The following is a 72089-nucleotide window of genomic DNA, read 5'->3' as shown; positions in this document are numbered from 1 at the left end:
TGCTGTTTTTGACCAATCAGCATACAGCATCCCTTTAGCCTATGCAGTTCCCTTTCTGGTCCACTATCCCATTTCCTGTCGTGGCCACATGTTTCACAATCCAACTCATAGACAGGAAATGCTGTTTCTGATCAATCAGATTGCCTCATATGTTTCTATTTTTAAAGGCATCTGTAAAGTTTCAAATATCCCTTTCCTGATTCGTTCTGACGTACAATGAACTCCTGTTTCTGATGGTGATATTAAAACCATCCCATTTACTCCATATAATTACTTCTTAAATCTCGTTCTTCAATTTAAAAATAAAAATTTAATTTTTTCAAGTACCCACTCCCATAATTGGCAAACACTCGGAAGAGAAAAACCCCATACACCATGCACGCTCTCTATTCTCTTGTTGTGGTAACCCATAATCTTTAAGGTATCAAGTTACACCCAGTATTAAAATCAGCCCTATATACAAATTATTCCTTTCCATTTCACTATGTGTCTTGTTCTAGAAGGTAGCAGACATTGAGAATAATGAAGCTAATCATTATCATATGCAAAGTTAAAGGATTCAATTTCCATCACCCCGGTATATGCGTACATGACCAGTTAACATCCCTATTATTTGCTTTTATCTTTATTCTCTCTTCTCTTCCTTCCAGCATCACCCCAGATATTGTCAGACACTAATTCCATGAACAGTTACCCTCACTATTCTTTCAATCATCAACCCAGGTGTTTTAAAACACTATGTCCGCAAGTTGGTACTCATAAGTTCAAAAGTCAAGAAAAAAGTACTCATCCTGATCCAACGTTAACAACTCATTTCTAGAACAACCATACTATTGAATAGTCATCTCTTCAAAACACACCTGACTGAATTTAGTTTAATTACAAAAAATAATGCAACTCATTATCACAGTTCAGCCCCGCATGTACCGTCCTACATTTGCTGATCCATTTGGCCTCCTTTTGTCTAATGTTTAATTCCCAATCTCCACCTCGTTTGTTTGGAATTATCTTCTGTATATCATGAAATCTGATTTTATTCTGCATCTCATGGTTGTCTCTAATGTGTCTGTAAAGTGGTAACTTATCATCTTTATTTCTAATGCTTCTACTGTGTTTCTGTATTCTGAGCTTCAATAAACATTTAGTACTTCCAATGTACACTTATTACAGTCGCAAATAATTGCATAAATGACCCCTGTGCTATTACAATTAATAAATTCCTTAATTGCATATGTCTGTTGAGTACTGTAACAAAACGTTTTTGTCTTGTTCAGTCCCAGGTTGCATACATTACATGAGCCGCATACATAAAAACCATTAGGTGGTTGTGGAAGCCAACTGTAGCTATTGGCGACCACAGGTTCCAAATAATTTTTCGAAATCATTTGCTTGATCGTAGGACTCCTCCTATAGATTGCCTCGGGTTTATCTCCAATCAAATGCATCAAGCCTGGTACTCCTTTCAACATATTCCAATTCTTGTGCAATGCCTTAAAGATTCTATCCTTCTGAATACAGTATGTTGTAACAAAGGCTAATCGATCTTTCGATATCATCTTTTGTTTCTTTACCAGGGTGGACTCTCTCTTTACATTCACAATGCGTCCCCTAGCATCACGCAAAGAGTATTTATTATAACCCCTCTGGTACAGTCTATTCTGTAACTGATCTAATTCTGCATTGAAATCTACTTCTTTGCTGCAATTCCTTCTAATTCTTATAATTTCCCCATACGGAATCCCCCGAATCACTGACTTGGGATGTGAACTATCAGCTCGACGTATTGAATTTGTTGCAATGCTCTTCCTGAACAGTTTACTCATGATTCTGTCTCCTTCCAAAAAAAAACGACATCTAGTAAATTTATGTTTTTGGTACTGTAATCCAAAGTCAGTTCCACATTAAAATCATTCTCATTAAGATGTCCCAGGTATTCAGTTAATTCTACCTGTGTACCTCTCCAAATGATCAAAATATTATCTATGAACCGGACCCAAAATAAAATGTGATCCGTCCATTTGTTGGCACCACGACCCCAGGCGTGGTCAAGATCACAAGCACATTTCTTCCAACATAGTGGAATGATCTCTTAAACTAGCACTGCGTGTTCCCAGAAAGTGATGTAGAGCCTGTATCCCTTTCTCATTCTTGATACAGGTGTATAGTCCCTCCACATCCAGGGTGGCAAGAATAAGACCATCCTCCCAATTTATTCAACTCCGCCTTTTTCAGCCTTTCCAGTTTTAAGAATTTGTCCCTTAAACTAGTCACCAGTGGATCCTTTCTAATGTTACTTCCACTACTTTTGCTTTGTTAGAACAATTCGGCTGCTAATTTTTCTCGAGAAAAATTAGCAGCCGAATTGTTCCAACAAAGCAAAAGTAGTGGAAGTAACATTAGAAAGGATCCACCGATGACTAGTTTAAGGGACAAATTCTTAAAACTGGAAAGGCTGAAAAAGGCGGAGTTGAATACATGGTGGGATGGTATAACTTTACAAAACTATATGAGTCAAAAGATAATCCCAAGAGGTCTTAGGATCTTAATATTTCCTACGTTCGATGACCTCGATGAGGATCTCCTAAAAGATTGGGAAGAAAATTTGTATGCTTCATCCTTTAACATCATGAACATTTTAATAAAGAACGCTGACAGAAAGGTGGAAAAACTAAAATTACAAATACTAGAGTTAGAAAAAGAAATCAAAGAAATGAACTTTACAGATCTCATGGAAAAAAATTATTTGATTTTAAAGGAGGTCATAAACAAACACTAGCTGCAGATTAAGGAAAAGAAACTTGGCAAGATAAGACGAGATGAGAGGGACTGTGATCAAGGAAGGGTTTTTACCTTTGCTAAAGGTTACGATGATCTAGTTAAAGTTCAATCCATAACTGGAACAGGAGTTCAAAGTGAACTTAGTTCAGTTAATTATAGTAATTCTAGCCTTTCGTCTGTAGAAGAAATCCCGACAGGGGGTGCAGAAGGAGGGGCACCGCCCACTAATTCTTCTTTTTTAGAAGAAATCAAAAGGATCAAAAAGGGAAAATGAAAAGTACTGGGCGCACCAGGAGAGGGCGGAGGCGCAGGAAATACAAGGATGGGCACCAGAAGTCAGGACAAATTGAGGAAGTAGAGAGAATGTATAGCAAAATCACTGGAAGTAACACGGGTACTTTAGAAGTGATGAATTTGTCTGACGGAATATTGAATAATGATGAATTACATGTACTGAAAAAAGGATTAGCTTTTTGTCCTTCCAATTTGTGGAATTTCACTGACTTAGAGATTAATTTGTTTCAATTTACAAGAAGGCTGAAAATTAAGAGCTTATTTGCTACTGTTGATAAACCAATGGATGTATGTCATTCGATTAAAAGTTGTGAGATGACTATTTCAGACTTACGGAATATTCATTTGTTGATCTTAATTGCTGAAGGTGATAATTTAACATTGGATGATGTTGCTAGCTCTTTAGATATTCCCACAGATTATAGTCACTCGAGCGGATTAAGATCCAAATCGAAATTTATACCTCAAGGGGCACAATTTGCTGCAATAGATCTTTACACTCAAAATACATTGGAAGAATTTCATAAATTAGAAGATATGGAATTCAGTAAACGTGTAATGAGATGTGACAATTTGACAAAAAATGAACGGGTGGCAATACATAGTCTGAGATCAGATCAGAGTATTGTGATACAAAATGCCGACAAGGGTGGAAACATTGTCGTGATGAATAGGATTGATTACTGCCATGAGATCAATAGGCAGTTACAGGATAATTCATGTTATGTGAAATTGAGTACGAATCCAATTACTCAAGAATCTAAGCAGAATATTGAAAGACTATTTGTTTGGAAGGAAGAGGGTTTATTAGATGAGGCAGAGTACAACTACTTATATGTGGATAACCCCACCTATCCATTCCTATATATTCTACCAAAGGTACATAAATCAAGAACCAATCCACTGGGAAGACCGATTGTTTCGGGGATTGGGGGAATGACAGAGCATTTGTCCGAATTTGTGGATTTACATCTGAAACCTTTAGTGTTGAATTTGCCATCCTATATAAAGGATACAATGGATGTCCTCAATAAGTTGCAGGATGTTAATTGGGAGGATGGCCTCATTCTTGCCACCCTGGATGTGGTGGGACTATACACCTGTATCAAGAATAAGAAAGGGATACAGGCTCTACATCACTTTCTGGGCACGCGCAGTGCTAGTTTAATAGATCATTCCACTATGTTGGAAGAAATGTGCATGTTGATCTTGACCAATAATTTTTTTCTTTTTGGTCACGATTGGTATCATCAAACAAGGGGTACAGCGATGGGCTCCAGGTTTGCTCCCTCTTACGCCAACCTTTTTATGGTTTGGTTCGAGAGGGAGCACGCCCTGGGTCGTGATGCCTTTAATGGACGGATCACATTTTATTTTGGGTCCGGTTCATAGATGATATTTTGATCATTTGGAGAGGGACACAGGTAGAATTACCTGAATACCTGGGAGATCTTAATGAGAATGATTTTAATGTGGAACTGACTTTGGATTACAGTACCAAAACATAAATTTCCTAGATGTAGAGTTATTTGTGGCAGGAGACAGAATCATGAGTAAACTGTTCAGGAAGAGCTCTGCAACAAATTCAATACTTTGAGCTGATAGTTCACATCCCAAGACAGTGATGCGGGGGATCCCGTATGGGGAAATGATAAGAATTAGAAGGAATTGCAGCAAAGAAGTAGATGTCAATGCAGAATTAGATCAGTTACAGAATAGACTGCACCAGAGGGGTTATAGTAAGTACCCTTTGCGTGAAGCTAGGGGACGCATTATGAATGTAAAGAGAGAGTCCACCCTGGTAAAGAAACAAAAGATGATATCGAAAGATCGATTAGCCTTTGTTACAACATACTTTATTCAGAAGGATAGAATCAATAAGGCATTGCACAAGAATTGGAATATGTTGAAAGGAGTACCAGGCTTGATGTATTTCATAGGAGATAAACCCGAGGTAATCTATAGGAGGAGTCCTACGATCAAGCAATTGATTTCTAAAAATTATTTGGAACCTGTGGTCGCCAATAACTACAGTTGACTTCCACAACCATATAATGGTTTTTATGTATGCGGCTCATGTAATATATGCAAACTGGGGCTGAACAAGACAAAAACGTTATGTCACAATACTCAACAAACAAATGCAAGTAAAGAATTTATTAATTGCAATAGCACAGGGGTCGTTTATGCAATTATTTGCGACTGTAATAAAGTGTACATTGGAAGTACTAAACGTTTATTGAAGCTCAGAATACAGGAACACAGTAGAAGCATAAGAAATAAAGATGATAAGTCACAACTTTACAGACACATTAGAGACATCCATGAGACGCAGATTAAAATCAGATTTCATGGTATACAGAAGATAATTCCAAACCAACGTGGTGGAGATTGGGAATTGAACATTAGACCAAAGGAGGCCAGATGGATCAGCAAATGTAGGACGGTACATGCGGGGCTGAACTGTGATAATGAGTTGCATTATTTTTTGTAATTATACTAAACTCAGTCAGGTGTGTTTTGAAAAGATGACTATTCAATAGTATGGTTGTTCCAGAAATGAGTTGTTAACGTTGGATCAGGATGAGTACTTTTTTCTTGACTTTTGAACTTATGAGTACCAACTTGCGGACATAGTGTTTTAAAAAACAAGGGGTGATGATCGAAAGAATAGTGAGGGTAACTGTTCATGGACTTAGTGTCTGACAATATCTGGGGTGACGCTGGAAGGATGAGAAGAGAGAATAAAGATAAAAGCAAATAATAGGGATGTTAACTGGTCATGTTAGCATATACCGGGGTGGTGGAAAATGATAATGATTAGCTTCATTATTCCCAATGTGCGTTACTTTCTAGAACAAGACACACAGTGAAATGGAAATGAATAATTTGTATATAGGGCTGATGTTAATACTGGGTGTAACTTGATACCTTAAAGATTATAGGTTACCACAACAAGAGAACGGAGAGCGTGCATGGTGTATGGGGTTTTACTCTTCCGAGTGTTTGCCAATTATGAGAGTGGGTACTTGAAAAAATTTTTAAAAAAAATTTAAATTGAAGAACAAGATTTGAGAAGTAAATATATGGAGTAAATGGGACGGTTTAAATATCACCATCAGAAACGGGAGTTCATTGTACGTCAGAACAAATCAGGAAAGGGATATTTGAAACTTTACAGCTGCCTTTAAATATAGAAATGTATGAGGCAATCTGATTGGTCAGAAACAGCATTTCCCGTCTATGAGATGGATTGTGAAACAAGTGGCCACAACAGGAAATGGGATAGTGGACCAGAAAGGGAACTGCATATGCTAAAGGGATGCCGTATGCTGATTGGTCAAAAACAGCATTTCCTGTTTATGAGATGGATTGTGAAACATGTGGCCACAACAGGAAATGGGATAGCGGACCAGAAAGGGAACTGCATAGGCTAAAGGTTTGTCTTATGCTGATTGGTCAGAAACAGCATTTCCTGTCTATGAGATGGATTCTGAAATATGTGGCCACAAATGGGAATGGGATAGCGGACCATGGAGGGAACTACATAGGCTAAAGGGATTTCTTTTACATATCTTGATGATTTGATAATGTAGAGAGATATGTATGCCTGTTTTTAACAATATGCAGACACTTATATTTGAGTTATGGAATAGTGTGCTGCTTTATATTTGACTAGGCCCAACTCTCATGCAGTTATAAAAATACCCAAATACTCGTCATGCAGTCTTACAATGATGCAGGTGTTACATATGCAGTGCTGTAATCACTCGGTCGTTACTGCTGAACTGATGCAATCATTTTTGCAGTATCTATGTAGTTATGCAACCACTAAGGTATTACTTATGTACTTATGTAATTATCCAGGCACTACTGCTGCACTGCTTGAATGAAGGAGGCACTACATTTGTACTCATGTAATCACTCAGCCAATAGTCATGGTGTTATGAAATCCCCATGTACTGCTTTCATACTCTTTTATTTACTCAGGCTCAACCTCAGTAGTCCTGCAATCACCCAAAAAGTACCCATGCACTTATAAAATCACGCAGTCACTTGGTATCTAGTCATGTCAATCCCTAGACATTCTCCCTGTAGTCATGCAATCAGTGAGATGTTATCTATGTAGTCCTTTAATCCCCTTGTACTCTTTCTATCAGATATGCACTTTTCTTGTACTAATGTAATCATTCAGCCAGTAGCCATGTACTTTTAAAATCACCCAGTCACTACCTTTCCACACCTTTAATCACTCAGGCAGTATCTTACTAGTTCAGTAATCACCCAGGTGGTACTCATGAACTTATAAAATCATCCGCTCACTTGCGATCTACTTTAGTAATCCCCCAGATATTACCTTTTCAGGCAAGGAATCACTCAGGGTCTAGTTATGTACTAACCCTACAGTTAAGCAATCATGCAGGCTGTTGCTATGCAGTCATGTAATTACGTATACACTACCCGTGCAGTCATTGCATCACCCATGCCTTTCCGTTGCATTCATGTATTCATGTAGGCAGTACTCAATGACTCATCTATGGCTTCAGGTGCTATTTATACACGTATCCATGCACTCATTGTGTATGTTTGCACTCATGAAATTATCCAGTAACTTTTCATCTTGTCCTGTACTTAACTAGTGAGTACCCTTGCACTCATACAATTACACAAGAACTACCCATTGAGTGTGGTGATTACTTAGTGAGATCTATTATGTGTCTCAGTTTGTAGGTTTGAACATGTTTTAGAAATATTGTATATATATTTATTTTACATATCATGATGATTTGATAACGCAGAGAGATATGTATGCATGCTTTTAACAATATGGAGACACTTATAGTTGAGTTATGTAATAGTGTACTGCTTTAGATTTGACTAGGCCCAACTCTCATGCAGTTATAAAAACACCCAAGTACTCATCATGCAGTCTTACAATGATGCAGGCATCACATATGCAGTGATTTAATCACTCAGGCGTTACTGCTGCGCTGATGCCATCATTAAGGCACTATCTATCTGTCTGTTGCCTCTTTCTGCCCTTGTTTTTTTCTGCAGCTTTTTTGCTTCTTTCTGCATCCCAAGTGCCTCTCTCTCCACCCCTCTTTTCTCTTTTTGTACTTCTGTTGCTTCTTTCTGCACTTATTTTAATTTGTCTGCCCCAAACTTGCCTCTTTTGCACCTATATTGCCTCTTTATGCAGCTCTCTTTTCTCCTTCTGCACTTCACTTGCCTCTTTCTGTAACTCTCTTGCCTCTTTCTGTACCTCTCTTGCCTCTTTCTACACCTCTCTCCCCTGTTTCTGCACCACGTTTGCTTCTTTTTGTACCTCAGTGTCTTCTTTCTTCACCTGTCTTGGCTGTTTCTGCACCGTTCATGCCTCTTTCACTACCTCTGTTGCTTCTTTCTGTAGTTCTGTTACTCTTTCTGTATCCCTCCTTCCTCTTTCTGTAATCTTCTTGCCTCATTCTGTACCTCTCCTACCCCTTTCTGCACTCCTCTTGCCTCTTTTTTCACCTCAGATGGTTCTTTCTGTACCTCTTTTGCTTCATTCTGCACGTCACTTGCCTTTTTCTGTAGCCCTGGTGCCTCTTTGTGCAACTATGTTGGTTCTTTATGCACTGCCCTGTCTTCTTCTGAGCATAAAGTACTTTGCAAGGGATTATCCTTCATCCCTACCAATCTACCGGACACATTTTCAGTGAAAACCGAACTTTTCAAATTCTTTGGGAAGATTCGTCTAAAATATTTCTTTCATAATGGACCACCCTACCAACATCGATCTCAGACTGGCTTGAGGATTCCATCCACCTTTGTCCCTCCAACTAATGCCATGTCACACAAGATTCTAAGATATGAATCCGTGGTTATAAATGACATTGACCGAATTTTGGAAGAAAAAACCTACACCAAGTTCAACACCAATAAAGAGGAGAGAAAGGCACTTTTGTCCCTGGCCAAAAACAAGGACGTTGTGTTAAAACCGGCCGATAAGGGCGGGGCAATAGTTCTACAGGACGTCTCCAAATATGAGTCAGAAATCTTAAGACAGTTAAATGATGGAGTTAGCTATAAACACCTCATCGCTGACCCATCATTGGCTTTGGTGCTTGAAATCCTGGAAACCACCAGAGAGGGTTTGGACTTGGGGTTCCTGACGGAACAAGACTGTGACTATTTGAATCAGAAGAATCCGAGGCTCCCTACGATTTATACACTACCGAAGATCCACAAGAACATGGTAGACCCCCGGGACATCCCATCGTCTCGGGCTGTGGCTCCATGTAGAACCTCTTGGGAGATACTTGGATTATTTTCTGAAACCTATTGCGGAGTCAACCAAGACGTATCTGCGGGACACGATGCACACCATTAATATCGTGGAAGGTCTCGAGTTCGACAATAGGAAACAAATTCTGGCTACGTGTGATGTGGTTTCTCTCTACACCTCTATCCCCCAAGAGGAGGCCTTAGCAGTGGTTACCAGATCTCTAGACAAACGCCCTGCACCGTTGGCTGTGCCCACTGAATTCATTATTGCCTTGCTTAGGATAGCAATGACCAAGAACTTTTTTATTTTCAAGGATCAATTTTTCCTCCAAATGAAAGGAGTAGCCATGGGGGCTACATTTGCTCCTGATGTAGCGATTATATACATGTCTACCTTCGAGGACAACGTCATCTTGAACAACTTCAATCCATTCAGAGACCGACTTGGTCTCTGGATGAGGTATATAGATGATATACTATTGATATGGAATGGCGATCAAACTGTATTGACATCCTTCTATTCATGGCTAAATCAGCAATCACCACATTTGAAATTTACTATACATTCGGACAAGAAGAAGGTTGATTTCTTGGACATTGCCATTTATGAGGAGTCTGGCATCCTCAAAACAACGATATACCGGAAGCCAGCAGAGAGAAACTCACTTCTCCAATATAATAGCCATCATCCGAGAGCCCTGTGGGATAACCTCCCCTTTGGGCAGTTTCTACGTATCCGTAGGAAGTGCTCAAACAAAGAAAGCTATATGGCTGAATCCCTCGATCTCTCCGACCGCCTACTTCAACGTGGCTATCCAAAAAGAATCATCAAACGAGCTAGGAAACGTGCGTGGTACAACCCCCGCGAACTTCTACTGACTCCCAGAGAAAAAACGGACCAGCCTGAACAAAGTCTTGTATGTGTTACAACTTTCTCAACAAAAAGTAACAAAATAAAACGTGTGCTAAAACATGGCAGATGGTGGAAACTTCATAAACAAGCACCTGATCAAATATTCCCTCTATTGTATTAAGACCCTTCCAATGTGTGAGATTGAAAGAGAGATTATGTGCACACCGTTGGAGCACCCACCATCACAATGACAGTCCTATACAGAACTAAAACATATAATGAAAAAAGCACAGGTGCACCATAAATTGAGGTATCCAAATACAACACAATAATTGTCAAGGCAAAAATAGTAACGGTCAAAGGTCTGATTTCTTTGATTGGTTTATTTGTCAATAGTAGAAAAACGAACAGCCGACGCGTTTCGTCCTGGAAAGGACTTCTTCAGGGCAAGCATAGGAGATAAATTTGTTGTGCAGTATGCATGGTCCTATGTTGGAGACCAAACAGTCGGAATGGATTTCACTATCTATGAGAAAAATTATAAGTGTCAAGACTACTGAAGATCTGAAGTGCTACGATCCTCCAGGATGGACATCTAACTGGGCTAAATGATAAGCTAAATAAAGCTATTATGCATACGATAAGGAAAATGTAGATTCAATCGTAAGCTGATCATTAGAAAAGATGCACCAATCTCAGGGGTGTGCACCTTAGTTCTGAAAGTCTCCAACTGGACCTTGAAATATAACTAACGGTCAACAGCAAGAAGATTCCTTATTTCTCCAACATATTTCGTGAGAATGGTTTTCAAGAGTCCGAGCCCAGATGTCTTGTCTCCTCAGTCCGTATAGCGCCATCAGGCGCTATACAGACTGAGGAGACAAGACATCTGGGCTCGGTGCACACCCCTGAGATTGGTGCATCTTTTCTAATGATCAGCTTACGATTGAATCTACATTTTCCTTATCGTATGCATAATAGCTTTATTTAGCTTATCATTTAGCCCAGTTAGATGTCCATCCTGGAGGATCGTAGCACTTCAGATCTTCAGTAGTCTTGACACTTATAATTTTTCTCATAGATAGTGAAATCCATTCCGACTGTTTGGTCTCCAACATAGGACCATGCATACTGCACAACAAATTTATCTCCTATGCTTGCCCTGAAGAAGTCCTTTCCAGGACGAAACGCGTCGGCTGTTCGTTTTTCTACTATTGACAAATAAACCAATCAAAGAAATCAGACCTTTGGACGTTACTATTTTTGCCTTGACAATTATTGTGTTGTATTTGGATACCTCAATTTATGGTGCACCTGTGCTTTTTTCAAAATAAAACGTGTGATTAACAAGCACTGGAAACTGGTTGATGATGAAGTAGGACAAGAGAACACACCCCTACATGCTTTCAAAAAGGCAAAAAGTGTAGGAGATCATGTGGTGAGATCGTTTATGCAACCCAAGGAGGAACAAACATTAACAACCTTGTGGAATCTCCCACGATCACAGGCCATCATAGATGTGGGCAATGCCAGGCTTGTGCCAATACTGTACAAACCAAGGAGTTTCACTATAACCAACACAGAGTGCCACTAAAAACATTCACCAATTGCAACACTACTAACATCATTTATGCCATAGTGTGCCCCTGTAATCAGATATATATTGGCCAAACGAAACAAAAAGCCAAAGCCAGAATCCTACAACATACTAGTCGCATACGTTGTGAAGTACAAGGCGCGCCATTGGTTGAACATTTCATATCTGCACAACATCCTGCTGACAGTTTCAACTGGGTAATTCTCGAAAAAGTCACATTGGGACCCCGAGGTGGCAACATCTCGAACATTCTCAACATACGAGAACTCTAATAGATATTTCATTTTGACTCCATACAGAATGGCCTTAACGAGAATGACAGCTCTTTTTCACAATTAGCCACTCTGAACTAATGAGGTCTTTACTCCCAATATCTCTTAACCAGCTCTGGCTGCTATATCAATCTCATATGAATTCCTCTCTATGAACTCCTTTTCGCTATGAAGATGGTTTTCAATACTCGTATGATCTCTATACTGCTGAATACCAATGAATTCATGTGGCCTTATATGTTTCTCTTTTTAGCTCAGGATTTTATTACTTGGTGTTGTACTTTTTGAAATGTATCTTCATTATTATTTGATATGCTGAATAAACTGTTAGACACTATTTTATCCATGCATAGGGTTGTGGTATATACCAATCATCCTCATGATTGAAATATACTTTTCCTTTTTCCCAGCACTACCAATGAAAACCGGCATGTAATTCTAGCCCGGTCTATTAACTTTCACAATTTCTGAGAGTCCTATCTCTCTCGCCATGATTTATCGTGACGTTCTAGGTCACGTGTGCCCGTTTCCATGACTACAGAAGTACGAGGAAGAAGCCGGTCTCCATTGCTGACCGCGCTTCACGCTCAGATGGAATAACTCCGTCTACATTGGGTAAGCACATCCCCCTGCCTACGGGCGTAGTTATCCCTTATGTGCCGGCAGTTGTCGCTTTTAATTAAACCCTGGTCCCTTTCCATAGATGTACAACTTTGACAAACGACCCGCGCAGCAACGTCTTCACTGCGAGGTGCCCCGACCTATGGGCGGACCTAGAACGCCACAATATTGGGTAAGCTCATCACCCCCGCCCACGGATATGGTTATTCCTTGTGCGCCCGTGTGTGTCACTTATACCGAAACCCTGGTGTTTTTCAGAGGCGTATCACTTTGACAACACGATCCACGCCATAGCGCCTTCACTGCGAGGTGCCCCAGCCTACGGGCGGACTCTGAACGCCACTATTAATAAGAACACCCTGTGATGGCCGACCCGTCTCCATTTACTTAGTAAGTGCCCTAACTCCAGTACCCATTCGGCTTGATGTGCTACTTTGGCCGATTTTGCATACAGTTAACTACTTCATCTGATATTGTAGGACTACGATCTCCTAGACAGTTAATTATCTCTTCTGGATTTGTAGGATCCCGAGTCCTCTTCGAGAGCGTCTCCCTTCTCTTCCATCCCCACATATGACAAGCAACCATTGGGTATGTCTTGTTTCTATCTCCTTTGTGTGCCTAATGTCTATTAAATTCATTATGATCTATGCAAATTATTTAATTATGCATTCATTACTGACCCATTAGGTTTTCTGCCCCGTCCCCCGTCCTGATGAAGACCCCACTGCAAGGGAATATTTAGTACCTGCGTTTTCAAGGAGTCGAAACGTCGACAGCTCTGTGTTTCTTTTCAGCTCCACTCCATAAACTTGACATTTATTGTATTACGTGGAGTATGATGTGTTCATAATTGATTATTTTTTAACTATAAGTCCGTTTGTCTGGTTTGGACAAAAATTACAGAATACAGTGAGGCCTTTTGGCCAAGTTTTATGTCACCATCCTTTACCCACACTTTCCCTCACGTTACCACTCCCCCTTTTCCCCCCTCCCAGGGGCACTTGTAAATATTGTATAAAGTATTCATATATACACATTGTGTTATTTAAGATATACTTACATTGTGATTAAACAACAATGTTTGTGAAATAATTGTTTCTTTATTGCTTTCTATTTTTTATACTATACTCTCACTTGCTGGGACCCCCTTTCTCAGTACTGTCTTCTTCCTGCAGCTCTGTTCCAGATTTCTGTATCCCTCTTTCTTTTTTTGTACCCATCTTCCCTCTTTCTGCACCTCTCTTGCTTCACTCTGCCCACCTGTTCCCTATTTCTGTACCTCTTTTGCCTGTTTCTGCAACTCTCTTGCCTGTTTCTGAAGTTCCCTTTCTTCCTTCTGCACCTCATTTGCCTGTTTTTGCACCTCTGTTGATTCTTTCTACACCTCTCTTGCAAATTTCTGCACCCATCTCATGCAGCTATAAAAACATCAAAGTAGTCGCCATGCAGTCTTACAATGATGGCGGCACTAGATATGTAGTGCTGTAATCATTCAGACACTACTGCTGCATTTATTTTTCTGCACCGCTCTTCACTTATTGTGCAGCTCTGGTATAATTGTTACCATATTCTGAAAACCATATATGCATTTGTTTGTAGCTTTTAAATAGAAAGCGTTTCTTCAGTAATGGATAATAATATTTGTATATAATTATTTTAATAATGTTAAATTATTTTAAAATTCTTTTTTCAGATATTCTGCATTATTATTAAGAAAGATTTACGGTGACAAAAAAGGCGCAAAAGAAAAAACAGTACTATTTAAAGAAGAAAGAAAAACTGGAATGTTTAGAATACAACATGTGGCAAAAAAGAAAAAGTCTTGTAAGAGAACAAAATAATTTATTAAAAGAATTTCAAGGACTGAAAAGGATTTTGGAAATGCTGAAAATAGAAAGAATACTTGTAGAATGAAGAAGAATGAAATGAAAAAAGGACAAATTAATGGGGATTCAGGAAATGAGAAAACCATCTATGTTGAAAGAAGGATGAAACAATATCATATTAGGAAACCTATGGATAAAAGTAGAGTACTTCAAAATTTTATGAAAGATGGCAAGGCATATAAAAGAAGATCTGCATTTAATACAAAGAAAAAAGAGATTGAAAGTATAGTCAAAAAGGCTTTTGAATTGAAAAGAAGATTGTTCATTTTAGTTTTAAAGAGAATGCGAACGTTAGATAAACCAATACAATCTATGTAGACCAAAAGGAAGAGACCAATCAACAGAACTAAGTTTTGTAAAAAAAAGTTGGGTTAAATGGAAGCATACTTTGAATTCAGAACCTTTTTTTAATAAAGAGAGCTATTTTCAAAACAATACATTAGCTCACGCAGTTGATAACAGTGGTCCTGCTTATGAAGTGAAGAACTGTTGTGCAATTGAAAAAGAAAAGATGGTTCCCAGAGATGTGGAAGAAGTGATAGCTGAAGAAGTTCGAGGGAGACTTACACAAGCTCCAGTGTATACATGGGATTGTAGTAGTATTTGTAGTATACAACAGGAGTCTACTGATATTTTACTAAATTTCTTACGAGAATATACAAAAAAAAGTATTAAACAAAAGATTAAGATGTTGCAAGGACTAGATCCTTGTAAAGTGAGAAAGAATTCTGGCTTTCAAGGTCATTCTCAGACTTGTCTATTTAGGAAAGTGTGTCAAAGTGTTTTTCATTATTTTAGAATGTTAGCAGTACATTACTCTGCAATGTGGAAGTTAGTAAGAAGATTGTACTATGCAAAAAGTCCTGCATTATTTTTAAGTGAAATAAACACTGCTCTTTCGCATGGGACAATATTGGATGTAAAAAAAGCTTGTCATGATATATATTTTTGTTTCTTTAGTACTGGAGAAGAGTGTACACAAAGTGAGAGTTTAATAAGTCTAGGTGTTGATGAGGAGGTTAAAGATAGTACTACTGAGAAGTTTGTAGAAGAAATTACAAAGTTTAAGGTAATTTGTTCTGAAATACAAAACTAAGGGGTCGATTAGGATGGCGGATGGATCGCCACCGCCATGCAGGCGGTGGTGATCCGTCCGCCATCCGTGCCCGTCCACAACCAATTTCCCCACTGCCATTTTACAATGGCGGGGGAGACGGCGGCGGACAGAAAGACCGTCTTCCGCTTTTCTGCTGCGGTCAGCTTGCAACCGTGGTGGAAAAGCTCTAATATGGTGGCAGTGTCTATCAGACACTGCCAGCCATATTAGGATGGGCTGTGGGGTATGCCTTTCCATGGCGGCAATGCCACCACGCAAAGGCATACGGTCTTTGCTTTGGGGGCCCGTTGCGGGCCCCCAGGATGAAGGGGTTGGGGGGTGCACATGGGGGGTACCTATGGTACCCCCCGCGTTCCCAAGTACAACTTGGCAGGCACCACACAGTGCCTGTCATGTTGTGCTTGGAAACGCACAACATGCCTTTTTAGCATTGCAGCGGGCGGTGCTTCAATCACCATCTGCCGCAATGTTAAAAATTTGGGATGCACCTGCCACTGTGGCGGATGCATCCTAATTTGGGGCACTGAACCGCTGCCCTTGTGGCAGACGGTCCCTGCCCCAGACAGGATGGCCATCCTAATCGACCCCTAAGTTTGTAATTGTTGTCAACATACTCACTATAGAAATCAAACTAGGAATGTTGATCTGTATTTAAAAAGTGAAAAGGAAAACAATGATAAGTGGGAGGAATTTGCTGCTTATTTGTTGATGGAAGGTCGTTTCGAGTTGGGTAGTGATCAACGTATTTGTAAATAGTGTTACAGCAAACTAGAAGAGAATAAAATGCCAGCTAGAGCTGTACATAATAACCTAGAGTTGGTAGTTTTTCCTGCAGAACTGGTAGATTTAAATAAATATGAGTCCATTCTGATTCAATCTGTGCACCTGTTTCAAGCTATTGTTCATATGGAGCCTAAAACAGGTAAGCTGCCTCGATCCGATTTACAAAGAGGATTAAAAGGAAGAGTTGTTTATGTACCTTTAGATTTAAAGAAAAATATTGAAACTATTGGTGTAGAGAGAGAGAAAAGTGAACCTGTAGATATTCTAGTTAATGGTGTTCCAACAAAGAGTCGGAAAATATGGCAAGAGTTAGTAGATGTCACCAAAGCTCAAAAGGCTACGTTTTATCCCATAAAAAACAATCTTTATTACAAAAATGTATATCTGTAAGAAGAAGAAATAGTCATAGGAGATGATAGCGAAATTTCAAGTGGCCAAATCGAAAAAGTGGACATCTCCAGGAGTGAAGAAATTTATGAACATTATTGTGTACATCCTTTACATTCACATGAATTGATTGGAAATGCTATTGAATTATTTCAAATGAAGAAAGCGAAGGGAACTGCTATGAGTGTTTAGGAAAGAAGTTTAGAAGCCCGTTGTTTTCCACAGCTCCTTCCCACTGGAAAAAGGTGGACGATATGATGAACGACCCGATTCCTGCTTCGGAATATCGTACAACAAGATTGTACTCAATGTATTCCATATATAGTTCATCTTTTGTTTGTAAGTGACTTGTCTGGACTTTCATTTGCAGTGAACCACATATTAAAAACAGGAGTTCATCTTTAAAATGTTTCTGCAAAGGAATTCAAGGACAAAGTACAATAGAAAGATGACCATTGAGAATCTCACATGATTAATTTGATGGCGTGTCAATGTGGTACTAATGAGTATTGGTATCGTCGTCACGGAGAACTTAAATGTATGTCAAGGAAAATAGGAACTCCTACATGGTTTGTTAAGCTAAGCTGTGCTGAATATGTATGGGACGATTTACTTAAATTTCTTCGAAAAGCAAATTCAAATATTAAAAACATTCAATTCAAGACAGCTGGAGAACTGTGTTCTTTGGATCCTGTAAATGTGTGCAGATATTTTAATCATATGTTTCAAGCATGATTTTTATCTGCAATAAAAACAACCCACCTCTTGGAGAAGGTATTGATTTCTTTTGGAGAAAAGAGTACCAAGCCAGAGGTGCTCCTCATATACATATGTTTTTATGGATCAAGAATGCACCTACATTTGGAACTGATGAGACTGTTTTGTCTTTCATTGAAGACTATGTTACATGTGGTATTCCTAAAACAGAAGAAGAAAATACCTTAAGACAACAAATTTTACAATTTCATGCTCATCAATGTGAGAAATATTGACGACGTAAATACACATCAAAGGGAAAGTTTAATACAAAATTTCGTTTTGGATTCCCGTGTCCAGTAGTTTCCAAAGGAAGAGTCAACAGTTTCATGTCAGCAGTGAGGCATACTATAACTCGAAAATCTCAAAAGAACACTTACAATTTAAAAAGAAGTAAAGTTTCAAAGTATATCAATAAGTAAAATCCAGTGGTTTCAATGATGTGGAATGCAAATATGGATATCCAATATGTTGTAGATAATTTGATTGCTATTGCTCTCTATGTTATGTATGTCATACATAACAAAATCTAAAAGGACAGAGTTGAAAGAAATGTGGGAAGAAATTTCACAAGAGAAGACTTTTAGTAACAAATTGTTCAGCTTTAGTTCGAAGATGCTTTCCCATCGAGAGATTGGATCCTATGAATGTTTGGATCGGTTGACATCTGCAAATTTATATTCAAAGTCAATAGGAATCATTTGGGTAAGTCTAGGTCTTGTTGTAACATGAAATCATGCATTGAAATCTGTACAAAAAAACGAATACTTATTAAATGAACCGGAAGGTACAGATATTGTAAAAATAAATATGTTGGATATGTACTATTCTAAAAGAAGTCCACATCTGGAAAACATATGTCTCTATGAAGAATTGCGATATAACAGCTTTAAGAGAAATGCTATAGAAAATATAAGTGAAGAAAAATATGCAGTGATTGGATGTGATGGATGTTTGGTAGAACATACCAAAGGAAATCTTATTAATCACAGGAAACTCAGTTGTGATACTGCAGATAAAAGGGATTTTTTCTATTTAGCACTTCTGCAACTCTTCAAGCCGTGGCGTACAGAAATGGAATTACTTGGAGATTTTGACTGCTATTAAGATTCTTTTAATGCACGGGGTGTGGCCAACAGCCGAGCATGGCTGCTGCATTTTAACAGAGCTCTGGACCTGGGCTCCTGCATCCTGAGTAGATTCGACCAACGCTGCACCAAAAATTCCAAAGAAGGGACTACCACTGCCCGCCAGATTGGGGGCATACATTGGATCGGTCCCAACACTTTCGTTGTCGGACATCGGAGTGTGCTGGTACCTGAGGCCCTCCTGCCGCCTGTGTGATTGAGGTGGGCCTGAAGTGAGGGGCCCGCCCACTGGCTTGGAGAGGCAAGGCTGGCCCTGGCAGTGCCCGCCCCGCAACGGGGGGCCGACGGAGGTGGCTTGGGCGACAGAGAGGTGCCTTTGCCCCTATCACCGGAGTGGAAGCGGACCGAACCGGGTGAGGTGGCGAGCGGCGGCCGCGCGCTACTCATAGTCCCTGGGGTTGCTTCACGCGAGACCCAGGGATGCGCTGCAGCTTTTCACAGACGTAATGAAAGACGGGCCACGGCAAGGTCATAAGCAACTGCGGGCACTACCCGGTGGACTGGTGTGCTACAGCGGCCCCCCACCTGATGCAAAGATTGTTGCACCAGAATTACGAGACCCCCCCTTCCCCCGAGAGGAGAGCCCATTACATAGCGGATCTGGAACAGGTCTGGAGGGTGCCATTGAGCTGTACTACCCTAGAAATCCCTGCTGGGACTGTGAAGGCGGTGAGTTGAGCCTAATTTTTGGGTTGAATACGGGCACATACCAGTGAAGACCCACTGCATGCTTAGCTGAGACTCACTAGGCCCCTTCTTGCCGCAACTCCTGGAACGCCTGGATATTATTCCAGGTGGGGTGCCTACGCGTGCTGTGCAGCGAGGGCAACCCGGAGGCTGGCGGAGCCCGGATGTCTGAACAATCGGGGCAACCCGGTCACTGTTATTGAGCAGGGCCTTACTGTTGGTGTGTGCCCCCTGGGATGGCATAGACCCTCCTGCTCAACTGTAGCGTGGTCGGACCTTGGCTTGCCCCTTCCCCTGGGAAGGTGGAACGCACTGGTGAGCTCCTGCAACCTACCCAGTGGTAATGGGCAGCAACAGAGGGAATCAACTGGATGCTGGAACCAGCGCGGCCTACACCATGGCGCGAGTGGACCTCAGCGGGGTGTCACATTTGCCCAGATGCATCCCGCCTACTGCTGAGCAGGAACCGGTGGACAAACTGGACCTTATCTTGCAGGAGGTCAGAGACTCGAGAAAGGCCATCGAACAACAGATTGGTGCTCTTACAACAGGCCTCACACTACTTTGAGCCGGATAAGGCAAAAATGGCGGACAAGGCGCTGGCAGACCTTTACCCGCAACACACTCAAACTGCGACAAAGATGCAACAACTACAACAACAAGTCAACAACATATTGGACCGGGTGGAAGATGCGGAAGGACGGACAAGACGGAACAACGTCCGTGTCATCGGCCTGCCGGAGCAATCTGAGGGGCGGGATCCGGCGGCGTACATGGAGCAGTGGTTCTGTGACCAAATCACACTAGAGGGGCTTTCCACCCAATGCTGCATGGATCGTGTGCACAGGATACCCACTGGTCAACCTAAACTGGGCACCCCCCCATGGCCACTCATTGTCCGGTTGTTAAATTACAGAGACTCACTGCTACAAAAAGCGAGAGAGCTGGGCCAGATCAAGTTTGAAAATGCACGAATATCGCTGTACCCAGACTACACACTTATGGTGCAACAAAAGCGATCTTCTTTCATGGCCAAAAAAGAAGAAACTGAGAGCTCAAATATGCTCTCCTCTTCCCTGCCCGTTTAAAAGTCATCTATGCACACAAGACATATTTATTTGAAATCCCAGAGGACGTCGAAGAATGGTTGGAGGTAACAGACCCCTCAGAGACTTGTGAAAATGCTTCCCAGAGTACTTAGGGCAGTTCCAGTCAAACGGACCGGACCGGCATGCGTTGAAGCAAACGGATACATGGAAACTCCTGACAGCCTAAACCAATATTGCAACAACAGCGACAGGGCAAGGAGCAGGCACTCATAGCGGCCACCACTTTCTAACAGCCTGCACCTGTGGAAGATTCGGCCTCTTCTGAAGAAGATCTGAGCAAGTCGGACTCTGAGGGTAGTGTGGCTCTCTTTCCCTCTGTAACTCCTCAAACGGCGGATGGACTGTTCGGCTGAAGTTGGTACAGTGTGGTTCTATATGTATTGACTTTGACAATTGGTATGATATCCTTGTTGTAAACTTGTATAACACCTGTTAGGTGCAGCGTTGTGTTGTGTTATGATCTGTTATATACTGTGATCACACTTTATTGAGCCCGGGTTCCGTGAGGTTCAGAACTCGTAAATATGATGGAGCGGGACCAACTCTCTGTAGACGGCATCAGCGATGTCCCGCAATCGGCGAATGATATAGTGGTACAGGGTGTAGTTCTGTTTACCGTGTTTAGTTTAGTGGTCCGGTATAGTTTCTCGACCGAACCGAGCATTGGGGGTTTTGGGAAGGGATGCGGTCCAATGTGTCTGATGGCCCTGAGAGCACTGCACATGGTCACAAACATGACATGGTCTGATCACAGGACTAATAAGATATCCCAATGCATACACTCAGTCAATATAACATTGTAACGTGGATCGTTAGGGGACTGGGCTCCATCCAGAAGCATCATAGAATACACGCCCAGCTATTGCAAAGGAAAGCTCAAATAGTATATTTACAAGAATCCCATATGTTACAGCAAGAGGCAGTGAAACTCCGCAAGAAATGGAGAGGACAGGTGTTCGCTACTAGCTACTATCTGGGTTCGTCATGGGGTAACCTTTACACCACTGGAACACCGAACTGACAAACACGGGCGCTATCTATTTATACGTGGGTCCCTGGATGGCCAGTTGGTGGTGCTGGGCAGCATATATGTGCCAAACACCGATCAGGAACAATTACTTACCACCCTGCACCTGGCACTGACTGGTTGGGAAACGAAACAATGGATTATAGGAGGGGACTGCAACACAATTATGGGCATTTCCTTAGATAGGTCACATCCCCCTCTAAATGGGGCGGGCGTCACTAAACTAGCAAAGACACTGTGTGGATGGGCGGCCGGATGGGCCCTGTGTGATGTGTGGAGGATGCGGCACACAACGCACAGAGAATACTTGTTTTATTCTCTGGTTCACATACTGCACACCAGGATAGATAGGATCTATTGTTCAAATAATATCGCAATGCAGGTCACACACACTACTTATCTCGCCAAAACTTTTTTCGACCACAACCCGTTGGAGATAACTATTACATGGGGCAGGGTAACTACTCCGATCCCCACCTGGAGATTATGGCCACAACTGTTAGAGGACACAGTGTTCCATGGCCGACACTATTACACATTGCTTTCTTGAAAACAGCAACACGGCTTCTAATAGCTTGATTGAACGGGACACCTTCAAGGCGTTAATAAGTGGAAGGGCCATTGGTGCGACTGTAGGTGCTCGAAAGGTGGTTAATAATTCCCTCATAGAAGCAGAACGCAAGATGGATCGCCTAGAACAGGAGGCGGTGCGAAATAAGTAGAAACAGGGGCCACTCTAGGAAATCCGTGTACAACACGCAGAGTTACTTGAATCACTTCGCAACATAGATTATCAGCAATACACACAGAGAACCCACACTGAAACAGACAAATCAGAGGCGCTATTGGCAAAACAAATAAAGGATGACCCCCCCGGCCATGGTGATTAGTGAGGTCACTACTATAAAGGGTGGTACAGCGCACACACAACATGACATTAACACTGCCTTCTATCACTACTATGCCATGCTTTACGGCAAGCACATGGATCAATTGACCACACAGATAGACGACTTCCTAAAAACACTGACGTGCCCACAACAGTCCACGGCTGTACTCAAAGGTCTTTCAGGCCTGGTTACTAAAGCTGAAATAAAGACGGCAATCAAATTGCTTCCCTGAAATAAAACCTCTGGATTAGACAGTCTGCCTGCAGAATTTTATGACATCTATGGGGATTCACTTATACCCCACTTGGAACTCCTGTAAAAAACTATATTAGAGAAAGGTGAATTGCCACGTACAACGGCACAGTCACTGACAGTCACGCTCCCAAAACTGGGCAGGGACCCCACTGACATAGCGGGCTACCGCCCACTGTCGCTCCTGGCAAAGGAATACAAAATTCTTTGCAAAATACTAGTGAATAGGCTCCCACCACTCCTGCATACATTAATACATATAGATCAGACGGGTTTCTTACTGGCCCGTAGCACATCTTTGAACACCAAAAGAAGATTGCATTCCCTACTGTTGGCCACCCCATCCCACTTCACTCACGCTGGATGCGTTTGACACACTGAACTGGGAATATTTACTTACGGCACTGGGCAAATTTGGGCTACCGGATGATTATCTAAAATGGCTCCGGCTGTTATACCAGACTCCTACGGCTCGAGTCCGCACAGGGGGCAATATCTCAGCTGCTCATCCGATTTTCCGAGGGACGAGACAGGGGTGCCCATTATCGCCACTCTTATTTATACTGGCGCTGGAGCCCCTGGCTATAAAACTGCGAGCAGAGGTTCAGGAACTGGGTATTCCGATCGGACCCACCGTACACCTTTTTTCAGCATGCGCAGACAACATAATTTTATATGTCAAAGATCTCCGATCGGACTTAATGCCTATGGCGGAGATATTCGCTGCATTTGAAACCATATCAGGTCTGGCCATTAACCCGCTGAAATCTCATGCCTTTTTCTTCCGTGAGCAGACGACCCCCATGATAATTCCGTTCGGACCAGTGGCGACACAAGTTGCACCACAGACATTTAAATACCTGGGAATACAGGTGTACCGTACTCCCACTGATCTACTGGACGGCAACTTACACAAGGCAATTAGAGGTCTCTGTGCTAGTATTGCCTTCTGGATTACGTTGACGCTTTCTGTGATAGGTAGGATAGCCATTACAAAATTGGTCGTCCTCCCGAGACTACTCTATTATTTTACTAATCTACCGATACTGCTCCCTTTTAAACACTTTACTAATTGATCTAATCTGGGAAGCGGCAGACGGAGGATTAGCCTCAAGAAGATCTAACTTGGCACAAATAATAATAATACTGCATTTTATAAAGCGCGAACAGCTACCTCGCTAGGAGGTGTCCCGGCGCTAGGAGAACACAGTTGACTTGGAGGCTAGAATAGGAGAGCTAGCGGGGTTGGGTGAAGAGCCACGTTTTCAGCAGCTTCTTAAAGCAAGGTTCAGAAGGGGCCTGCTGGATTTCTTGTGGTAAAGTGTTCCATACAGAGGTAACGTTTGCCGAAAAAGTCCGACCGCCTAGTCGAGCCTTTTTCGTACGCGGGACGGCCAGTTGAACGCGGCAATTGGACCGCAGTGCGCGGGTTTGGGAGTATCTCGGGAGGCGGTTTTTCAAGTACTCTGGGCAGGAGCCATGCAGAGATCTGAACGCCAGCGTAAGTGCTTTAAATTTTATTCTGCTGGCAACTGGCAGCCAGTGCAGTGATCGAAGATGTGGAGAGACTGACTGCTTGAGAGGGATTCGCAGTAGCAGTCTCGCAGCTGCATTTTGAACTACCTGAAGTTTTTGCGTCAGGTATTTTGGTTGGCCTAGGTAGAGTCCGTTGGCGTAATCCAGCCATGATGTAACAGTGGCATGAATAACCGTTTTCCGGCAGCTCTCCGGGAGGAGTCTCAGGATTTTACGGAGGTTTCTCAGTTTGCTCAGGCAGCAGCCGGCGACTTGTTGGATGTGGGAGGTGAAGGACATGCTATCGTCCCACCTCACTCCAAGATTTTTGCCGTGTGGCTGGGTGAGGGGGCTAGTCCCATCTCCGTCGGCCACCAAAGTTCTGAGGCGGGGGTGGGGCCTCTGCCAAAGAAGATTACTTCGGTCTTATTGGCGTTTAATTTTAATTTATTCGTGTTCATCCAATGGGCTATGTCTTGGAGACAGCCTTTGAAGTTCGAAAAGGACTCCTGCGTCATCTCTGAGTACGGAAATACCAACTGGGTGTCGTCGGCATAGGAAATTGCCTTGACACCCCAGTTGGCAATCAACGTAAAGAGAGGAGCGAGGTAGATGTTGAACAAAAGGGGGCTGAGAGCCGACCCTTGCGGAACTCTGCAGCTGAGGACCTTGGGTGCTGAAGAGACCGTCCCTCTTTCCACCTTTTGAGTTCTCTGGGACAGATAGGAGTGTATCCATCCCAGTGCCTTATCCTGGATACCTATCTCGGCCAGGCGGCTGAGTAGTCTGGCATGGTCCACCGTGTCGAAGGCGGCCGACAGATCCAGGAGTACCAGCATTGCTGAGTTACCTGCATCCATCGACCACCTTACTGACTCGGCTACCTCAATAAGCGCTGTTTCCGTACTAAAGCCGGGTCGGAAGCCTGACTGTGTCTCATGTAGTACCTTATTTACTTCTACAAATTTGCTCAGTTGGCGCTGTATGACTTTCTCCAACATTTTTCCCGGGGCGGCTAACAGTGATATTGGGCGGAGATTACTAAGGTCTTCAGGATCCCCATTAGGTTTTTTCTTTAGTGGGAGGAGAGTAGCATGTTTCCAGACGTCCGGGAATATACCCGAAGCGATGGATGAGTTCCAAATGTGTTGTAGTGTGGGGGCTACAAACACAGCTAGAGAGCTCCATAATTTAGCTGGGCACGGGTCATCTGGGGATCCGGATTTGCATCTTGTCTTACCTCACTCAGGAAAATATTCATGAACTGGGTGAAGGTCTTACCTGGCTCGTCTTTAATCGCGAGGTCCTGTTTCAACGTTTTTATTTCTGGTCCAAAAGATTCATACACCTTTTTGATCTTTTGGTCAAAGAACTCGGAGATGTGCTCGCATAGAGTAGATGTTGGCGAAACCTCCCTCTCAATGCACTTGGGTTTAAAAAACGACTGTACCACCTTGAAAATCTGTTTGCTTGACTGTTCTGCCTGTAGAATAGAATCCGCATAAAATTGTTTTTTACTTTTTCTAATTGCTTTCCGTAGTTTTTTGGAAGCTTCCTTATATATAGTTCTTTCTTTAAGGCCGTAGTTTGCTCTCCATAGTCTTTCCAGGGGAAAGGGGGACTCGAAGTTACTGACCAAAGTGCCTACTATTACGCCACCAATTACAGTGGCTCTCCATTTGGACTGCCGGACGTAATCTCCAGGAGATAGGTTACACTGAGCGTGACGTAGCGGCGGGAGCCTTGCACACTCTGTTGCTACCGCGTTGTAAACTCCCCCAGCAGCTCCCTACATTACTGTGCACAGCACTAGAATGCTAGAAAGCGGCACTCCTCTACACGGACACTCTCCCTACCTATGCAGTAGCAATCCCCTAGTGGGCATACCACTGGCAACTGGATGTATAACACGCCGCACCATTGACCCCTGGACTGACACAGGAGTTAGCACAGTATCGGACCTTTTTCATGAGGGACTAGATTAGATTTCATGAGTGGCTAGATTACCACAACTTTGTCAGGAACACAGGAGTACCAGACCATCTGTACATCCTGCATGCAGCCGTGACGCAGTATGTGAAAACACAGTGGGCCCCGCTTAGACAAGAACCAGATACACATGAATTAGTCAAAATGCTACATTACATGGGACGGGGCAGGCACTTGGTGAAATGGCTATATGTGGGGATTCGGGTGCATGCTGGAGTATCCCTCTCCCAATTGCAAAACACATGGTTGGAAGACATCGGACGGGTTTTAGAAGGGAAGGAGTGGGGGAAAATCATCGAACACCCTGGGAAAATGACCAGAAATGCTCAATTTAAATTTATCCAAACCATGGTACTTCACAGGGCCTACCTCACCCCACATTGCTTGAACAAAATGTTCCCGCAAACTCAGCACCACTGCCCCAGATGCTATGCGGATGGGGCTGAAATAGCACATATGTTGTGGACCTGCCCTCACCTAAGGGCTTTCTGGGACTGGGTCAGAAGGCTCATTTCTGGGACTAGCAGAGAGAAATAGCCCATACCATGGAGGATGTATCCTAGGCCTACATAAGTCCCACTCGAAGCACAAAGTACAGTATAGATTTGCAAACCTGTCATTAATTCTAGCAATACGGGCCATCACCATGCGATGGAAGTCCAAAAAACCACCCTCCCTCCAGGTGGGGCAAATCAGAAAGTGTGGCACTAAGGCATGAGGAGGCGAGAAGGCTACGTAAAACCCCAATAGTGCTTGAGTGGGATACAACATTAGAATCCTTAAAAACACACGAGGTGGACGTGGTGGAACCTCACAATGACTCGCAGTAAAGCCCACGGACCCCATTAACCCATGTAGTACATGTTACTAAAAAAGAAAATTATGTGTGTTTTTATCTCACTGTCTGAACCCTTATAACAAAAATCAAAGTAAGGGATATGTATCTTTAACTGTTCATGCTCTTGTTGATATTAGACTGTATACCTCAGCTGGCCATGTACAGCTGACCATTCTTTATCCTGTTATTTACATACGCTTGAAGGACTGGAGGGTGTGGGGAGGGAATTCTTGTTGGGAAAGTTCTGCTTTATTATTAAAGACATTGTTACTGTGTGATGATACATACAAGCCTGTATAGTTGGTCATGGACAATCGTACACTTCCATGTAAATATTGGGTGTTGAACCTACAACCTATCCTTACCCAGGTACCAGAGTGGATAGAACTGTTGACAACACCAGTGTAAGAAGCATGACAACCTCTCTTGAAGCGCAAAAGAAGGGAATGTATATGCAAATGCTATGGCCAAGGGGTAGGGGAACCGTCCTGTATGTCTGAGACGAATAGTAATTGTATTGTATGGTACTGTGTTTAAAAAAAAAAGATTATTTTAATGTATGTAAAGATAGCATTGAATGCACAGTTTTTCAAAATAATTTACAAATGTTGAATGAAGAGATTGAACAAAAAACTACTATTGCAGCTGAAATTGCTAGAGACAGTTCTTCCAATTCTTGAAAATGAAGCAGCAATAGCTATGAGTGAAGTAGAAATGGCAATACAACAAACACAACAGGATATTATGGATTTGGGAAACTTGGAAGAATAACCAAATATTGGACAGAAAAAATATATCAGCAAGTTACAGAACAGATAGATCATTGTTTACATCATGAAAAAAAGAATGCAACTGCATATCATTTAAACCTATTTGAATGTATATCAGTGGCTAGGCTGGTAGAGGAAAACGTTTCTTAATTAATGTGTTGACCAGTTATCTACAGAAAAGCACTGAATCACATTTATCTTGTGTTGTAACCACTCCAAATGGGTTAGCAGCACACAACATTAAAGGAATTACATTACATTGTTTACTGATGCCACCAGTTGAATATTAAAACAAGTTGGAATATCACAAGCTATCAAGAGAAGCTTGGTATGAAGTTTCAAGAGTACTAAAGAAAATAAAACTTCTGATAATTGATGAGGTGAGCATGGGCTCAAACTTAATGCTTACCTTTGTACATTTAAAAATGCAGCACATTTTTAAAATAGATTATGAAGTCTTATTTGTAGGAAAACATGTAATTGTATTCAGCGACCTACTGCAACTTACTCCTGTAAAAGGGCAACCAATTTTAAAACCCTTGTGCATGAAGATACGAGGAAATCGTTGGGAAGTTTTGGAAATGACAACATTTGATCTCATTTTGAATATAAAGAACGTATTAAGAATATGTGACAATGAAAGTGATGAATATTTTGGAAGCATTATTCAAGATATAAGAATTGGTGTTTTGACAAAACATGGTAAAGAAGCTTTACAAAGTTGGATACTTACAAACTTGTTTCCAAATGAACATGTTACTCCTGAAATAATGTACCAAAAAATTGGAAAAAATAAATCTATATTTGCGTAATGCCAATACTGCAAGAGTGTTCTACATTCAATCAAGAACTTTTGAAGCTGGAAAAACAGCAAATAATGAACATGGAAGCCATTGAAAAAATAGAACACAAAGGAATTACTATTATTTTGTCCGAAAAATTAAAGTCAACATTGGATTCTTTGGAAAAGACTATATCTAAGACTGCTGGTTTAGAAAATAATTTATATATATGTAAAAACTGTTGGGTAATTTTACGGCATAATTTGGATGTAGAAAAAGGTTTAGTAAATGGAGCAATGGGGAAAGTTGTTGATTTTGTTAATTATCCAAATAGAGATGCAATTGAATTTTTTAAGAATAATTTGATCAGATTGAAGTGGTAAAACAGAATGGACGTTGTGTTGTTCGTTTTTTGCTGGTTAAAGACTTGTATGTCCGTAGAAAACATTTGCCTCTTTCTTTAGCATATGCAGTGTCCATTCATAAATCTCAAGGTTAAAGTGTAGACAGTGCTTTGGTAAACATTGGAAGTACAGTGTTTACTGAGGGAATTGCATATGTTGCATTGTCTCGAGTAAGAACATTATCTGGATTGTATTTGATTGATTTTGATGAGAGAAAGCTTAGTGCAGATGCAAATTGTGTAAGAGAGTATAATCGGTTTAAAAGACTCCCAACTTAGGTGAATATCCTGTATATGAAAAGCATGTAGTATGTCCAAAGCGAACACTTGAGAAACACTGTAGTAAAGTTGAAAAGAAGAAAAAAATCAAGAGAATGTTCAGTCACCAATAAAATGAAAATGGACACTGTTGATGATATTGTAGGATATCAGTTAGAAAATAGTTCAGGAATCAACTGCTATGTTAATGTAATTGTGCACATTGTGTTGTTTCCTAGAAAATCTTCATCATCAATTATGGAGAATCGAAAAAAAAAGATTTTGTTCATTGTTCCATTATATTTTAAACAATTGGCAACTGATAAAACTAAAATTCAAACTGCTTCTGGTATTCAGCATCTTTTGGATATATGTTCTGGCAAGATGCTCAAGAATTTCTTATGTTTATGCTTGCAGCATTGGAAGGTGAAGGAATACAAATTGAAAATCTGTTTGGAGTACATTACAGGTGGGATCATCAATGTGAAAACTGTTCATTTTCTTCTACCACTGAAATAGACACTGAACGATTCATTTATTTGACAAAACCAGATTGCAAAACAGTGTATCTTAACAAATTAGTAAAATTAGCTAATCAAAATATGGAATGCACTCAATGCAAATCTGAAATGTTGTCAACATTATTTGTAGAAACATTTGGACAATATGTTATTTTAATGTTACAACGTTGTAGAGCAGATGGAACAAAATTGGAAACCAAAATTACAACTGTTGTGATGGGTCAACTGTCAATTTCAGGAAGAACTTTTAAAGCAGTGGCTATTATTTTCCATGATGGAACTTCTATAACATCGGGACATGATACAGTGTATTAAAAGTGCAATAAAGAATGGACTTATTGTAATGATGCTCATTTGCAATTCAAATGTCAGTTGCCTAATCAATTACTGAACTCATATCTGATATCTTTGGTGCCTAAGTTTTGAAAAATCATTTGATCTATTGGGAAGATGTGAGCATCAATTAACAAGTTTATTTTGGATATTTTCATTTTTTTTTAAACAGTTCTTTATTGAGATTTTAACATTTTAACCCCCCACCGCCCCCCCCACCCTCCAATACAGGCAAATAGTTTTATAAATATATACATGGTCCGATATACGCATATTTTGAACATGTAACATATATATATATATATATATATATATATATATATATATATATATATATATATATATATATATATATATATATATATATATTCTGGCAAAACGGCGATCCAAGCGCGCACTTAGGTACCAAAAGAATCCACACCAAAGCGCAGGTCTGTCAAGTAGGTAGGGTTTATTCACGCCATAAGCCCTACGTGACGCGTTTCGCACCCCATGAGCGCTTGTTCACACAATGATGCTTGAAAAGTTTGCTGTATTTACCGTGTGTCTCTAATAAACATAGACATGGGACTTATCTATCTTAACAAAGTTATAAGAGCGCCATCTTGTAATAGTACTGTCTGTCTTACATTGATGGTAGATAGTCATGTTACACAGCAGTAATCAAATCACATTACAAATATTTGGCAATGTAACCACAAACAAATGATTGTTGGGCAGTAAGCACATATTTCATAAATTAAACCACGTAAGCCAAATAATTAGTGTTTGTGCACTGGTTTGAACAAGTATACCAACATGTCAATAAAGATGTAAATAAAGTTATAATTAATAACTCTAAACATTTAGGCACCCGCTACTACGTGTCTTGCAATGTCAAACACGTTCGACCAATCATCCGTTAGGGTACTAGCACGTGATCGGCATATGTCGGTAACCATGGTGACGTATATTTATCGGTGTCCCGATGGCTGGAAATTTGAGCATGATTGTTATACAGACGGCCATGTGTACACAGTTACTTACATACTGTGTAACACATTGTAAAAGAGGGCTCCATGTGAATCAGCAGGGGTATGCTCTGCGGATACCAACACACGCACGGGCGTCCAATCAACTACCAGTGCTGCTAGCACGTGATCGGCACTAGAAACTCTGGCCGTTCCCATGGTGACCTGAGTATAACTTGTGCACCGTCACAAAGGTTGAGTGCTCAACGTTAACGAATGGTTGTTTACTAGTCCCCCCTGGTTAGTGGGTTCAACCATAGATCAACAAAATAAAGTGATGGAAAGACAAATAAAGTAAAGTTCTTATCCCCTGGCTAGTGGGGGAGGTCACGTGTAACGTGGTTAATGTCCAGGACAAAAGTCTGTCACAGTCATGTTATGAAACACGGTTTAGCAGAAAAAAGAAAGCATCATATAAAGGATCAGCCTTGAGAAAAACCCTGTTCCGAATCTCCATAAGTGTTACAGTGTACTGTGATACAAAAAAGACAACATACTTGGAGCGAAGAGTGGAGAAGGCCAAGTTGAAAGGACTCGGGTACTAGCCTCACAAGCCTGCGAATAAGTCCTGCCCTTTCAACCTGTAGGGAAAAGTATATAGGGTCCAATGTTAGAATGAGGAAAAACATTCAATCATGAAGTACATTACAATAAATTTCATTCCTGGTGTAAGTGTACATTATATTCCTCATCAATATTGTGTCCGTTTTGAAAACGTGTGCAGAGACCAATGATGTGTCTCGATTCTAGTTGTCTAAGTTTTAAAGCACGGTTACCACCCCTTCTGGATAAGGTTACCTGTTCAATAATATAGTATCTTAGTAGTTTGGCGTTGGAAAAATGATGACTTTCAAAATGCCTAGCAATAGGGTACTGTTTGTCTCTGTTCGTAATGGCTCTAGTATTATCCAATATGCGTTGTTTGGCCATTTTTGTGGTACTCCCCACGTACCTCAGTTCACATGGGCATATAAGTACGTACACCACAAATATGGTCGTGCATGTCAGAAATTGTTTTATGGTTTCCATTTTGTTGGTACTTGGATTCCAATATTCTTTGACCATATGGCTGTTCGAACAGGCTTTGCAGTGACCGCAGGGAAAGAATCCGGGGAGATCCACTCCCCGTGGTACAGTGTCACTAATCATATTGTGTACTAATAAGTCACTTAAATTGCGTCCCCTGCGATAAGTAATGCTAGGTCTTGCTGGTATGGTACTACCTATGATTGGATCATTTCTAAGTATATCCCAGTTCTTCGTGATACTTTTCTTTATTTCCTTGTAGTTACCATTGTAATCAAGGATAATGCGGGTGACTTCATTATCCTCTGTCCTTGCATCATCATTCCTTTGGTTGGTTAGTAAGTTCTTGCGTTCCACTGATTTCACTTTCTCAGTAGCTCTTTTAATCACCCATTTCGGATAGCCCCTGTTGTTGAACCTTTGTACCATTATATATATATATTTATTTATTTTTGATGATTTAGGAAACATCATTTGGCCTATTGAGAAGATGTCAACAATTAGCGGCTGATTCCGATCTCGCTTGGAGGGGGTCCGAACGCGATCCGGCTGGAAAAAGTACGAGTCGTATGTGTGTTCTCTGCCTGACTCGTACAGCTGTGCAAGCGAGCGAGACATCCCCATTTAGTCAATGGGAGCCCATGTACACGTCGTACGACCGGCTCCCATTGACTTCTATGGGAGTCCGACCGAATCGAGTCTGGCAGCATGCTTCTGCATCCTACTCGCTCAGTCAGACTGCAGGGGTCCGGCTCAGTCAGAGAACACTCCGGATCTGACTCGGTCTGAGAGTTTTCCGACCCAGATCCGAATCGGACCCTTAGTGTTTGAATTATCGTTTCTGTTCGTTGTGGAGAAGTGTGGCTCACTGGTTAGAGCGGCAGACCCTGATGCAGAGGTCTGGCCCGGGACCAGGGTTCAATTCCCGCCACGGCAGGGTCTTGGGCTCAATGTCCTCGGACCCGATAATTCTCGCCTCGGTGCCTACTCTATTCATGGGTCCCACGCTGCAACTCTGGGCAATAGCTTGCTTAATATCCACACTGCCCCCAACAACGCTAGGATGCCTGGCGGTGCCCAGGAGTGGGCACCTCACAGGAACAAGCCAGGAAGGGTTCTCCAGTGGTATTCCAACAGTGCTTAGAGACCCCGGGGTGATAATGCACTTTACAAATGCAACTACCATTTACCATATGGCATTTGGAAAATTGTGTTTGAAGAAAGCAGTTCACATATTTGATCTTTGTATTATATGCAATGTTAATGAGAGTGTTTATTTTTGAAAATGTAAACAACCTGTTGAGTTTGTTGTGAATATTTTGAGCACAGATTTGTTTTTTTTTACAATCTTATTGATTGTATTTTGTCTGCCCGCTTTTAAATGATGATCAACATTGAAATCAGTCACTGTGTAGGGTGAAATTCAATAGAATCTGAAAACAGCAACAGTTATGTAATTCTAAAATTATGTTGTGTTCTTAAAAATATAATATTATATGATATAACAGTATTTTTCTTCTCTTTTACAGAAACGAATTCAAAAGTTTGAAAAAACAGAAAAAAATAGTTTCAATGAGTTTCATATCTACTTCAATAAAGAAGGTAAGATAAAGTAATGTAATAAGCATAATGTTATGAATTATCATTTAGAGTCACTTTTATTGCAGTAATTAATTTTTTTAACTGAATTATCTCACTCATCAAATTACTTTACGAAAACCTATGCACTTCTTTAATCTCTGAAATATAACCTCTGTAGTTACAAAATCATGTATGCATTATCAATATACAGCTTTGTTCACTGTGGTAGTACCTGTACAGCTCTGTAATCACCAAAGGAATACTTGTGCACTTATAAAATTACTCAGGCACAACCGATGTACTCTTGCAATCACACAGGCTCTAGTTATCCACTCATGCAATAACTCAGGCATTACCCATGCATTGCTCCAATAATCTAACAACTACCCATGCAGTTCTGTAATCATCTAGACACTACTCATTTACTCTTTCGATTACCCAGGCACTACTCATGCACTCCTCTATTCCCCCAACGACTATCCATGCATTTAGCCAATCACTCTGCCAATACCCATACACTTATAAAATCCGCGTGCAGTATCCTTGCGGTCCTCTAATCATCCAGGCAGTGCTCATGTACTCATGTAATGAGCCAGGCACTAACCATGTATTCAAGAAATCATCCAGACATTACACATAAACTCATATATTTCCCAGGCATTAAGCATACACTTGTAAAATCAACCAAGCAATACCCATTCACTTAGAAAATCATGCAGGCAGTACACATGTACTCTTGCTATCACCCAGGCACTACTCATGTACTTATGCAATAACCCAAGCATTATTCATGCACTGATTCAATCACCCGTGCACTACCCCATGCTTTCCTCTAATTACCTAGACACTACTCATTCACTCCTTCAATTACCCAGGTACTACCCATGCAGTGCTCCAATCACCCATGCACTACTAATGCACTCCTACAATCACCCACACACTACCATGGATTTACCCAATCACTGTGATAATACCCAAGCACTTATAAATTCACAATGCAATATCATTGCACTCCTCTAATCATCCAGTCACCACCCATGTACTCATGCAATGACCTAGGCTCTAACCATGTATTCAACCAAACATCCAGATATTACCTAGAAAGTCATGTAATTATCCAAGCATTAAGCATGCACGTGGAGAAGTGTGGCTCACTGGTTAGAGCAGGCAGACCCTGAAGCAAAGGTCAGACCCGGGACCAGGGTTCAATTCCCGACGCGGCAGGGTCTTGAGCTCAAATGTCCATGGACTCGATAATTCTCGCTTCGGTGCCTGACCTAATCATGGGTTCGCACTCTGCAACTCTGGGCATTAAGCTTGCTTAATCTCCACAACACCCCCCCGCGGCGGGATGCCTGGCTTTCACCTTGGGGATGCCCTGTAGGGGCTATCTCACAGGGAAAAGCCAGGACGGGTTCCTAAGGCAAGCGCGGAGATACCCCTTTGGGGGTCGATTCAGGCGCTATATAAGAAACATAATAATAATAATAATAATAATAAAATCAACCAAGCAATGCCCATCCAGTTAGAAAATCTTGCAGACACTAAACATGTACGTGTGCTATCACCCATGCACTACCCATGCACTTACCCAATAACCATCACTAACCATGCACTGCGCAATTCACCAGTGCACTACCCCATGCACTCCTACAATCACCCAGCCTGTACCATGTACTTAACCAATCACTCTGCAAATACCCAAGCACTTATAAAATCACCATGCATGCACTATCCTTGCATTCCTCTAATCATCCAGGCAGTACCCATGTACTCATGCAATGACCTAGGCACTAACCATGTATTCAACCAATCATCCAGACATTACCTAGAAAGTCGTGTAATTATCTAGGCATTAAGCATGCACTTGTAAAATCAACCAAGCAATGCCCATGCACTTAGAAAATCATGCAGGCACTACACATGTACTTGTGCTATCACCCACGAACTACGTATGCACTTACGCAATAACCCAGGCACTAACCATGCACTGCTCCAATCACCTGTGCACTACCCCATGCACTCCTACAATCACCCAGGCAGTACCATGTACTTAACAATCACTCCGCCAATATCCAAGCACTTATAAAATCACCATGCACTATCCTTGCATTCCTCTAATAATCCAGGCAGTACCCATGTACTCATTCAATGACCTAGGCACTAACCATGTATTCAACCAATTATCCAGACATTACCTATAAACTCATGTAATTACCCAGGCATTAAGCATGCCCTTGTAAAATCAACCAAACAATACCCATGCACTTAGAAAATCATGCAGGCTCTACACATGTACTTGTACTATCACCCACACACTACTCATGCACTTACACAAAAACCCAGGGACTAACCATGCACTGCTCCAATCACATGTGAACGACCCCATTTTACTCCTACAATCACCCAGCCAGTACCATGTACTTACCTAATCACTCTGCTGATACACAATCCCTTATAAAATTACCATACACTATAATTACATTCCTCTGATCATTCAGCCAGTACCCATGCACTAATTATACACATATCCATAAATTCCACTTATTGCAATTTATACAAAACTTACAAATTCTTTCTTTCTTAAACCAAATAGGTAGTTCTGAAAAGAACTATTTTTTCTTCTATTTGTGTTTTATAATTTGATTTATTTTCAAAACTTTTTTTTAAAAACAGATCCAACAAGGAAAACAAAGAAAAAATAATGTAATTAATTTCATTGAGGATTGCATGAACTGACTGCTCTCCTACACACAATGATTTTCCACACTTCAAGCAGCACTGCTTCACTCGAAACAAAAGTGGATGAATGTTGACGAAGTTGTTGTACCACCAGAAGAGGTACTGGGTCCACCAGTGGTATTATCAGCAGCATCCTTTTCCTGCTGGCGTCATAGTTGCTCTCTTGTGAGACGTTGAGGGTGCATGGTCTGCAGATGCTTTAGCATCGATGATGTTCCACAAGAGTACTTTTTTCCTGCTCCACGTGATAGTACAGTTTCGCAGATCCTACACATTACCTTCCTAGCATTAACTTTTTTCTCACCAGGCAGGAAGCTAAAAAGTGCCCAGACAACGCTCTCAAATCTCTTCTTCCTGGGCTCTTCAAGATCTTCCTCATCCTCTGGTGGTAGTTGCTGTGGTGGTTGTCCAGCTGCCATTTCTGCAAGATGCAAAAAAAAACATCAAAGAGATGTAAAACTGAGCTCTAAAAAAACAGGCCTGTCTCCTTAGATGCTCCTGAAAGAAAGAAAAAAACTGGGTGGCGTGCTCCAAGTTCTAAAAACAAAAGGCTCTAAACCAAAGAAAGTCTTTCTTTTGAAGTCACTTGGGATTCGCGCACCGGGTACACAACATAAGCACACCCAGCGCGATTTCCGAAAAATACATAAAAAAATAATATATCTTTATTCCAGTTACAGTTACATGATTTTTACAATTATCTTAAATCATGTCTTTTTATAGTATATATTATAATGGTATGTAGATATAGTTTTGAAAGTTAAAGATTTGCGTCGCCGGAGCCAAGTACAGGGCCGGAACCGCGCATCCATCACTGACAAAACGCGCATCCTACACGACTTAACCAATATGGTGGCTAAATACATAGATTCGCACACCCATCGTGATAGGAACACGATGAGTGCACAAATTCTTTTTTTATATGTATTTTTTAATTTAAAAAAGAGAAAACATTATAACATTTCTATAAGATTTTAAAATCTAAAGAACTATTTTTTAGGCATTATACTTACAAAATATAATTTAAAAAAACCTTTGAATTTCAAAGAAAAAACCATAGGTTTCAGGGATGTTATAGTTAGAAATGTTAATTGAAAAAACTTTTGAAATTCACTGAAAAAACCACAGGTTTCAGGGACGTTATAGTTAGTTGGACATTTCACTTGTACAAAACCAGAGAAATTCGGCTGTTATAGTTAGTTGAGCTAACTATAACTCGCGGCCCCTTAATGCACTGCTGATGACATCACATATATATTTTTTCTTAATCCTCATTTTGCGCATGAATGTATAAGGAGTACAGAGGGGAACTTTGGACCTCCACTTATTGTTCCTTCACTCTTTTTTCCTTACTCTGCCGGCCACAAAGAGTATCCCTTTGATGGATCTGTCATGTTTAGTCCTCCTATATCCTTCACCACATTCAATAATTCTTAGCGATTGGGTGAGAGCTAGCCATCCTGGCCACTCGGCGAGAATTATTCCCGTCTGAATGATTGTCACCGCTTTAATCATCGGACATATTGGTGCTTTGTCAGGTTCCCTCGTTACCTTACGTGTTACTAGTGTAGGGGTTTTCCCAAATCTCCCAGAAGTTAAATTTTTTGGAGGGTTTTCCTTTCCTATCTAGTTTATGTGTCGTAATTATGGAGTTTAGCCAATCCTCATATAGAGGTGGTACTGGTTTAACCCAATTCAGGCATATTTCTCTTCTTGCGAGAAGTATCAATACAAATTGCCGATTGTCTTGTTTTTTGGTCAACCACTCATCACTTACATTAAACTTGGTACATATCCCAAAAATAATTAGTGTTGTACTTACTTTTAGGTGATTTCCCAGTATCCGACATAGCATATTACCTACTTCCTGCCAGAAGAGTTACAGTCGCGGGCAGCCTAGGAACATATGTAGGTCATCCGCTTTTTCAAGCCCACACTTAGGGCAGGACTTTATACTTGCTCCTTTGAATTTTGACAGTCTTTTGGGTGTCCAGTATGCAGTGTAAATAAATGATTTATCTTTAAACGTGCCGGTTTTATAATAGACCAGCATTTTTCACATGATTTCTGCCATAAATTTTAAAGGTCCGGCTCTATAATGTCTTTACTCCAGACTAATTCCGATATTGAAGCATTTTTTTCTCCTGCAGCAATTAGAGCCAAGTACCATTTTGAGATTTCTTTCTTTATTGGGGAAATTTTAATAATCTCTTTCTCCATTTCTGTATTTCCTGTTCTTTTCTCCGTCAGAGAACCTATCCAACTTGTAAGTTGATAGTATTTGAATTTTGACAGAGTTCCGTTAGTGATTTCTGTAAAATGCTCCCAGGGATCTAATGAGTTCTCTCTCATCAGTTGGCCCTGCCATTCTCAGTGGAGATGCTAGGGCGTCTTTTAAGCACTCAGGAGTGCCTGATAGGGGCCAAAGAGCTGTAGTAAGGGATATTTAGGGTACTTCTCATTTGATACCAGAGTTTCGCTGCATTTTTTAGTACCTTTAATTTTATCTTTTTAAAGAATTTGGGGTGTCCGAATTTAAACAGGAAATGGTCGGTTTTGTTTGTCAATATTTGGAGAAATTGGGGATATAGTTCATATTTTTTCACAAGAGATCTTACATTTTTGAATTGGAAAGAATGACATCACATATTACATCACTCATGACATAGTCAGGGACATCACTGATGACATCTCAAATGACATCACTGATGACATCATCCATGTGATAATCTGATGCACCTCCTCAAATCCTAATATAACGTTTCATACACCCACTCTAAAATACAGACTACCATTATCGAAACCATAGACCCACCATTGCCAGTTATTACATACCCTCTCACTGATTCATACCTCTACAGACACATCCAGTCCCTCATCCATACAGTCATTCATACATGCAGTCAGTGTTCAATACTGCCACTATCATATGCAATGATACACCCACAAAACTCTCACACCGTCACTCACCCATAGAGTTACACCTACTAAATCATCCATTCAGACACGTATACACCCACTCATTCTTCAATGCACCTTGGTATGTATATATATATATATATTCACTGAAAAAACCATAGGTTATAGACCATATATAGTTAGGGATTAGCATTTAAAAAACCTTATTTTATTTGCACAAAACCATTGAAATTCCATATATAGTTAGTTGCACTAACTATATATCGCGGACCCGCAATCCACTGCTAATGATGTCACATATTACATCATTCATGACATGGTCAGTGACATCACTGATGACATCACTGATGACATCTCAAATGACATCACTGATGACATCACTGATGACATCACTGATGACAACACCCAGTGACTGTATGTTTCTGTAAAGTTAAAATATGTCTTACATATTGAAGAATGAGTGGATGTATAAGTGTCTGGATGAAGGATTTAGTAGGTGCATGACTGACTGTATGAGAGAATGATTAAATGTGTCTCACTGAGTGTATGGGTTAGTGATTAAAGTGTCTTAATTTGGCAATCATTATTTATGTTGTTCTGTAAACTGCTGCATGTTTAAATCAGTAGCTATATCAGTAACTATATGGGTTATTGAATGGTTGCCCAAGTATTTGTATGGGAGACTGAGTATGTGTGTGGGTGGCTGGGAGGTGTATAACTCTGTGCATAGATGTGTGAGCAGTTGATTCCCTAGGTGTATGGGTTCAAAAGTGCATGTAGAAACAGCTGTATGGACAGTTGACTGTGTGCATGAGTATATTGGTGAGTGAATGGATATCTCAGTGCTACATGTCAAAGTAAGTACATATGTAAAACACACTCCATGTGAGAGTTGACATATATAAATAACGGAACATAAGAGCCAGTGAATGTGTGAGTGGCTGTATGAATCATTGTGAACTTGTATCAAGGATTGTATAAGAGAGTAAATATGTGTTACTATATGTTTGAATAGGTAAGGTGTGTATAACTGTATAGTTGAGGAAATGGAGATGTGATTGATTCTTTCCATGACTGACTAGGTGTGTGAGTAACTCCATGGATGTGTGACAGTCTGTGAGTGCCTGTTTACACTGAGTGTATCTAAGGTTATATTAGAGTTCGAAGATGTATTATCACATAAATGATATCATCAGTGATGTAATCAGTAATGTCAAATGAGATGTCAGTGATGTCATCAGTGATGTCATTTGAGATGTCATCAGTGATGTCATCAGTGATGTCATTTGAGATGTCATCAGTGATGTCACTGACCATGTCATGAATGATGTAATATGTGACATCATTAGCAGTGGATTGCGGGTCCGCGATATATAGTTAGTGCAACTAACTATATATGGAATTTCAATGGTTTTGTGCAAATAAAATAAGGTTTTTTAAATGCTAATCCCTAACTATATATGGTCTATAACCTATGGTTTTTTCAGTGAATTTTCAAGGTTTTGTAAATGCAAATTCCTAACTATATATGGTCTATAACCTATGGTTTTTTCTGTGAATTTCATTGGTTTTTTAAAAGCTAATATCTATAGCTGTAAAATATATTCTTTATTAAGTGACGTATCACGTAGCCCGTGAGACGCCTCATGATGCATCGCATAACCGTGACGTATCGTCTCTGCAGCGCAAACCAAACCCAAAACGTAAGCGCGCCAGAACACGCTTAAAGATATATATATATTTTTTTAACCTTAATTAGACAAAATCCACACGTGCACATATCACAAACGTTCAAAAAACACAATATGTCGGACTCCCGTTACGCTGCCGGTTAGCTGCCCGGTTAACGTACCAGGAAGCACCTTTACCGCGAAAAATCGAAATATTTTTTTTCTTTTGCCCCGCAGGGAACTTTAATAGCCCCCTCATCAATCCTAGGGGTTCAGGAGGGGTCTGCCTTACCCCTTTCATTCATTTACACCTTTTTTTTTTCCACCTCTTGTCTCTCGATCCCACAGAGAGACAAGATGGCGGCCGCTCCAGACTGTTTACAATGATAACAACCAATCAGCTTCTCCTCAGACTCCTGTTACACTGCCGGTTAGCTTCCCGGTTAGCTGCCCGGTTCGCGTACCAAGACGCGTCTCTACGGCGAAAAAATCGTTTTTTTTTATAATATCCCCCTCATCAATCCTATGGGGTCAGAAGGGGTCTACCTTGCCCTCTTTCCTTCATTTCCCTCTTTGTTTTGGTCTCCTCTTGTCTCTCGATCCTACCGAGAGACAAGATGGCGGCCGCTCCGGACTGTTTACAATGTTGACAGCCAATCAGCTACTCCTCAGACTCCCGTTACACTGCCGGTTAGCTTCCCGGTTAGCTGCCCGGTTAGCTGCCCGGTTCGCGTACCAAGACGCGTCTCTACGGCGAAAAAAATCGGAATTTTTTTTTTTTTTTTGGGGCCCCGCGTGGCTCTATAATATCCCCCTCATCAATCCTAGGGGGTCAGAAGGGGTCTACCTTGCCCCCTTTCCTTCATTTCCCCCTTTGTTTTGGCCTCCTCTTGTCTCTCGATCCAACCGAGAGACAAGATGGCGGCCGCTCCGGACTGTTTAGAATGTTGACAGACACCGGAGAGCCAATCAGCTTTGCTTCGCAAAGTTCCGATACACGAAAAGTTCACGAACCGGAGCTCTACCCGGAGCGCTGTTACAGATATATATCTTGTTTTAAACGTTAATTTCTCAAAATCCACTGAAGCACATATATTGAGACCTAGCAAAGGCACATCGGGCTAACAGTCCCTACAATTTTGCCAAGTTTCGTGGAAATCCATTCAGCCGTTCGGGCTAAAAGTGAGGCCAACCGCCCTATGGAAATTAACATGGGAAAAACGCGTTTTGGGACCCCCCTTTTTTCTCGGCCCCCCCTTGACGAACCCCCCCCAAATTTCCAGGAGCTGCTCAGAAACAAAATGTGCCATTTTCCTGAAAATTTCAGCCAATTCCGTCCACAAACGCCAAAGTTATTAGGCATAGAATTTTCAAAAGTTCCATAGAGAAAAAATCCTAACTATATATACCTACTGGCTATCGCCAGTAGGTAATATATATATATATATATATATATATATATATATATATATATATATATATATATATATATATATATATATATATATATCGCCAGTAGGTAATATATATATATATATATATATATATATATATATATATATATATATATATATATATATATATATATATTACCTACTGGCGGTAGCCAGTAGGTATACAGAGTTAGGACGGGTTCCCATAGGAAATCCCCAACATTCTATTGGGAATAACTTTGGCCCTGGTTGATTAATCTTCGCAAATTTCTCAAAGAAGATGGCTCGCTTCGCTCCGCTCCTTCCCTGAAAATTTGGGGGGGATTCGTCAAGTGGGGGCTGAGAAAAAAGGGGGGTCCCAAAACGTGTTTTCCCCATGTTAATTTCCATAGGACCTTTAGACTCAGCTACAGCTTGAACCGCTGAAGGGAATTACACCAAACTTGTCAAAATGGTAGTGTCTGGTATGCAGATCACGCTTTTGGTAAAATAGTATAAATCCCTCCAGTGGTTCCTGAGAAAATTAGAAGAGAAATCAATTATATATCTATAAGCGCGCACGCGTGCGCGCACCCCCGCGAATTTACTTATTTTTTTGGGGGGGGGGGCTTGGGGGGCTTCTGCCTTATATTTTCTTGTGTTTTATTTTAATTTCGAGGGTGCTCACCCCTCGTTTTACTGCCGAGATCACCGCCGCGGCCCGAGCCGCCTTAAAATGGCCGCCGCCGCCGCCTGGTTGTAGGCGGGGCCGGGAGGACGTGGTTTCCGCTTCCCCCTGCCTGGGGGAAGCCTTTGATTTCCGGACCGGTCTCCCGTGCCAAGGGGGAGACCGGTTAATGATGCGGGCTGGTGCAGTACTTGTGCGGGGCTCCCGTGTGCTGAGGAGCCCCCGCCTGCACCATTACTGATTACCGCTAGAAGAGCAGAGCGGAGCAGAGATACAGAGCTTTTCAGTGCTACTGCCAGGGCGAGGTTTTGCTACTAAAAGCAAAACTGCAGCAAGGCACGTACAGTGGAATTGTAGAGCATGACACGCACAGAGACATTCATTTTGGAAAATGCAACAAAACGGAAATAGTATCACCTGCCCATGCCTTCACCTCTCCTAAACCCCTCCTCTTCCAACCCTGCCCTTTCACCCCCGTACCTGTCTGTCCCATGCCACTCGCTTCCCTTAACCTCTTTCTACGCACGTTTTTCTGTTCACACTTCTCCCTGCTTTACCCTATTTTTGAAAGCACCTGTCACTGTCCATGCCGTTCCGTGTCTGAACCTCTTCTCCTATCCCTGCTACTATTTCCCCATGCCTGCACCTCTCCCAGCCTCCACTCCTCCCTGCTTGTACCTCTTCCTCGTACGTCTACTTGCCTACACCTCTCTCTCCGCCCATTACGCTTCCTGCTGGCACCTCTCTCTCTGCCTGTATTTCTAACTGCCTATACCTCCCCTCCTTATATCTCTCCTGCGTCATACCTCTCCAGGTTCATACCTTTCCCTGCCTATACCTCTCCCATCTCATACCTCTCCTGCGTCATACCTCTCCATGCCCAAACCTTTCCCTGGCCACGTATTTCCCACTGCACACTGAAGCTGCCTCTCTCTCAAGCCGTAAGTCCCCCGACCCGTCCACTCCCTAAATATCACTTTCCCTGCACCCTCTCCCTGCTCATACATTTCCCAGCATGCACCCTGCACGCACCTTTCCCTACTCACGCCTCTTCCTCTCCACGCTCTCTCAGTCTGCATCTTTCCGTGCCTGTAACTCACCCTGTCCGCATCTCGCCCAACCTGCACTGATCCGTGTCTTCCTGGCTGTGCCACTCTCTGCCCGACCTTTTTCTTGCTCACAGCTTTCCCTTCACCATCTGCACTATTTAGGCCCCTTATAACACCAAAGGCAAGGCAGACCTACTGAGTTTGCCAGTGCTCTCATTAAAATTCCCAGCACTGAATATAGCCTACATGGGAAATGTGATAGGAGCACTGGCAATATATGATCAAGTGGGTACATTCCGGAGCTCCCACTAGTCACCTGCACATAAACCAAGATTTACATCGGCACAGGGATAAAAAAAACAAAAAAAAGATTTGGACCGTGCTGGGGTAGGCAACAGGAAGTTCTCACCCTGCATCAATGGAATGCGGACTCTCAGACAAATGCATCACTCTGTTTAAAAGGAAACTGGTGAATAAGCTGGTGGTGGAGCACAGAGTCAGTATGAGCAGGGGGTCCGGGAGCTGACGTCGAGCACAGGCTGTGGGGCAAGATACTGTAAGACCGGTAAAGACTACAACAGAAAGTCATAGGAGGGAAAGGAGACTGCTGGACTCCTTCAGAAAGAATGATAGGGAACAGATGGGTCACATGAAAGCCCTAATGTGGAATAGCGCTTATTATTAGGTAACAAGCTTTACGGGAAGAAATTATAAGGCTCCTGTGGAGGATCAAGTTAGAGCAGAGTGTGTGATATGGAAATAGTATCTAACCTAGTATCGTGCTGTTCTGAATCATAATATGAACTTTACTGGATCCGTGTATATGTTGTGAGTATGTGCTTATGATTTTGATAATGCACATTCTGTTTCTCTTTCTAGGGAGTATGCTGACCAGTACAATCAATGCTTAAGTGATCTCCCACTCCACTTACTGGATATATATATATATATTCACTGAAAAAACCATAGGTTATACACTATATATAGTTGGGAATTAGCCTTTAAAAAATCAATGAAATTCACTGAAAAAACCATAGGTTATACATTATATATAGTTAGGAATTAGCCTTTAAAAAACCAATGAAAAAAAAAAATATATATATATATATATATATATATTCACTGAAAAAACCAAAGGTTATATACTATATATAGTTAGGAATTAGCCTTTAAAAAACCAATGAAATTCACTAAAAAAAACATAGGTTTTAGGCCTTATATAGTTAGGAATTAACATATAAAAAAACTATTGAAATTCCTCCTATATATATATATATATATTAGCATTTAAAAAACCAATGAAATTCACTGAAAAAACCAAAGGTTATACACTATATTTAGTTAGGAATTAGCCTTTAAAAAACCAATGAAATTCACAAAAAAAAACATAGGTTTAGGCCTTATATAGTTAGGAATTAACATATAAAAAACCATTGAAATTCCTCCTATATAGTTAGCTGGACATTTTATTGATATAAAACCAATGAAATTCGACATATAGTTAGGTCCACTAACTATATATTTCGCGCATCCGCAATCCAATGCTGATGATGTCACATATTACATCATTCATGACATGGTCAGTGACATCACTGATGACATCACTGATGACATCATCCAGTGTCTGTGTGTTTTTGTAAAGTTTAAATATGTTTTACATATTGAAGAATGAGAGGATGTATAAGAGTATGGATGAAGGATTTGATTGTATAAGTGAGTAGTCTGTCAGGAAAGCAGAAAAAATATGGAGGCAGGAGATGATAAAGAGATGTTAAATACACATTGGAGATAATATAGTGGGAGAAAGGAAGTAACTATGAGCAAACTTATTATGTAACACAAAAAAGTTGCACAGGATATTTTAAGTGTGACTTTACATTATAATCAATTTGGTACTAGTTTAAGAAATACATATAAAAATGAATAATGTCTCAAACAATTTTTGAATTATTAAATATAAATTTATTTTTCAGATTCCTTTTCCAAATTTAACAGAATTTCTAATATTTGATTGTCAGAAATGTCCTCATTTTGAATCAGGAAATCTACTGATTGTACACATTGAAGTAGTTCATAGTCCCGTGATTCATCCATGAATTCTGAGTCATTGGGTTCAATAACTTTATTATTGTTGCTCTCCAGAACAATTTCGTTGGAATTGTTTTGCTCTCCTTCCATTTTTGTGCTGTAATTTGCATTTAAAAAACAATAAATATCAGTAGAGATAGGGCACTGTAGGGTTTAAGTTCAGACAGGTACTTTGGTTTTTTTAATAGTAATTTTATCTTTGGGCAGTGTATGGTATCAGACTGGAAGTAGAAATTTAAAAAAGTGTATGTGATAAAGCTTAAGTAAATTCAAAATTACTCAAAACAAGCCTAACTCCATCCATAACTGTAACAGAGAAGTCTATCTTATTCTATAACTATTACAGAGGGATAGTATATAACTATCAGAATTTTTTTTCCAAATTAATTTAAAGTGTACAACATACTTCAGTTTTTAAAATAACATCTTACCTTTCAAAAAGAAGTTTAAGTTGTTAGTGAAAATGCCCTTGAAATGTACTTCAGGAAGTAGTAGTCAAAATGGCTGTGTTTCTCTCTCTTTCTTTATATATATTCAGGTACATAACCAATCAAATGTCATGAAATAATAGTAGATAATGAAAGTAACATTTTAATTGGTTGTCAATTCTAACACTTCATATGTGTTTTTGTCATGTAATTTACCTCAGGATATTTAGTCAGGCCTACAGCATAATTGTCTCAATGGAATTCCATCAAATTTGGGTAAATGGTAGGGACTGCTATGTAGTAGGGCCTATTCTATATTTGGTGTAAGTGTCTCCAGTGGTTTTTCTGTAAATTACTTTCCCACCTTTTTTTAGGGAGCGCTTACCGGTGCGCGCCCCGGTACGCGCACCGGCAGTGTTTCGTTACAATCGAGACACAAGATGGAGGACAAAGAACGTTGGCAATGGGTAGAAGGGGGCACGGTAGACAGCCCCTGACCCCCTAGGTTTTCTGAGTGGGGCTTAGGAGGCTCATAAAGGCTAAAAAAAAAAATTACACTTTTTTTGATTTTTTACCTTTTGACCTGTTTCTTCTATTTTAAAAATATATTTTACTAATTATAACTTGTTTTTTCTTTTGTCTTTCACAGATACAAAGTGTAGTTTAAAGATGCAAGTAAGTTTTCATTAATTATATGGTAAGTGTGAGTACAAAATGTAGTTTATCATCACCCTTTGTTTTAACCTCACTACTTTTCTCTCACCCTACCTCACCTCTGTTTTCTTACTCTACTTCCCTCACTTATTCTTATCCTCCATATTTACTTCTCTTTTCCTTACTTTCCTACCACATTCAACTTCTTTCAGTGCCCCTGCTCACCCACACTCCCTCTCTTTTCTTTTTTTTCGCCTTCACTTAGTCCCTTTCTGACACTCCTTCCTTTACTCTCTCAGTTCTTTCTCTCTGTCACTCCCCATGTCTTACCCTTATTTACTTTTATCCACCCTCTTTCACTCCTTTTTACTTACACTCACTGCTATTTTCTTTCCCTCCGTCACCACTGTTTCTTTTCTCTGGTTCCGTCACTACCTTTCATTCCTCATCCTTTACTCTCCTTCCTTTTACTCTCATCACCCATTCACATTCTCCCAGAACATCTGCTTTAGTTTTCTTCCTCTTTCTTCTCTTCTTTTGCTCCCTTATTCATTTTCCTTTTCCCAGTTACTTCCTCTTATACTGTTTCTCTGTTTTACTATCTATTACACAGTTCCTCTGTGTTCCTCCCTCTAGCTCTCTTTCTCTTTACACCACTCTCTTTATCCCCATTCCTCATGCTCACTACTTCATTATTTTTTTTTTTGTTTTTTTGTTGGTGCCTTGACGGGACGCGCCCCCTGTACGCGCACCAGGGCGCACACCGGTACGCGCACCGGGAGCGCTCCAGAGTGAAATATAAAAAAAAAGAATATACTTTTAAAAAACAAAATATTATATTAATATACAACATACCTTTTTAAGCTATAGATTATTGCGAAAAAATTACCTTAGAAATTCACTAAAAAACACATAGGTATGAGACCCTATAAAAAGTTAAGAATTAGCAGATAAAAAACCTATGAAATTCACTGAAAACACCATAGGTGTCACACCAGTTATAGTTAGGAATTAGCATTTAAAAAATCTATGAAATTCACTGAAAAAACCATAGGTTTCACACCAGTTATAGTTAGGAATTAGCATTTAAAAAACCTATGAAATTCACTGAAAAAACCATAGGTTTCACACCAGTTATAGTTAGGAATAAGCATTTAAAAAACCTATTAAATTCACTGGAAAAACCATAGGTTTCACACCAGTTATAGTTACCTGGAAATTTTACTGACATAAAACCATTGAAATTCCCACGTTATAGTTAGTTGGACTCACTATAACTTGCGCGTGTAATGCACTGCTGATGAGATCACATATTACATCACTCATGATATGGTCAGTGACATCACTGATGACACCATCCTTGTGACAGAGTGACTGACCTCCTTTCACTGTAAAGTAACCCTTGAAACACATATTCAAAAATAGAAACTAACATTTTCAAAAAAGTGGAGATACCTATACCAGTTACAACAACCAATTCAGTAATTCGACCATTTATATACACATCCACTCATTCACCAACAGTTCTATATAGTCATTCATACATATACTCACTCATCATATGTAGTGAGACACCTATACATCCGTTAACACACTGACAGTCTTCCAAAAGTTACTCACACACATACTCACACATGCAAAAAAACTATTGAACATCCATTTTTTTGCATATACAGCTATACACACACTACCACCTTACTTCTAAGGAAACTTACACATACTTACTCTCTTCAACAATCACTTATAGAAACACATACTTATTAAAACAAGAACTCTTTCAATCTCTCACTCTCACATATACTCACTTATATACATCAATACTCACATATACTAGATTAAAACATATGTAGTTACTGATAAAGACACTAGTGAGACAGTCATTCACTTACTAACACATACATATACACACTCATTCACCCATACAGTCCGGCACATATGCTGTCTTCAAAACACATACAAACAGTGAGTCAGTCATTGATGCATCTATGTGCTAAGTAACACCCCCACCAAATCATACTGACACTTATACTGATACTAAAAAAAATCTAATAACCCATATACACACACATGTAGCTACTCACCAACCCATGCAGCCACTTATACACAAAGTGATACAGTGATACAAACATTTAAATATTTAAACAATACTCGCTAATATATGTATTCACTATGATACAATTAATAAGCCAGTTAACCAATCAATCAATCAATCAGTGACACTTATATAGCGCGCTAACTACCCGTAGGGTCTCAAGGCGCTGGGGGGGGGTGCCGCTACTGCTCGAACAGCCAGGTCTTCAGCTTCTTCCTGAAGGAGAGGTGGTCTTGGGTCAGGCGCAGGTCGGGAGGGAGGGAGTTCCAGGTCTTGGCGGCCAGGTAGGAGAAGGACCTTCCTCCCGTAGTCGCTCTTCGGATGCGGGGGACGGCGGCGAGGGCGTGGTTGGCTGATCGGAGGTGGCGATTGGGGGCGTAGAAGTTGATTCGGCTGTTGAGGTAGCTCGGGCCCTGGTCGTGTAGGGCTTTGTGTGCGTGGGTGAGGAGGCGGAAGGTGATTCTTTTGTTGACGGGGAGCCAGTGGAGGTCTCTCAGATGTCCGGTGATGTGGCTGGTTCGTGGGATGTCGAGGATGAGTCTGGCTGAGGCGTTCTGGATCCGCTGGAGTCTCTTCTGGAGCTTGGCGGTGGTACCGGCATAGAGGGCGTTGCCGTAGTCCAGTCGGCTGGTGACGAGGGCCTGGGTGACGGTCTTCCTGGTCTCGGAGGGGATCCACCAGAAGATCTTTCGTAGCATGCGTAGGATGTTGAAGCACGCCGAGGAGACGTTGTTGACTTGCCTGGTCATGGAGAGGGAGGAGTCCAGGATGAAGCCCAGGTTGCGTGTATGGTCTGTCGGTTTGGGTGCGGTGCCCAGGGCGGGAGGCCACCAGGAGTCGTTCCAGGCGGAGGGTGAAGAGCCCAGGATGAGGACCTCCGTCTTGTCAGAGTTCAGTTTCAGGCGGCTGGTCGTCATCCACTCGGCTACCTCTTTCATCCCTTCGTGCAGGTTGGCTCTGGCGGAGGCGGGGTCGTTGGTCAGGGAGAGGATCAGCTGGGTGTCGTCGGCGTAGGAGATTATGCTGAGGTTGTGTTTGCGTACGATGGCCGCGAGGGGGCTCATGTAGACGTTGAAGAGGGTGGGGCTCAGAGATGACCCTTGAGGGACGCCGCCGATGACTTCGGAGGCCTCTGACTTGTACGGTGGTAGGCGGACTCTCTGTGTTCTTCCGTCGAGGAAGGAGATGATCCATTCCAGCGCCTTGTCCTGGATTCCGACGTTGCTGAGGCGCTGTACTAGGGTGCGGTGGCAGACAGTGTCGAATGCCGCGGAGAGGTCTAGGAGGATGAGGGCCGCTGTTTCTCCATTGTCCATCAGGGCTCGGATGTCATCGGTGGCGGCGATGAGGGCGGTCTCGGTGCTGTGATTGGCTCGGAAGCCTGACTGTGAGGGGTCGAGGGATCCGTTCGTCTGGAGGAAGGCGGCCATCTGCTTGTTGACGGTCTTCTCGATGACTTTGGCTGGAAACGGGAGGAGCGAGATGGGGCGGTAGTTCTTGAGTTCGGTGGGGTCCGCTGTTGGTTTCTTGAGGAGAGCGCTGAGTTCGGCGTGTTTCCAGCTCTCAGGGAAGGTGGCGGTGTCGAAGGAGGTGTTGATGATGTCCCGCAGGTGGGGTGCGATGACAGCGTCGGCCTTGTTGAAGACGTGGTGAGGGCAGGGGTCGGTCGGTGATCCGGAGTGGATGGAGTTCATTGTGCGTATGGTGTCTTCGGTGCTGATCGGGGTCCAGGCGTGGAGGGTGGTGGTGGGGGGTGGTTGTTCGGTCATGGTGTGCGTTGGTTGGTTGTTGAAGCTGTTGTGTATGTCCGCGATCTTGTTGTGGAAGTATGAAGCGAGGGAGTTGCAGAGGTCTTGCGATGGGGTGATGTCGTTGTTTCCTGCGCTGGGGTTGGAGAGCTCTTTCACGATGTTGAAGAGCTCCTTGCAGTTGTGTGCGTTGTTGTCCAACCGGTCCTTGAATGCTGTTTTCTTGGCGGCGCGGATCAGCTGGTGGTGCTTCCGGGTGGCAAGCTTGAGGGAGGTCCTGTTGTCCGGTGTAGGTTCCCTTCTCCAGACTTTCTCGAGGGCTCGGCAGTTCTTCTTGGAGCTCTTGAGTTCGTCGGTGAACCACGGGGCTTTCTTGCTGCCGGGTCTGCTGGGCGGGGTCCTCAGCGGGGCGAGCTCGTCCGCGCAGTTGCTGATCCACTTCGTGAGGTTGTCGGCGGCCTGGCTGGGGTTCGCTGAGCTGGCAGGAGGGTGCTGGCTCAGGGAGGTGGCGAGCTGGTCTGCTGTGATCTTGTTCCAGCTTCTGCGGGCGGCCTGTTGCTGGTGGCGGTGGGTCGTCGTTCTTTTGAAGGTGAAGTGGACGCAGCTGTGGTCCGTCCATTGAAGCTCTGTGGCGTGGCTGAAGTCGATGTCTGGGCTGGAGGAGAAGACTGCGTCCAGTGTGTGTCCGGCGAGGTGGGTGGGGGTGGACACCAGTTGCTTGAGTCCAAGATTGGCGAGGTTGTCGAGCAGGGTGATGGTGTTGCGGTCGTTGTTGTTCTCCAGGTGGAAGTTGAGGTCCCCCAGGAGGATGTAGTCAGCGGAGGGGAGGGCATGCCGGCTGACGAAGTCGGCGATGTCCTCGCTGAATTGTGTGCGTGGTCCCGGGGGTCGGTAGATCAGGGTGCCTCTGAGGGTGGTGTTCGGGCTGGTGTGGATTTGGAAATGCAGGTGTTCGGCGGTGTTCAGGGTGTTGTCGGTGCTGGTCGTGAGACGGATGGTGTTCCAATCAATTTTTTTTTTTTTTAAAACATCCATTAAGACACTTATTGAAACATTTATTCTTCCATCGACCTTTACATATACATATATAAAACATGTTTATTTTTCAGAAAGACACACATTCACTGGATGGTGTCATGAGTGATGTCATGAGTGATGTCACTGACCATGTCATGAGTGATGTAATATGTGATGTCATCAGCAGTGCATTACACGCGCAAGTTATAGTGAGTCCAACTAACTATAACGTGGGAATTTCAATGGTTTTATGTCAGTAAATTTCCAGGTAACTATAACTGGTGTGAAACCTATGGTTTTTTCAGTGAATTTAATAGGTTTTTTAAATGCTAATTCCTAACTATAACTGGTGTGAAACCTATGGTTTTTTCAGTGAATATATATATATATATATATATATATATATATATATATATATATTCACTGAAAAAAACATAGGTTATAGACCATATATAGTTAGGAATTCGCATTTACAAAACCTTATTTTACTCACACAAAACCATTGAAATTCCATATATAGTTAGTTGCACTAACTATATATCGCGCACCCGCAATCCACTGCTGATGATGTCACATATTACATCATTCATGACATGGTCAGTGACATCACTGATGACATCACTGATGACATCTCAAATGACATCACTGATGACATCTCAAATGACATCACTGATGACATCACTGATGACATCTCATTTGACATTGCTGATCACATCACTGATGATATCATTCATGTGATAATACGATGAACCTCTTCAGACTCTAATATAACCTTAGATACAATCAGTGTAAACAGACACTCACAGACTGTCACTCATCCATGGAGTTACTCACACACCTAGTCAGTCATGCAAAGAATCAATCACACCTCCATTTCCTCAACTATACAGTTATACAAACTTTACTTATTCAAACATATACTAACACATATTTACTCTCTTATACAATCCCTGATACAAGTTCACAATGATCCATACAGCCACTCACACATTCACTGGCTCTTATGCACAGTTATTTATATATGTCAACTCTCACATATACTGTGTTTTACATATGTACTTACTTTGACATGTAGCACTGAGATATACATTCACTCACCAATACACTCATGCACACAGTCAACCGCCCATACAGCTGTTTCCACATGCACTTTTGAAACCATACATCTAGTGAATCAACTGCTCACACATCTATGCACAGAGTCATACACCTCCCAGCCACCCACACACACACTCAGTCTCCCATACAAATACTTGGGCAACCAATCAATAACCCATATAGTTACTCATATAGCTACTTATCAACACATGCAACAGTTTACAGAACAACAGACATAATGATGCACAAATTAAGACAGTTTAGTCGCTAACCCATGCACTCAGTGAGACACATTTAATCACTCACTCATACAGTCAGTCATGCACCTACTAAATCCTTCATCCAGACACTTATACATCCACTCATTCTTCAATATGTAAGAGATATTTTAACTTTACAGAAACATACAGTCACTGCATGTTGTCATCAGTGATGTCATCAGTGATGTCATTTGAGATGTCATCAGTGATGTCATCAGTGATGTCACTAACCATGTCATGAATGATGTAATATGTGACATCATCAGCAGTGAATTGCGGGTGCGCGATATATAGTTAGCGCTTATAACTATATATGGAATTTCAATGGTTTTATGCGAGTAAAATAAGGTTTTGTAAATGCAAATCCCTAACTATATATGGCCTAAAACCAATGGTTTTTTCATTGAATTTTCAAGGTTTTGTAAATGCAAATTCCTAACTATATATCCACTATAACCTATGGTTTTTTCTGTGAATATATATATATATATATATATATATATATATATATATATATATATATATATATATATATATATATATATATATATAGCATGAGAGCACCACCATCTCGTGGCTCCGTCGTGGTCATTCCGCGAGCAATCATGGCAGCCGCTCCCCACCGGAAGCCTGCGGGAGTCGGGGGCCCCCAAGACTTTTGTAGAATCTTCACGGCTGAGGGGACGCTTTTCGAGAATGGAGCCCAAGCCCTAGCAGGCAAGCGTCCGAGTTCCAAGGTGTCCCAGGGCCATTTCAGTGGACCAGGCCCAAAACCGAGGAGCCGTCCGCCATTTTAAGAGCCATGTGGCAGCCGCCTATCGCTGCACTGCAAGAGTGGAAGCAACTCAACAACATGGTGAGCGAGACGCTGTAGCCGCAAGAGCGGGCGCAACTCAGCTAGATGGCCGCCACCTGGGGAGGCCCGTTCACGCCGCCTCCCCCATCCCCGGGCCGCCGCACGCCAATTTTCGGAGCAGCATTGTAGGATACCAAAACCAGTGCGGCAGTTTACTGGACATCACCTGGGTGCCTGTCGTACATGTTGTGTCAGCCATGTGACACTGGACACAGTCCCATCAACATCTCAACGCGTTCTGCTGCCTTGGGACTATTCGCACAACAGACCGCTACTGACGAGGCCTCCCCCGCACCACCCGGGACGCCCCACGCTGTTTTTCTGTGCTGCATTGTAGGATCCCAAAACCAGTGCGGCACCCAGGCGACATCACCTGGGTGCCGTCCAGAACTCTGCACGTTGTGCTGCCTTGGGACTATTCGCACAAAAGACAGCTTCTAACCATTGTTGCTTTTTGTGTTGAAAAATGTTTAAATGTTTTTAGTTTTTGTTCCGTTCGTTATAGTTAATAGTTAATAAAGTTTTATAATCTTACTTTGTTGGAGTGTTATCTATTTTTTTTAAAACGGGTGAATGGGGCCTTGAATCGGGTTATTGTCATGTGTGGGCTTTGGAAGTGTGCTGCTGCAGGATCGGACATTTCAAACTCAAATGCACGTTCTTTTTCTTACCTTTCCGAAGCATGGAGCGCAATAGCAGGCAGAGAAAGGGTGATGCACGTGTTGAACACTACCTGACCTGGCAAGTTGCTGGCAGTGCCCCCCCCCCGCCCGCTCCTGAAAGAGGACACACACACACCGCCGCCCCGAGTACTTCACAAATCTTTAAAAGACCATGCGCTTGTTCATGAGGCTTAAATGGTTTATCACCTCTTCTAGAACCCCTGCATCGACCCTCTGACGTTTCCTGGAAAAATTACCATGTAACACAATACCAAGCCCTGTCAGCTGAAACCCCCAAGGAATCGTGGGGCATATTATCAAGGGGGTTTATCTCCGCTTTTTTGGCTTTAAAAGCCATGAAAGCGGAGATAAAATTATCTCCCTATTACCAAGCTGTCGCTAACACCAGTTAGTGACAGCTAAAAGGAGATAGCGACCATCTTGGGCCCCGCTTTGCATGTCAGTGATACTTATCACTAATGACATGCAAAGTGGCGTGCCAAGATGTTAGCGACTGGAAACAGTCCCTAACATCGCTATCTTCTATTACCAACTTTTGGAGATATTCGCGCTAAGCGCGAATATCTCCAAAATCTAACACCTGCCCTGAGCAGTTCTTAGCCATGTTATCCAATGGGAGGTGGATAACATGGCTAAGAGCATTTGCTCGATAATACATGAATATCGCTGACTTTTCTGCGATAATAGCAAGGTTTATCTGCGATAAAAATCGCCGATGTGCGGCGATAATTTTTGTCTCTAAACAAGTTAGAGACAAAAATTATCGCTAGTTGTTCGTAATATGCCCCCGGGTTTTTGCTTGCAGAAATCGGGAGGCGGGAGACTAGCACTGAAATCAGTAGTCACACGCCTGAATCGGGAGGGTTGGCATGTCTGAATTCTCTACAGCTGGGGCCATAAACTACATCCGCAGGGGTAGGTGATAGCCTAGGTCCGGCCTGGACAATCGGACACAGAGGAAGAGGAGTGTCAGAGGGTGCGGTAGTGAATAGGGTGAAAGGGAGGTGTCGGGAGGGCACAGGGTGTGATTCTCAGAGAAGAGCAGCGCAGATGGGGGGAAGTATATGGCCCATGCATGAGAGAGAGAGCGGGGATGACCAGTGCGTGGGGGAGATGCTTGCGAGGGTGGGGAGCCATGCTGAGGATCGGCGGCGTGCAGAGAGTGGGCCTGGTCAAGGCATCTAAAATGGCTGCCGTGCACGACAAAATTGTGGCATTGGACAAAAAGGCAAGATGGCGCAGACAATGTTTATCAATAAGGATTCATTTATAACAAAATATTTACTCGCAGTGACAAAATGGTGGTCAACACTTCCTGATTTCCATCGAATCGAACGTTAACAAACGTCACGCAGCAAAAAAAAAAAAAAAAAAAAAAAGCTCACGCACAGAGCAGTTTTTAACCATGTTATCCAATGGAAGGTGGATAACACGGCTAAGAGCATTTGCTGGATAATGCATGAATATCGCTGACTTTTCAACAATATTCATGCATTGTGGCCGATGTGCGGCGATAATTTTTGTCTCTAAACAATTAAAACGAAGCACAAAATGGCGAATTCCCGTTTCGCTACCAGTTTGCGGCCCAGTTCGCGGCCCGTGAAGCGCTTCTACCGTGAAAAATCATTTTTTTTTTCTTTTCCCCACGGGACCCTTTAATAACCCCAACAACATTCCTAGGGGGTCAAGAGGGGGATACCTTGCCCCCTTTCATTAAATTCCCCTTTCGTTTTTCACCTCTTCTTCTCTCTCGATCCTACCGAGAGACAAGATGGCGGCCGCTCCGGACTGTCACGCAGCAAAAAAAAAAAAAGCTCACGCACAGCCGCTGGAAGAGATGTATCAACATATATCAGCCTCCTCAGCCACCCTCAGGAAACATAGGGGATTAGGATACGTCTCCCGCACCCCCTTATACCTAGTAATTTAATTAACGAAGCACAAAATGGCGAATTCCCGTTTCGCTACCAGTTTGCGGCCCAGTTCGCGGCCCGTGAAGCGCTTCTACCGTGAAAAATCTTTTTTTTTTTCTTTTCCCCACGGGACCCTTTAATAACCCCAACAACATTCCTAGGGGGTCAAGAGGGGGATACCTTGCCCCCTTTCATTAAATTCCCCTTTCGTTTTTCACCTCTTCTTCTCTCTCGATCCTACCGAGAGACAAGATGGCGGCCGCTCCGGACTGTTTAGAATGTTGACAGACACCGGAGAGCCAATCAGCTTTCTGCGCGCAAAGTTCCGAAACGCGAAAAGTAAGCGGACCGGATCGCTGCCCGGAGCGCTGTTACAGATATATATCTTGATTTAAACGTTAATTTCTCAAAATCCACTTAAGCACATATATTGAGACCTAGCAAAGGCACATCGGGCTAACAGTCCCTACAATTTTGCCAAGTTTTGTGCAAATCCATTCAGCCGTTCGAGCTAAAAGTGAGTCCAACCGCCCTATGGAAAACTCAATGTAAAAAACGCGTTTTGGGACCCCCCTTTTTTCTCAGCCCCCCCTTGACGAAACCCCACCAAATTTTCAGGGGCTGCTCAGAAACAAAATGTGCCATTTTCCTGAAAATTTCAGCCGATTCCGTCCACAAACGCCAAAGTTATTAGACATAGAATTTTCAGAAATCCCATAGGGAATTAATCCTAACTATATATACCTACTGGCGATAGCCAGTAGGTAATATATATATATATATATATATATCCAAGAAAGACTCGTACCAATCTCCAACACTGCCAGATCCCGCGCAGTCCTGGAAAAACGAAGAGAGGAACCCAGAGATGGTGCCAAACAAGTGTGTTTTATTGAAGCTCAATCTCGCTCAGCATGCCCGCCATTACACGTTTCGACAGTATCCACTGTCTTGATCACATGATGTGATCCCAAAGTTACATGGGAATGTATCCTTCTTTTCACTGACACAAAAGGTGGACTAAGTTTTAACCACCACATTCAAAAATAACATGCTTCCAAAAGGGTACATGGAAACAAACAAAGGACTATAACATTAATATATAGCCCAGCTCTGTCTTAAATACAACCCATAGTGGGTGAATAAACTGAAGTATATACATATATGTGCAAATACGCAAATAAATAAACATGTATACAAAACTTCATCAATATATACATATAAATATATAAATATATAGATCATAAAAACCAGATGTTAATTTCATGATTATAAAAGAACTGTGTTTCCTGACCCTTTTAGAAAGAACATTCAGAAAATATATCCCAAGTGGGAATTTCCAATAAAGTGTCACGTGCTATATGTAAACAGAATCCTATGTAAACATACACAATTCATAACGTTAAATTCCCATAGTGCAACAAGGAGCAGCCATCATCGCAAAAGTGCAGATAAAGAATATTTAAAGTGTTGAGTGCAGATAAATTATATCTAAACGTTTAAAAAGGGAAGAGCCCCTCCCTGCTTGAATTCATTAGACTGACAGATGTTAACACACAGCTCTAACCGGAAATGCAAAACAATTCTATTGACCTTAAATTCTTACTTATTATTCTCAGAACAGTGCTATGCAATTACTAAACAGTATATTCAATTCTAACTCGGGTACAGCTACAGAACCTATACGAATTGGAACTATAAACAGGTGTATAAGTCCTCACTGGCGTTAAGACCTCCAGGAGTACGACTATTAAGTTCCAAAATATACCGAGTTTCAAGGACCCTGAGTAGCCCATCCCTATTTCCACCTCTTTTGAGGGGTGGCACACAGTCTATAACAAAATAGGTAAGGTGTTTGGGATCACTCCCATGCACCGCCTGAAAATGACGTGCCACCGGGTAGGCTTGTTCGTTGTTGGAGATTGCCCTCAAGTGCTGCAGTATTCTCCTGTGAACCGGAAGCCGGGTACTCCCTACATACCTAAGTTCACAGGGGCACTGCAGCACGTAAACGGCAAACTCCGTTTTACAAGATAACTGTTTAGTTATTGATACAGGTTCCTCCTTGAAAGGAGTGATGTAGCGTGTTTTATTACATCCATTTTTACAGGCCTTACAACTGGAACATTTTAAAAAACCTTTCTTCAAATTCATAAAGGTCTTTGATACTGGAAGTTCCAAATGGTTCTTCACCAGCCTATCTGACATTGAGGTGGATTTCCTGAAAGAAAATTCCGGCCTTCTGCCCACTGAACCCCCAATGACGGGATCCCCCGTCACTAGGTTCCAGTTGCGGCTGAAAATCCGCCTGATCTCATTGTGTTGTTGGTTATATGTAACCACAACCCTAGAGCTTTCTTTGGATGTTTCATTCTGAACAGCATCACATTTTAGTTTGGGCGCCAGAACCTGTGCCCTTGTCATGTTATTGGCACGCTCCATGGCCCTGGTGATAGTTCTTACTGAATATCCGCGTGCCAAAAAACGTAATCTGCTCTCATCCATAGCTCTTGTACATTCTCTGTCATCACTGCAAATTCTTTTAATACGAAGCATCTCCCCGAAGGGGATGCTTTGTATCAAGTGATGCCGGTGTTGGCTTGCCGCGTGCAGGATGGTGTTGCCTGCAGTTGGCTTTCTATATAACCGTGTGGCTAGTTTACCCTCATGTATATAGACCTCTATGTCAAGGAAACAAAGCTGTGTTTTACTCATGGTTGAAGTAAATTCCAAATTTAGATAATTGCAGTTCAATTTCTCTATAAATTCCTCGGCTTCAAGCATAGTACCCTGCCAGATAAAGAAGAGGTCGTCTATATATCTCAGATAGACCGGAACATGCCTCCTCATGATGGCCTGATGCTGCACCATGAGGACCTGCTCCTCCCACCAGCCCATGTGCAAGCACGCTAGGCTGGGAGAAAAACTGGCCCACATAGCTACCCCTCTGACCTGCTGATACACTTGACTGTTGAACAAAAAATAATTTTGCTCCAGACAAATCTTAATCATGGCAGTGAGCATGGAATTATGAGCAGAAAAATTGATAGATCTCCTATTGAGAAAATAATTTACTGCCCTAATACCGTCCAAATGACGTATAGAAGTGTATAAGGATGTGACATCTAAACTCATGAGTACACAGTTATCATTCCAAACAAAATTGCCCAATTTTCTGACAAAATCAGAAGAATCCTGTACATAAGAGTCCAAGTTTTTAACACTGTCCTGTAAAAAATAGTCAATGTAAGTTGACATTTTTTCCGTGGAACTATTAATCGCCGAGATTATGGGCCTGCCAGGAGGGATTTGTGTGTTCTTATGAACTTTTGGGAGCAAGTAAAAGGAAGGTATAAACGGGAATTCCCTCTTCAAAAACCCCAGTTCCTCTTTAGTTATTAAATTGCCACATTTCCATGCAACTAATTTGGCATTCTGATCTTCCCATGCCAACCTTACTGCTCCTAAATTACTCCTCCTGTAACATGAATGGTCCTGTAACTGTTTTTCCGCTTCCTCAATGTACATTTGGCAAGGCCACAATACTATGTTTCCACCCTTATCAGCTTGGCGGACCAGAATAGTGTTATCCAACTCCAGTTTTCTCACAACGGTATTGTAGCTCTGATTTAAATTGTTAATCACTCTGCGTTTTTTATTAGTGGTGATGTAGAGCTGTTTCAAGTCTTTAGTAATTAGATCTTGATAAACATCAATATTATCGTGTGGCATTATAGGGAGAAACACCGATTTGGGTTTGAAAGGAGTAGCCCCCGATACTTGATCAACTCTTGACCTTACCAGAGGTAACAATGTTGAGGGGTTCGTCTCCTCCTGCAATCCCCATATCTCATCAAAATCTTCTCTGTCTCCTGCTTCCAAGGTGACAGAATCCATTTCTGTTGCTCCAGATTTTTTCTTTCTCGCCGGTTGCAATTTGAAATATTTTTTCAATTTTAATTTCCTCACAAAGCGGAAGGCATCCATTCTCGTATCCGCGTAATTAAAGTTACATGGAGGACAATAAGACAAACCTAAACTTAAAATATTGGTCTCTTTTTCCGTTAGTTTTAATGTGGTCAGATTCATTATTGAGCTGGGGCTGCCGCCTGTGCTTTTGTCGCTTTTTTGTTGTTCCAGCGGCTTTTCTTTTGACCGCTGTTTGTTTTTAATTTTGTTGCACCTTCTCCTTTCGCCTCGTTTCCTGTTGGCCCTTTGGCATTTTGACCGCCAGTCTGCCCTCCGGATCTCAATGTGTCCCGGCGATCTTGACACATACAGCTCATTTCCTGGGCCTTGGAGAGTGCTGCAAACCCCAACGGCATACTTCTTGCCCCCTCATTTTCGTACTCGCTGCCCACAGAACTTGCATCCGAAGAGGAAGGAACATTTGGAACATTATCAGGTGCGACCACACGAGTTTTTCTAGCCCTCGCCTTGATGTTCTCATAGCGCTTGGCATATGTGAAGATTTGCCCGTGTAGGTAATCCAAGCAATCTCGCTCGAATTTGTAGGCTTTGCGTTTCTTTATTATATCTTCCTCCTTGGTTAGCCTAGTTTGCATTTCAGCTCGCATTTTATCCGTCGCTTCACTTGTTCCCATACCTTCTATTTCCTCTTCCAGTGTTTCAATCTGCGTCTGTAATTTGCAACGGTCTGATTCTGCATACTTCACCAATATTCTCATAAATTTTGCAGATGACTCTAAGTTTGCCTCCGCCCACTCAGTGAGCATGTCTGGATCGGGTGTCTCATAACTAGGGGCTAGGCTGATTCGTAACCCTCTAGGAACCCGTCCCTCCTGCAGGTACATAGTCAACGACTTATTCTCCCACCATTTAGACTGTTCTTTGATTTTTAATTTTTCCAATTTTCTGTATAAGTCACGAATTGTCGGGTTTGCATTTGCAACGGTCACTGGCCGTGTAGAGTCAGTTCCCCCAGCCGGGGGTTGTACAAATACGAGGCCGGCGGCCTCCTCTCTGCTCCGCAATACATCCGCGGACATGCTTGTGCTGTAACTTGTGTAATTAGAGCCACACTTTGTTGAATTGGGAAGCGCGTTCACAAAAGGCAAATTGCTTCTTGCTAGATCGTGAACGCCGCCCCAGGCACACTCCCCACCGGACAATCTCACTTCGCCTACCTCGTAGGATTACCGCTGTGCAATTAGTTCTCTCGAAACCAAGCGCCGCGATTCCAAGAGCCAAGGCAGGATTCTTCAGCGTCCGGGGGTCATCGGCGGCTAACTTCAAGCCGAAGTACGTAAAGACAGCTCCAAAAACGAAACTCTCTGCTTCCCGCCGCCAAACCACTTCAAAGGGGGAGGGGTTCCTCTCGCACCAACGGAAGCCTCCAGGTGCAATACATCCAAGAAAGACTCGTCCCAATCTCCAACACTGCCAGATCCCGCGCAGTCCTGGAAAAACGAAGAGAGGAACCCAGAGATGGTGCCAAACTAGTGTGTTTTATTGAAGCTCAATCTCGCTCAGCATGCCCGCCATTACGCGTTTCGACAGTATCCACTGTCTTGATCACATGATGTGATCGCAAAGTTACATGGGAATTTATCCTTCTTTTCACTGACACAAAAGGTGGACTAAGTTTTAACCACCACATTCAAAAATAACATCCTTCCAAAAGGGTACATGGAAACAAACAAAGGACTATAACATTAATATATAGCTCAGCTCTGTCTTAAATACAACCCATAGTGGGTGAATAAACTGAAGTATATACATATATGTGCAAATACGCAAATGAATAAACATGTATACAAAACTTCATCAATATATACATATAAATATATAAATATATAGATCATAAAAACCAGATGTTAATTTCATGATTATAAAAGAACTGTGTTTCCTGACCCTTTTAGAAAGAACATTCATATATATATTCATATATATATATATATATATATAAAGTCAAAGTTGTGAGCTAACAGCTCACCGTGCCTTTCCCAGCCACTCCATGGCGGCGGTCCGTGATGAGGCAGGCAGCCTCAATCAAATACACCGCAGCCGTCTATAAATCCAAAAAGACAGCAATCACGGACACGAAATTGGCTGCAACAAATCTCCGTTTATTTCACTCGGGTCTTTTGGCAAGTAGCACTCAACGCGTTTCAGGACCACTCCCTTGTTCACGAGTTGATATATATATATATATAAATAAAACATATTTAAACTTTACAGAAACACATACTCACTGGATGATGTAATCAGTGATTTCATTTGAGATGTCATCATTGATGTCACTGACCATGTCATGAGTGATGTAATATATGATATAATCAGCAGTGCATTGTGGGGGCGCGAGTTATAGTTAGCTCAACTAACTACAACAGACAAATTTTTCTGGTTGTCCAACTAACTATAACGTCCCTGAAACCTGTGTATTTTTCAGTGAATTTAAAAGATTTTTAAATGAAAATGTCTTACTATAGCCTCCCTGGAACCTATGTTTTTTCAGTGAACATATACATATATGTATGTTGAAATATGTGGGTAGCACCATTTGTGAATAAATAAATAGAATACTAGAGTATGTACGTTCCACGAAAAACAAAGACAGGAATAATGCAGTGGCCAACACATGGAGCTACAGCGCAATGGAGATTGGAAAACCCTGAAATCTTATGGGTTAGAAACCATACTAACTAATGTACGAGTAGGAAATAGGGAGAAAAGACTGCAACAAAAAGAATCATGCCACATCTTAAATCTCAGAAGTATGACACCATGTGGCTTAAACCAGTCAGAGGAACTGTACATACACATTTAATTAAATATATAGCCTCTCCCAGGGTGCAACAAGATATAAGTAACACCAAGAGGTCATCATCAATGAAAGCCTGAGTACCAGCATCTGCATGGAAACACTTTACCCTCTGGAGGGTTTAAATAAAATGGGTCAGACCCCAAAATGGAACTGAGTAAATCCATTGAGTCATCAGGATGGCAACATATTCCCACCGGAGGGTTAAAATGTATCAAAATAAATAATGACTCGAGAAAATCTAAACAGTTACAGGTATCATATGGAAATATATTCCCATTGGAGGGAAAATGAGCCAAATAAAGAAAGGAACTGAGTAAAATTCCCACTGGAGGGTCTATAATAATGCCAAGAACTGTAAAGAAAGTCAGACGTGTATCAATACTCCACCATGCAGAAATGAATAATGAAAAATAAGTGTTTACTGATGAGGTTTCTTTTGGTGGAATCAATGAAATTTAGCACTATTGCTTTGCACCACTTATATACATAATTAATCACGGAAAACAACAGGGGACTAGATCTCCCCGAAGTCTGAGGAAAGACCCCTGATCACAGACAGGAAAAAAGCCAATAGCTTTTCCTGTGGATGAATTTTAAAATATGGATGATCGCGCTAAAAAAATCAGCAGTGAGCAAGGTATTACAAAATACTGAAACACATTGGTTTGGTCTGGGCTTGCTGTTTAAAAAGGATTTAAGAATACATTAACTTGCTGGATTATATCACTGCTGGAGTGCGACCTTTTTCTTCTATATGAAGGATTTGCTGAATATATATATAATATAGTAAGTCCTGTGTGGAGTGTGCAAGTGACCGATTTCCCCAAATTGACTTGGGGGGCGGTAACTGACCTGCAATATTTGTGCCCATACACACCATGTCTGCAGACACGTTAAGGGGGCGAGTGTCGGCATCAAAAGGAATGTTTTCCGATTCCCCGGCTGGGGAATCAGTACTCATGTCAACACCAAGTCCAATGCAGGATAAAAACAGCAGTTTGAAGGATTTATTCAGAGCTTTGGAGAAATGCTGCAAAAGTGAGCAGGCGAAGTGGTGGGAGCATAGCTCCCTCACGGGTTACTTAGAGGTCGGAAGAGTACCCAGGGGCCTGAGAATAATGTTGGTACTCTCCTACGATAACCCGGACCCTAAGATGTTATCGGACTGGGCTCAATGTAACTTGGATTTGTCACGTTGATTAATAGAAATTCTCATTCAGTATGCGGAGAGTGACAGAGTTAAACTCCTAGCTGAAATCGACAGGTTAAATGGAGAAATTGCGAAAATTCCAAGTTCACCATTAACTGTTAAATACCGTGAGGATATGGTTGCGAGGTTAAAGCGGGAAGAGGATGTAATAAAGAAGCGCAAAGCATTCAAATTCCAATGGGATAGGCTTGATTGTGAACATGGCCACATTTTTACATTCTCTAAAAAATACGATAACCTCAAAGCCCGACACAAAACTACAGTCAGCACCACAACATCGGGGCAATCTACCAGCACTGCTCAAGCTGAGGTGTCTTCAATTTCCGAGGAAATCTCAGCGATAGACAGCGAATCAGATAACGAGTTAAAACGAGCCCAAAGGTTGGGGTTTCGCAAGTTTACCCCGGCACAGAAGCTAGAAGTGGTACAGCAGGACAGAAAACAAACCCTTCTCTCAGGTACTCGGGGAGCCAACGCAAACAAATCAACAACAGGAAATGCTCAGAAAGGAGAAAGTACAATAAAATCAAATGACGGCGGAAAGCAAAAGAAGAAACGCGGCACATGGCAACGCAATCAGGCGCCGAAATAATGGATGTGAATACAGTGGTGAATTTGACGGACATTGTGCTTACATTGTGCTTACCCCCAGCGAAATGGCTACCCTTTATTTAGGATTGTTTTACAGTGCTCGAGGTGATTTTGATTATGCCAGCACCAAAATTGACTTATTCAAGTATGTTCGCAAATGGAAAGGGGCGACCAATCGGTCCCCCCGAACGTATGGTGGAGTACCCCGATCCCCCCGGGAAGCCATTTTGGGCGGGAGGCGCGTCTCGGCTGGTATGCCCGAAGCGGCGTAGCCGGGGCGCGCTTTTTCCCGCCCAAGAGTGGGTTGTCCTAGACACCGAAGCCGTCCGCCACGCCCAGGGAGGCGGGAGGAGGCGGGTTCACGCCCGCCCAGAGAAGAATAAAAGGAGCCACAAGCCAAGGAAGCATCCTCTTGTTCCTGTGCTCTGAAGCTGCACCTCCTCGGTGCACGTGAGCTCGAGACGGAACGAAGAGCCATTTTTGAAATTTGTAATTTCTCTCTTTTCTCTTCTAGCACTGCAAATCGCGTTCAGGATCTTTCACCTACGAAGAAAAATGCCGGGCAAGAGAGTCGCAAAGAAGGTCAGCACCGACCAGATGCTCCGGATGTTGGTGAAGGACATGGCAGAGATGAAGAGAAAAATGGCGGCCAGGGACGGGCCGGAAGAAGGAAGAGGGCCAGGAATGGGTCAAACGAGGACGAGGTCCCAGTTCCAGAGGCTTCCCCGTTGAGCCCTCCTAGACCAGCGGAGATTCCCGCGCCGGCTCCTGCCGAGGGCCAGCGGATCCCCGTTGTGGTTACCCCAGTGGACGAAGGGGACATGCCTCCGGAGTTGGCCGCCCAGTTGGCGGCATGGCTGGGTAATAGCAGCGGGCGTTCCGTGGCTCCGGGGGACACGGCTGAGGAGGCCAAGCAATTAATGAGGCAGTTGCGGCAGTCTTGAGAGGCCGCGAAACCTCCTTGTCCGTTTGTTTCCCCGCAGGCTCCAGTAGAGCAACCCGCAGCTGGCACGAGTTCGGCAGCGACGGCGGTTACAGCTTCTGGCTCAGGTAAGCAGCTAATGCCGATTGCGGGGAAGGGGTCTGTACCCTCGAGAAGGGAGAAATTGGCTCATCATATCCCGATGGAGGTCAAGGAACGGATATGGGCTGAGAAATACGTAAACATGTTCTCCTTGCTAACTGACCATTATGAGATTGAGCATGTGAAAGTTCAGAAGGAACTCATGCACCCGAGTGTTTGGCGCGCTAAAATGGCCGCTTTCAGAGTCGATGAGACGATAGGTAACTGGGGTAGAGTATTTGGCATATTCACTTCGATTATGGGGGAACGGAGACCAGATTTGTTGACCGAGTTACCTGTGTACCAGTCACGTATTATGGAATATTCTCAGACATATGTTGGCAATGAGTGGTTTTGTTATGATAACATTTTTCGTAAAGCTAAAGAGTTCGATACGTGCCTGACGTGGGATTGTTACGACTCCATTTCTTGGCAAAAAATGGAACAATCAGGCATGTTAAAGGCGCCTTTGTTGGGGGGGGGCGGGGGTGAACTTTCCCGCCAACCATCCGGGGCGCCCTTTCGGACAGGGGCAAGTAATGAGCATCACCCAAGGCCGAACGGCAATACAGGTAAAAAAGGGGTATGCTGGAACTATAACAAGGGAAAGTGTACGAGGCCCCAGGGGTCATGCAAGTTTAGACATGAATGTGGGGGGTGTGGACAGTCTTCGCATCCCGAGACCATGTGCAGAGCCAAAACGGGTGATAACGGTAGTAGGGCAAGCGCCAAACAGGTCTGACATAGTCCGAGGGGCGGCTTTACCTACACCGGTTGATACCATGGCAATGATTCCTTGGCTCAGCGTATACCCTGATCATGTCTCCGCTGGGGTGCTGCGGGACGGGTTTTCTTATGGTTTCCGCATCCCGGTGGGGAATTTTCAGGGTAAAGCACAGTGTAAGAACCAACTTTCGGTCCTGCATAATACGGCAGTAGTGCAAGCAAAGATTGGGAAAGAAGTAGCCCGGGGTCGGGTGGCAGGACCATTCAACACGCCACCAGTTCCTAATTTTGTTTGTTCGCCATTGGGAGTGGTCCCCAAGAAGGACCCGGGTGAGTTTAGACTGATACATAATTTGTCAGCCCCGAGGGATTTGTCGGTTAATGATGCAATAGACCCAGGGCTTTGTTCGGTGCGGTACGCATCCTTCGATGATGCAGTCGCCATGTTGAATCGCCTGGGGCCCGGAGCGCTGATGGCCAAATCTGACATCGAGTCCGCGTTCCGGTTGCTCCTGGTACACCCGGACGATCAGCGTCTCCTGGGCTTTATGTTTCAGGGGCGCTATTACATGGATAAATGTATGCCAATGGGCTGTTCCATATCGTGTGCTTATTTTGAAAAATTCAGTTGTTTTCTGCAATGGGCATTCACAAGGATTACGGGTTTTCAGCATGTCATGTATTATCTAGACGATTTTCTGTTTCTGGGGGCAGCCGGGGACACAGAATGTGCACAGGCTCTAAATGAATTTTGTGATTTGATGAGACAGTTTGGTGTGCCATTGGCGCCGGGTAAGACTGTGGGGCCCTCAACTTCACTCGAGTTTCTTGGCATAGAGCTCGATTCTGAAGAAGGTTGCTTCCGCTTGCCAGAAGAAAAAGTGCGGAAATTCAGGCTTCGCTTGAGGCATGCATTAGAGAAACTAAGGTGAACTTGCATCAATTACAGCAGACTGTGGGGCAGTTGAATTTTGCCCTTAGAATAATGCCAATGGCCCGCCCCTTTTCCCGCTCGATTGCACAAGCCATGGTCGGTCTTAAAGAGGGGCATCACCGCACGAGGCTTTCGGCCGAGATTCGCCAGGACATGCGCATTTGGTTGGCATTCCTGGCGGACTTCAATGGTCGGGTTGTCTGGACGAAGCCGGCGGTGTCCTCCGAAGAGTTGGGGCTGTGGACAGATTCGGCGGGGAGTATAGGCTTTGGCGCCATATTTGGCAATCACTGGTCGGCTCAACCGTGGCCGTCATGGTGGCACGGGTGTGGACTTACAAGTAACATTGCTTTTCTTGAACTGTTCCCTATTCTGGTGGCTTTGAAAACATGGCCTGAGGGGTTTAGGGACCACTCTGTGGTGTTCTGGTCTGATAACATGACCGTGGTTGAGTGTATCAATAGTCAGGCAGCGCGATGCAAGTGGATCCTGAGGTTGCTCAAGGAAATTGTTTTACTATGTATGCAATTGAACGTGCTCTTTAGAGCGAGGCATGTGCCAGGGGTACTGAATCAGGCTGCTGATGCGCTTTCTCGTTTCCGTATGCAGGCCTTCTGGGGTTTTCTGCCCACAGCGGACCCGGTGGCGGCACCATTTCCCGAAGCTCTCTGGTCTCTCGGTGCCCCGAACTACAAAACCTCGTGGGAGAGAGTTTAGCACCCAGGACAAGGAAGGCATACGAAGGGGCGTTCCGTTCCTATTGGTCCTTTTTGGGTTCTGCTAGGGGAGAGCTTTGGGGTCAGGAAGAATTTGTCATAAAGTTTTTACTGTCTTTACGCAGGGCAGGCAAATCGGTGGCCACGGCCCAGAGGCATCGGGCCGCCATTTCCTTCATGGCGCGGGCTCATGGTATCCAGGACCCTACAGCGTCTTTCGTGGTACAGAAAGCGCTGCGTGGGTGGCAACGCCTTGAGGGTCGCAGAGTAGATGAAAGGCACCCGATAGGTCTGGATAGGTTGGCCCTGTTACTGTCCGTACTCCCTGCTACATGTTCATCCCAGTCGGAAACAGTGTTATTCCGGGCCGCTTTTGCATTGGCATTTCATGGGGCTATGCGGGTAAGCGAACTGGTGGCAAAAAATAAGCAGGATACGGGGGGTGGACTGTGCCGAGAGCACATTCAAGTAAAGGGGGAGACGATGATTCTCTCGTTTGTCAGGTCCAAGACCGATCAAGGCGCGGTCGGGGATAGTGTAGTGGTCCAGCGGATTCCCGGATCTCCCATGTGCCCGGTTGCATGCGTTGAGGAGTATTTGGCGCAGAGGGCGGCATCATGGGGAGGGACCTTGCTGAGGCATGCAGATGCCACCCCACTGACGAAGTGTCAGTTCCAGCGGGTGCTTGCAATGGCAATTTCGGCCGCGGGCCTGAACCCGGGCGAGTTTGGGACTCATTCCTTCCGGATAGGGGCTGCTACAGAGGCTACAGCCAGGGGTCTGAGTGTGGAAAAAGTGAAACAGTTGGGGCGTTGGTCCTCGAATTGTTACAAAAGGTATGTGCGGTTGCACATGTTGTGAAGCTGATATCATGTACTCACGCTTCTTGTTTTTTGTTTGGTTACAGTTTCGCAAACCTACGAGGCGGGGCGGACTGTGCAGTCGGCCCGACACCTGGGAACCAGCGGTCAGAGATCACCGGCTGAGGAAAAAGTGGTGTGGGTCGTGGGCCACTCATACGTGAGGCGTGCCGGGGACGTATTCAAAGCAGGTGACATGATTCACACAGCTGGGGAATACGGGTACAGGGTGACCTTCTACGGAAGGGGCGGGCTCTGTATTGACCAGTTTCAACCGTTTCTTGAGGGTTTGTTAGGGCGGACAAGGTCACCGCCATCTATAATCATAGTACATCTTGGGGGCAATGATTTGGTGACCGCTGGTAGACGACTACTTCTCGAAGCGATACTATCCACAGTAAGTTGGTTGGCGAGGAGGGTTCCAGGGTGCACGATTGCATGGTCCCATATGATTCCACGAAAGGTGTGGCGGGGGGCTAATTCAGTGCCTGCTATAAATCATTCTGTGAAAAAGATTAATAACAAGCTTGGTAGACTGTTCCGTACCAGTACATTGCATTCGATTCCTCATGGTTGTATCAGGGGGGATAATATGTATCTAGAGGATGGGGTCCATTTGTCCCGGGTGGGGAATTCTTTACTCATAGGAGACCTCGTAGCCTGGTTAAGGAGTTTGCAACATGACCTTTAGGTAGGAGTTTTGTGGGGGGTCCGGATAGCCGGTCAACTATCCGGCCTGTGGCGGTAAGGTCATGATCGGTGAGCAGTCATTGGAAGATCCCTAGGGGGGGGCGTCACCCATTACGGATGGGAGCACCCGGGGGGAGGTGGCCATTGGCCCCTCAACGGGGAGGCGGTCCCTTCTAAAGGACGGGACGCCTAAAGGAAAGGGAAGGCGGTCAAGGCCCCTCCCTGGATAGGAGGGGCTACGGGCCCCTCCTGGGAATTTCCCGGGGCCAGGACATCTGCGACGGCAGATGTGGTAAGTGTGTAGGGTGGGGAGGGGGGTCTACGCTACCTTCTAGACACCTCACACGAGTCCTCGACGACCACGTACATGGCGTCGAGTTAACAGGGGCCCCCGTCAAGACAAGGGAAATTGGTATGGCACACGAGGTGCAGTCCTCTGTGCGGCCGCCCCTCACAAGTGAGGGGGGAGTTCTGGTTTAGGGATCTGACACCGGTTACGACCTTGCCGTTGGCCCTTAACGTTAGGATGTACAATTTCAATTTGAAATGCATTTTTGTAAGGATGTTAGTATCGGCTAGGAGAACCTTTGTATTAGATATATGTTAAGGTTAGCCAAACATCGTAATGTGGATATGAAATTGTACATGATATGAAACTGTTATTTTAATGTTTTGATTTTGTTTCATATTTTAATAAATACGGCCGGGAAGGGTAACTCCCTTCCCGCCTTCCAAAAGTTCAAGAACTGTTTCCGGTTTCCCAATTCTTGGGGATTGTGTTGAGAGGGGGTGGCGGGTATCTCAGCCATATGGAAAGGGGCGACCATTTATATGTACAAAAAGTATAGAACAATGGTTATTTATGTTCAATGTATTAAGGGCAAGACATTATCAGCAAACAGTCAGATTTAGGATTGAATTTGAGTGAAAAGCACTTAAGAGTTCATGCGGATGCTATACGAACCCAAGACTATTCTTATATATCATTAGTAGGGAACAATGTTACCTCGATTATAATGCCGCAGGTCTAAAGATGTTGTGACTCGATCACAGTATCATGTATGGTGAAGGTACTGGAGCTGCTCCTAAATATGGGTACCAGAATTACTCAGTGGTTGGACAGAAGAGTGTATAAACATTGGTAAAACATGAAATATTTTATACCTAATTGTATGTCCGGCCCACTCCTGTGTAAATTATTTAAGGCAGATTGTAGATTTCGTGCCACAAACCAGTAGTCTAAAAAATAAGAACCATATTTAGGAAATATCAATGTATGGATCCAGCAGTCAGTTAAAGGAGCAGGTGAAAAACGAGGTAACGACATACCTATCACTCAGAAATTAAACGGATTAATTCCAAAAACGAGTTGTGTATTCTTCATAATTCATGGGAGTTTATAAGGACATAAAGTTGAGTCTGTAAAAATAATTTGTATA

The sequence above is a fragment of the Lissotriton vulgaris genome, chromosome 5, assembly GCF_964263255.1.
Source record: "Lissotriton vulgaris chromosome 5, aLisVul1.2, whole genome shotgun sequence".
In the NCBI taxonomy this organism is placed as follows: domain Eukaryota; kingdom Metazoa; phylum Chordata; class Amphibia; order Caudata; family Salamandridae; genus Lissotriton; species Lissotriton vulgaris.
This window is presented reverse-complemented; position numbering follows the sequence as displayed.